At 43.0% G+C, this 72,089-nt stretch overlaps 1 protein-coding gene across 2 annotated transcripts; it reads left to right on the top strand.

Annotated features, from left to right (window-relative positions):
- The first annotated feature begins 40,534 nt into the window (after positions 1 to 40,534).
- Positions 40,535 to 69,579, top strand: LOC307130053 (NXPE family member 3-like). 2 transcript variants are annotated; one of them, XM_079822914.1, is made up of 9 exons: positions 40,535 to 40,725; positions 41,474 to 41,541; positions 46,226 to 46,282; positions 57,409 to 57,801; positions 57,896 to 58,311; positions 58,403 to 58,479; positions 58,612 to 58,815; positions 58,892 to 59,229; positions 68,413 to 69,579. In XM_079822914.1, the coding sequence occupies exons 3-9, from the start codon at positions 46,256 to 46,258 to the stop codon at positions 68,605 to 68,607; spliced, it is 1,650 nt and encodes a 549-aa protein (XP_079679040.1). In that variant the 5' UTR covers positions 40,535 to 40,725; positions 41,474 to 41,541; positions 46,226 to 46,255; the 3' UTR covers positions 68,608 to 69,579. The 2 variants fall into 2 exon arrangements, with proteins under 2 accessions (XP_079679040.1, XP_079679039.1); XM_079822913.1 differs by lacking the exon at positions 46,226 to 46,282 and having other exon boundaries at positions 40,599 to 40,725.
- Positions 69,580 to 72,089: the final 2,510 nt, after the last annotated feature.

Raw genomic sequence — 72,089 nt, 5'->3', positions numbered from 1 at the left:
AAATCCAACACGGTCACCAAGCGCTGAGACAGTCCGAACTCCTTGAGCTTGCGATGTAACGTCCAACCGCTAATGCAATAAGACAGTTCAGACACCCATTTAGAAAAATATAGGTGAAGATGGTGAAGATGGTTAAGATTAACGATAGCCACACATGTGGCTCACATCTATCTCTTCAATGAGCTGGCGCGTATGTGACGTCAGCACCCATCGACTCACTTTAGTTATCACTTATTTTCACCCCTCACGAAAACAAAATAATTTAAATAATAAAACCACATGTCTGAACATTTTATGCATTAGGCACAAAAACAAAATAGAAAAAAAAAATTGCATTAGGCAAAAAAAAATACATGCAAATACACAGTAATACAACCTCAATTTTATGGGTGGGTTACATCCTCCCCTGCTGAAACTCTGATGTCCTCATCAGATACTTAATTTGAAACATGACCCGCAAGGCTAAACAACAATTCACTTTGAGTTTGTTGCACCCTCATTTATTGTTGCATCATTTCAAGTACCTGACTGAAATAATTAGGTTTGGGTTCTACATTTGCATTCTGCATTCCACATTGTGCTTTCCAAACAAAATCTTTCAGTTTACTAAGGGGTTTCCTATCTCTTTGAGACCTCCTTAACTCAACGGGAGAATCAAGTCTCTCTTCAGCACTCAACTCGTCAGGATGTACTGATGCTTCATCAACCTCATCCACTAAGGACAAGACATCCTGTTGAATTACAGGCTCACAGCCCTCTTCCACCCTTTTCTCAACATCTTCCTCATTCAACAAACTATGCAACACAGAAGATTCAGAGGCTTCTTCTTGCTCATTCAACGAACTGTGAGACACCTTGAGACCTTCAGTTTCCACATTATCATCACAACAATCATCTTCCATGTCCCCTTCCGACTCACGTTTACGCATCCTGCGTGTCACTGCTCTTTCTACCACTGGTGGAGCCTCCTCAATCTCATCAGGGCTGGTTGGAAGGAACCCACATGGGAGTAAAAGTTGTCTGTGAAGGACGCGCTCAGGACCTTCACCATTCTCAGGTTGAACAACATACACGGGGATCTCTGCATTAGGCTGCTTTACCACTACATAGACGGTGGATTCCCAATGATCTGCAATCTTGTGCTTTCTGCGGATTTTGACATTCTTTACAAGAACCCTATCGCCAACTTCTACCGCAGCAGCCGTCACTTTCTTTTCCCATCTAGCTTTTTTCATCAATTGCCTCTTTTCAGCATTTTGAACAGCTAATTGATAAGCATATCTCAGCCTTCGTTTTAACTCACTGACATAATGGGTATGAGTTTTAGAATTATGCCTGTGGCAGAGGGGGCGTGGTTTAGCAAAGTCTGCACGGAGAGAGAGAGTCAGGAGAGTGACGGTGAGTAAGTAGGTCAAGTGCGTAATGAGAAACACCTGTGTCTAATTGCAGTGATTGGCGCGGAGAGACAGTATATAAGCCAGATGGGAATGGGCCACTGGGAGAGAGACACTGGCTGGGAACTCGTGGTCGTGAGACGGACTGGACAAAGAAAACTGTACAAATTATTTGAGCCTGAGTTATTGGAAGCGCGGTGTGCGCACGTTTATGTTGTATAAAGAGAAGTTGAATAAAAACCACGAGTAACAGTCACGCTGACCCTGCCTTCTTCCTCCTTGTAAACAACGAACGTTTCACTACAATGCCCTTTTCGGTTAATCCCAAAACAAAGATCAATTGGCAGCCGAGGTTGGCGTCCGAACATCAAAAAGAAAGGAGACTCACCAGTCGTGTCATTCCGCGTACAATTATACGCATGCACTAAAGGACGGACGGATTTTCTCCAGTGCTCCTTCTTTTTATCACTCAGGGTACGCAGTAAATCCAGAAGCGTTCGATTTAATCTTTCTACTGGGTTTCCCCGCGGGTGATATGGTGTAGTGCGGGATTTAACTCCAGCTAGCGTGCACAACTCCTTCACAAGCTCAGACTCAAAATTGGCCACCTGGTCACTATGTATTCTCTTAGGAAAACCAAAATTGCAAATCAGATTTTCCCACAACACTGAAGCCACAGTTTTGGCTGTTTGGTCTTTAGTGGGAAATGCCCAAGAAAACTTAGTGAAATGGTCAGTGATGACAAAGATGTTACGAGTGTCATTTGAGTCTGGTTCTAATGAAAGGTATTCAAGACAGACTAACTCTAAGGGCGAGTAAGCTTTGATGTTCACTAGTTCTGCAGCCCTTTGTGCACGAGCCTTTCTCTTGAAGCACCTCTCACAAGTCCTGCACTTTCTCTCCACATATTCCACCATTTTAGGCCAATAAAACCTGCCTCTTGCAAGCTCCAGAGTCCTTTCATACCCCATGTGCCCTGTTTCGTCATGAACTCCTTCAAGAGCTCTGTCTCTGAAACTAAGCGGTACCACCAGCTGCTTGTATTTTTGCCCATACTGATCAGATACCAGACGATACAGTACACCATCGACCAAGCTTAATCTGGGCCTTTCACTCAGCATTAGACTCACTTCTTTTGATTCTTTGAGTCTATCTGCATGAGTTAAAGTTTCCCCAGACATCACAAGGTCGATTACCCTTCTGATAGCTACATCTTCCCATTGTAACATGTGCCAATCTGTGGGAGTCATACTGGGTAAAGTAGTTTGTCCAGGCCAGTGCTCAGGCTCTATTAACTCATCAGGAACCACAGTATCATTGCAAAGAATCATCTCGACAGCGGGAGTTGGAATAACTCTGCCTTCCAGCAGGTCTCCCTCCTCACACGACTGTGCGGTATGCGTCTCGCAACACACTGAATGCAGCAAACACACAGTATATACTTAATACTTATACTATACTTATATTATAATATACTATACTTAATATCAAAATCGTACATGGACAGAGCAGCGAGCCACCTATGGCCAGCCGCATCCAATTTACCCGTACACTAATGGATTGTTGTCTGTTTACACTGTAAACTTTGTGCCATACAGGAAATCGTGAAATTTTTCACAGACAGCCCATTTGAGTGCTAAGTAGTCTAGCTTATGCACTGGGTAGTTTTTCTTACTCTTAGACAGACCGCGGCTGGCATAGGCGATCACTCTAGTCTTTCCATCTTGAACCTGATATAAAGCAGCACCAATGCCAGTGACGCTGGCGTCAGTGTGTAGGATGTATGGTAACTTCCAGTTCGCAAAACCTAGAACAGGCGCAGTTGTAAGCTTTTGAATGATGGTGTCAAAAGCAACTTGACACTCATCATCCCATTTTCCAGCTAGGGATTGTGATTTACTCTTAACACGATAAGATGATGTTGACCGTCCTCTAGTAGAAAATTCACCCTGTAATAGCGCATTCAGAGGCTTAACTATCTGGGAGTAGCCTTCAACAAATCGCCGGTAATACCCAGCAAAGCCTAGGAATGACCTTAGATCTCTGACAGTCTTTGGGAGGGGCCATTCTGTTAAAGCAGAAATATTGTCAGGGTCAGGGTGTATACCTTCAGCAGAAATAACATGCCCTAGGTATTTAACAGAAGTTTGAAAAAACTTGCACTTGGAAGGTGCTAATTTCAGCCCAAAAGCGGAGATACGTTGGAGTACCTTCATGAGCCTTTCCTCATGTTGTTCAAGCGAGTCAGAGAAAATGATCAAGTCATCAAGAAAAGCTATGACTTCCTGCAAATTCAAACCAGCCATGACTTTCTCCATGGTTCTTTGAAACGTTGCAGGAGAATTCGTCGGTCCTTGTGGTAAGCGCCTAAATTGTCAGTTTCCAAACAGTGTAGTGAACGCAGTTTTGGGACGATCACTCTCTTCCACTTCCAATTGATAATATCCACTCTTTAAATCTAAGACGGTGAACCACTTTGAACCTGACAGCAAGGTAAAGGTCTCCCTGGGGAGAGGGTATGCATCTCTCTTGGTCAACTTATTGAGCTTGCGGTAATCAACCACCATTCGCAAGTCTCCATTTTTCTTTCTCACTAGTACTACTGGTGAAGCGTAAGGACTATTAGATTCTTCTATAATCTCACTAGCAAGCAAATCTAATAGATATTTCCTCAAGTCCTCAAAATCAGCTGGAGAGACACGACGAGTACGTTCTTTAAAAGGAACATGCTCCATTAACTCTATTCTGTGTGCCACGCCTGACACTCGTCCCACATCTAGATCATGCTTGGCAAAAGCACTTGAAGCTTCACGGTTTATTCTTTCAATGATGTGAGCTTTGAGCTCCTCAGAAATGGGAGAACCATCAAAATCCAGAATCACGGGTTCCTCTGTCTTTACCAAAAGACTTGCCATTAGGGGAGTGGTAGCTTGGGAAGTGCTAGTGTTATCAAAAATAGGCACAGACTTAATCCAGTCCACCACTGAACATTCAGCGAGCACTCATTTTGGCTGCAAGGTTACACTGTGGTCTGAAACATTTCGAATGACTACTTTTACTTTATTTCGAGCTCTAGCCTCAGCTTGTATCAATTTACATTCCACAACTAAGGCCCCTGGAATAGGATGCATCAATGGTTCATTAATAATCATCATCTTGCTCTGGCCACAATCTTTAGCTCGATACACCCCAGTGACTTCACACTTTTCTCCTTTACTGATCGTTACAGATTTCTTGCCCGACAGTCTAACTGGGGTGATGTGCTGTGCCCCTTTACAAGGTGTAAAAATTGCATCACAATTACGATAAGCAGCTATCCAGTTAGTGTTGATGGGCATTTGCTGTAGGTTTTCTTTTCCCTGTAGCATCTTACAATCTTGTACAAGCTGACAGAGGACATTTGTACCCACTAACAATGGCAAACGAGCATTGTAGGTCTGATCTGGGCAGACCAGCGCGAATACGGCAACAACTGCATCTGTCCCACAAGCAGACTTTGGAAACTGCACATCTATTTCAATGTATCCAAGGTAGGGAACTAATTGCCCTGCAGCCCCTTCAACCCGAAGTAGGTCTACCATGGGGGTAATACCCCTATGCTGTAAATTCTGCTTGTAGAAAGATTCAGCTACACAAGTCACCTGGGACCCAGTGTCAATTAGACAACAGCACTCAATTCCGTCCAACCAAGCCTTACTTTCCCAAGGTTCTCCAATTAAGCCCTCTGGAACATGGTTTGTCTTTTCTATGGAACTTTTTACAACACCAGCCTCTGTTCGTTCCACAACAGAGGCTACTCCGTGTTTAAATGAGCAGTGGGTGTTGTCGCTTTGGTTGGAGAACTCCTTTGCTCATGTCTCTGCACTAACTTTTTCTGCACCAAGGCTGCATTCACTTCATTAGAAAAAACCTGAATTATTCACTTACACTTTTACACTTACACAATCTGATTTCACTCCAAACATGTTTAGCACTGATCTTAAGAAAATAGTTTGTCATTAGACAAACAATTACAAATAATGCACTGGACAAACAAAGAAAATAGGGCTGCACAATACTGATTTTTTTTTTTTACAATATTAGGTTTTTATATTGCAATAGTATATTGGAGAAAAAAAATTCAGCAGATGATTTCAATAGCTCTTTGAAAATAATCATTCTAGAATAATTCAGGTGATTTTTATGGGAGTGAATCTTCAGATAAAATAATGAAAAATTACAAGCATAGATAAATAAAATAGAACAGAGGTTACAATTGAAATGAGCAGGTTTTTTATGTTTTTCAGATAACTAACAGTATTTAGATACATAGATTTAAAAAGCAAATGTCTTCACTTTATAAAGTAAATATAAACACTATAATTGACACAATGCATCTTTTTTTAAGCTAAAAAAATGCCATCCTCTTTTGATGTTTCTTCACCATTTATAATGGGGCAAACTACCGGCCAATTAGCCTCCTACCTGTTGTGTCTAAGGTAGTTGAAAAATGGGTTGCTAAGCTAATGATTGAACATCTAAACACAGGCTGTAATCCATTACACCCGATGCAATTTGGGTTTCGAGCCCAACATTCCACAGAAACGGCAAACTGCCTTTTTTTTAGAAAAAATCAAATGCTATTTGGATAAAAGCTCTTATGTCGGTGCTGTGTTTTTGGATCTAAAGAGGGCGTTCGACACTGTAAACCATCAAGTGCTTTTGTCAAAATTAACATATTTTAATTTTTCTGAGCAAGCTCTCTGCTGGATGAAATCATACCTATCCAGTAGAAAGCAGTGTGTCTGTGTTAGTAACACCAAATCCCCCCTTCTTGATTGTCCGGTAGGGGTCCCCAGAGAATGTCTAATATGGCGAGAAGTTTCACTCTCACTGAACTTCCGGCTTCTGAACTGGTTGCAGTTCCTCTCTGATTCCATATGAGGGCGCTCACAGGACGAGTGCAGAATGAATGGAGGTCTATGGCGCTATACCAATAAAAATCCACTTTTCTCAGGATATAATTTTTTATCTAGTAATTTGAATGTTGTATTCGAAAGGAAATGCAAAAAAATTACACATTGCTGGGTGTTAGATTTTTTAGAGTCACTTATTTGCTTTAAAAAGTCTTTTAAAGTGTCAATGACGTCATACACATGTACGACCAGAGATACTGCTTAACGGCAATCCTTCAGTCGCTCTGGTGCTTTCGCGCTCTGCACTTTCTTTTCTCTCGAGGCATCGACAACACAGCTGACACAGGTAAATACACGTGCTAGAAGAGTTTTTGTTTTGTTTGTTTCTGGTCCCGCTTCAGATGACACGATGCCATCAAGCGGGATCTCTGGTCGTAATCAGTCCTTCACTGACCAATCAGCGTTCATTAGCAGAATGCTAGCGTGTTATGGACAACAACAACTCAACCTGTAAGAAATCAAAAGGACATAAGTACTCGTTCATTCAACTTTCGACCTAAAACCCATGTTGAACTTGCAAAATCTACAATCATATCTGAGATTTCTCAACGGCAATCGGGTGAAAGAGACAAATTTAGCCGTCAAGCCCCATTGACTTCCATTCATTTTGCACTCATGGCGATCGCCCCCAGTGGAACTCTGGTGGTACTACAACCAAAATTCTGTACAACAGGGCTTAATAGGGAGTGGGCAGGCTCTCCGTAGACGGGCTCTGGGGTCCCTCAAGGCTCCATACTTGGTCCAATTTTATTCTCACTCTATATTAATGACTTGCCTAATGTATGTCAAAATGTTAACATCCAGATGTATGCAGATGATGCTGTAATTTACACGTATGGCAAAAATTATCAGGAGGTTTCATCTATTCTTACATCTGCAATGTTCCGTATTGATGATTGGCTTACTAGGTCTTGTCTTCATTTGAACACCAACAAGACCGTTTTCATGGTATTCTCAAAACAAAACACAAAGGTGATACAGTCTAACGTGTTTCTTAGAGGAGAGGAGTTAAAAATTGTAAAGGAATTTAAATATTTGGGGGTGACAATGGACAGTAATTTAACATTCAAAAGCCACATAAAAAGGGTGGCAAATAAAGTTAAATTCAATTTACAGAATTTCAAACAAATAAGGCCCTTCCTCAACTTAAGTGCTGCCAGAATGTACTTACACACAATGATATTCTCACATTTTGAGTACTGTTTTACAAATTGGTCACTAACTAATATAACAACACTTAAGCCTATTGAAATACTATTCAAGAGAGCAATTAAAATTTTTGATAAAAAACCGCAATCAGTTCATCACTGTGCCATACTGGAAAAACATAAATTATTGAGTTTTGAAAATTTTATAAATTTTAAGTACGCCTGCTTTGTTTATAAGACTATACATCATCTTGCCCCTCCCTCACTGAATGATTTTTTTAAGAGAACTGAGAGTGATGGTAGAACAAGGGCCTCTAAAAAAGGAGACTGTGTAATACCTTTTAGGCGCACTACATTTGGACAAACTGTCTTGTCAGTAAAGGGAAGTAAATATTGGAATAGCCTACCCCATACAATAAGGGATTGTTCCTCATACACTACTTTTAAAACTCATTTAAAAATATGGCTTTTAGAAAACCAAAGTTGCACGCATTTTTAAACTGCCTCATGAACTTCTTATGTGTGACGATTACTTAATTACTTGTTCGTATATTCTTTTGTTATTATTGTTGTCAGTGTATTTCTGTTAATGTGTATTGTGTCCCTCAAACTGTTGAGGGTGTGTATGCATGTTTATCCTTGTTTTTGTTTTTTATCTGCCTAGGGACAATAGATGAAAATTAGCTGTGGTGCTAACTCTAGCATATTTACATTGTGTACTTGTACTGATGTTCATTAATATGCACTGTCCCTATTTAAATTAAATAAATAAATTCAAATAACGCACACAGCTGCTGTCCCTTTAAGACAAATGTACATATCGAACATGAACACACATCCAGGTTCTATCTCAATTATTTACAACACATAACCAACTGAAGATAATCGCCATCACGACCATATTGACTTGATTTTGCAGGAACATGTGTGTTTAACCTCAAAAGACTGCTCACAAAGACCCGCCCACTTTAGTTACTGTTGCTATATCCAACAAATCATGGTACTCTCACACCACACGTTCTCACGCAAGCAAAAATACATTAAAGAACAAAGTACACACAAGGTCTCAACTTTTTACAAGTAGTCATTATTTTGCCATGTTTTGTGGCCCTTTAATGTGTTCTGAACATCGCTATAGCTGTTACAAGCATGCCAGGCTCCACCCTCTCACAACCACAACGATCCTAATCACCAGAATACTGAGCACACACACCTGCACGTCATCACCACAGCAATCACCACCTGCACTTAAGCCCCAAGCTCACACTCAGTCACTGTCCGGTAACGTTTGCACATGACCCTACATGCTTGCTTCCTCTGACTCACCTGATTACCTACCTGATCTCCTACGAACCCTGAGTGTCTCCTCATCTCGTCCTGTCTCCTGTTCCTCGTCTCCTTTGATCCATTGTTCCTGTGTTCAAGATCCAAGAAACGTATCGTATCACCAGCATATCCAGCATTGAAAATCCAGCGCTAAGGCAGCGTTCATCACATCTCAACTCTCCGGTAAAGCGTTCCGTTGGGCGGAATCCATGTGGTCCACAGACAGTCCAGTGATCCAGACCCTGTCAGGGTTCATGTCTCACTTCAAGGAGGTCTTTGGGAAACCATCATGGCATTCGTCGATCGGAGAACAGTTATATCATCTGAAACAAGGTACCTCCACTGTTAATGAATATGCTCTACAGTTTCGAACCCTCGCTGCTGCTAGTTGATGGAACGAGCAGTCCTTGATTACGACCTACCGACAGGGTCTGGATCCTCGGGTGCGGCTGCATCTCGCTGCATACGAGGATACCATCGGGCTAGAACACTTCATCCAACTCTCCATTCGCTTCGCCACTCGTATGCAGTCGTGCATTGAAGAACACCAGGGCCAGTCGTCATTGTTCCTCCGCCGACCAGGTGATGTCAGCACTCCAGAACCCAACCCAGAGCCCATGCAACTGGAGAACACCCGACTGACATCGGCTGAACGGCAGAGACGGCTGACCCAGAATCTCTGCCTATACTGCGGTCTACCTGGGCATTACATTTCAGAATGCCCAGTCCGTCCTCCTCGACCCATGGTGAGTGCAATCATCCCTTCTCTCTCTAAGATGAAGCCACTCACCACAACTGTGAACCTTACTGCTGCTGGAATTTCCCTTTCAGTTACTGCCCTCCTCGATTCTGGGTCAGCCGGTCAGCTCCGCACGTCTGCAACTACGACGACCTACCAAGTCCAGTCGGTAACGGGCAGGCCACTCAGTCGGAGGCAGGTTAGTCGCTCCGTGGGTCCCATCGGAGTGCAAGTCAGAATCCTCCATATGGAGCGACTACACCTGCTGGTTCTGGAGGAATCCACCGCTGACATCATCTTAGGGTGCCCGTGGTTAGAGCAGCACAACCCAGTCATCTCCTGGAAGACTGGAGAAGTCCGGAAGTGGGGCGACAGCTGCTTCCCGGACTGCTTCCCATCTCCACCGATTCGTCCCTCTCCGCGTCCCCAAGATCTCCCTGTCTGTGCCACGTCCATCGAGAGTCCGGTAGAGAGACGATCGGTGGATGTCCCTTCATGTTACGCACCCTTCAGAGACGTCTTCTGTCCCCAACGGGCCTCCAAGCTGCCTCCCCATCGGTCATGGGACTGCGCCATCGATCTGCTGCCAGGTGAACCAGTGCCCAGGGGGAAAATCTATCCTCTTTCTCTTCCGGAGGAGAAGGCCATGGAGGCCATCTTCGTGGCAAAGAAGGACGGAGGCTTGCGGCCTTGTATCGACTACCGGTCTTTAAATAACATCACTGTCAAGTTCCGTTACCCCCTTCCTCTCGTCCCAGCTGCCCTGGAACATCTCCGTGGTGCCACTGTGTTCACAAAGTTGGACCTCCGCAGCGCCTATAACCTCATCCGGATACGTGAGGGGGACGAGTGGAAGACCGCCTTTTTTTCATGGCCACTGGTCACTATGAATATCTTGTGATGCCATATGGACTCGCCAACGCCCCCTCCGTATTCCAGGACTTCATCCACGAGGTGTTCCGGGAGTATCTCCACAGGTTCGTGCTGGTCTATATTGATGACATCTTGATCTACTCCCGGAGCATGGCGGACCATCGCCGTCACGTTGCGGAGGTCCTACAACGCCTGAGGAACTACCAGCTCTACCTCAAGGCCGAGAAGTGGTCCTTCCACCAGCCCTCTGTGCAGTTCCTCGGGTACAACATCGATCACAGTGGCATCCGGATGGATGAGAGGAAGGTAGAAGCCATCCGGTCCTGGCCAACTCCCACTTCTGTGAAGGAACTGCAACGATTCCTGGGTTTCGCAAATTTCTACCGACGCTTCATTCAGAACTACAGCTCCATCGCCAGTCCCCTCACCAGCCTTCTCCGCAACAAGCCCAAGTCTCTGTCCTGGACCCCATCCGCCACCCAAGCCTTCCAGGCCCTGAAGGATACCTTCACGACAGCTCCCCTCCTGGTCCATCCTCATCCCGAGATTCCCTTTTGCGTGGAGGTGGACGCCTCCACCACCGGGGTGGGTGGGGTCCTATCTCAGCAGCAGGGGAACCCCAGCCTTCTCCATCCATGTGCCTTCTTCTCCCGCAAGCCCAGCCCGGCGGAGGTTAACTACGACATCGGCAACCGAGAGCTCCTTGCCATCAAGCTCGCACTGGAGGAGTGGAGGCACTGGTTAGAGGGCTCCAAACATCCGTTCCTGGTCCTTACTGATCATAAGAACCTGGGATATCTCCGAGAGGCAAGACGACTTAACCCCCGACAGGCTCGCTGGGCACTCTTCTTCACGAGGTTCCACGCATCCACGGCCCAGAGGAACGTTCCGAGGAAGAAGAGGAGGCCATTCTCCCCACAAAGCTCTTCCTCAGTCCCATCACATGGTCAGAAGAGACCCTGCCCTCTACCAATGCCTCCACCAACGTGCCGCCGGGCTGTCCTCCGGGCTTGCAATACATCACTCGAGCACAACGCATCCCTCTTATTCACTCCTCGCACACATCACTGGGCACTGGTCACCCTGGGGTCAATGAAACCCTCTCGCTGCTACGCCAGCGCTTCTGGTGGCCACACATGCCAGCTGATGTCAGAAGGTACGTGCGGGGATGCCGGGAATGCGCCATGGCGAAAAGCCCTCGACACCTGCCAGCTGGGAAACTCCTGCCTCTGCCCGTTCCCAACCGTCCGTGGTCACACCTAGGGGTGGACTTCATTACAGACCTGCCCAATTCTGAGAACTGTACCTGTATCCTCATAGGGGTGGATCGCTTCTCGAAGTCCTGCCGGCTGCTCCCACTACGAGGACTTCCCACAGCCCTGGAGACCGCGGAAGCCATGTTTAACCACGTCTTCCGGTATTATGGCATTCCCGAAGACATCGTATCTGACAGAGGTCCTCAATTCATTTCCAAGTTATGGAAGGCCTTCTTCGCACTCCTAGGTGTGACCGTAAGCCTCACGTCTGGATACCATCCTCAGACGAACGGGCAGACGGAAAGAAAGATTTCAAATCATAGAAATCATAGAGAGATTGGCCGTTTCCTCCGTACCTTCTGTCACGGCCACCAGGACTCCTGGAACCAGTTCCTAGGATGGGCCGAGTACGCACAGAACTCCCTTCGACAACCCACCACCGGCCTGACTCCGTTCCAGTGCGTACTCGGCTATCAGCCGCCCCTCTTCCCCTGGTCTGGGGAACCCTCCGACGTCCCTGCGGTTGATTACTGGTTCCGGGAGAGTGAGAGGGTCTGGGACTCAGCCCATCACCAACTCCAACGGGCACTCTGCAGACGCAGGTTGACAGCCGACCTTCACCACTCCGATGCTCCGTTCCAGGTGGGGCAGAAGGTCTGGCTGTCCACCCGGGACATCAGACTGCGTCTGCAGTGTAAGAAGTTGAGTCCCAGGTTCATTGGCCCCTTCGAGATCCTGCAGCAGATCAATCCGGTGACGTACAAACTCCAACTACCCCCTCAGTACCGGATTCACCCCAATTTCCACGTGTCTCTCCTGAAACCTCACTAACCTTCTGTTTCTGTTTCCCCAGAGCCTGGCGTTACTCCGGAGCCTCCCCCTCCAACTTCTCGTTGACGACGGCGCAGCATATCAGGTCCAGGACATCTTGGACTCCCGGCGTCGTGGTGGTCAACTCCAGTACCTGCTAGACTGGGAGGGGTACGGCCCTGAAGAAAGATCTTGGGTACCCAGGCATGACATCCTTGACCCGAATCTACTGGAGACGTTCCACGCTACCCGCCGTGATCGACCGGCACCTCGGGGTAGAGGTCGACCACCACGGCGTCGGGGTCCTCGGCCCTCAGGAGATGGCCGTGGAGGGGGGGGTAATGTTACAAGCACGCCAGGCTCCACCCTCTCACAACCACAACGATCCCAATCACCAGAATACTGAGCACACACACCTGCACGTCATCACCACAGCAATCACCACCTGCACTTAAGCACCACGATCACACTCAGTCACTGTCCGGTATCGTTTGCACATGACCCTACATGCTTGCTTCCTCGGACTCACCTGATAACCTACCTGATCTCCTACGAACCCTGAGTGTCTCCTCGTCTCGTCCTGTCTCCTGGTCCTCGTCTCCTTCGATCCATTGTTCCTGTGTTCAAGATCCAAGAAACGTATCGTATCACCAGCATATCCAGCATTAACCAGAAACTCTCACTCTGACTCTCACCGCACCTGCTCACTTCCTGGTTCAGCAATAAACTCTGCTTTCACCTGCCTTTGTTCTCCGTGTCACCTCTGTTTGTAACAATAGCGCCTCAGTTAAAGGTGCGTATGAACTGATCGTCTCCTCTGTTAATTAACTCCAGAACAAATCTAATTTCAACCGCAAAAAACACAGAACACACCGTTAGCCAAACCCACCGACTGTACTAACTCTCCTGACTGCTTTTCAGAAAAAAATGGCAGCGTTGTGATTGTTTAGATCGCTTAGATCAAACTCACAGCGAAGAGTGATTTCATCATTCACGTGCTGATCGCGTGAGCAAAGTGCGTGCTTCTCTTTGCGCATCGCAAACCACAAAATAAAATAAAAACTATTTGTGGCTGTCAAAGTTTATATTCATTGTATGGGAAACAATGCCCACAATGTATTAATGCAGGTAACGTTACCATTTCAAAATTGTGATATTACTTAGCATGTCTAATCACAATTAAGTTACTACGTGTACAATTAAATACAATTGTGCACTTAACAACTGTCAAAAAAAATAAGGTATGAACATCAGGAGTACCACCCGCAATACAACAAACATATAAACATATATCTGTACTTACATTTTTAATGCTAACCAGCAGCCAACTTACCGCTATCGCTGTGCACCAGTTAAAAATATCAGGAAACAATGTCTAAACTTTGGTTCCTATGATGTTTTCTGACAGTATCAAGTATCAAAACTACAGCCGCATGAAACACTCATTATGACACCCACAGATTAAAAAGCACAAAGTTGATTATAGGTTTAGACTCGAGTAAGAACAAAATGTTAACAACGCTAAAGCACATTTGCACGACAACCGGAAAACAAGACATATTTAACTTGCATAATGAAATTCATACATATACGTAATCTGTCACGTTTTATGTTTATGATTCATGATTTCTCAAAATGGTACAAATATGTACATTTCCTCCCCGTGCTGTTGAGAACAATACTCTTTTCAACCAGCACTGGATTCCAATATTTCAGATTAATGTTTACAGGAAATCATAAATTACATATATATTTCTCACCAAACCCTGTCATATACTCTCAAAATACGTAAAATATACAGCACACATCATATAGGATTCGTTTATGATACTTTTCATTAAGGTTTTATGGCTTTAAAACAACGGCAATTTAGTAGCTCATATTCAACAAAAAACAGCACGGTACGATTATTTTCCAAAAATAACCATATAAACATTTCAACTAATATGTAAATACTTAAAACTAGTGATGGGACATCTGAAGCGAGGCTCCGGAGCTTGTGTCGAGCAAAAAGGGGTGTTCCAGATGAAGCCCCGATTCGAGGCTTGTATCGTTTCCGTGAAAATCACGTGACGATGACAAACGAGGCCTCGGTTTCTGTTGAATACGTCATTGCTTTATTCTGAGTATCGCTTCCGGATTAAAGTGGTTCGAAACCTTGTGCCTCTTGTGGGGTTTGCAGTAGGCATTTGCATTGGTGTTGAGGTGTTGAGGTGTTGGTTGTACGTAGTAGCGAGTAGTAGTGAGTAGTAGCGTGTTTGTAGTAGCATAGTTATCATTATATATCATAGCTTGTATTATATATTATATTACATTATACTTAGTAGATTATTAGAGTAAATTATACATAGTTCAGTAGATTATTAGAGTAAATTAGCCTATATCTAGTTGTAATACCTATAATAAGTAATTATATATATATATATATATATATATATATATATATATATATATATATATATATATATACATATATATATATATATATATATATATATATATATATATATATATATATATATATATATATATATATATATATATATATATAATAATATTATTATTATTATATGTATAGCCTATATTAGTAGTAGTGTTATTATTATATATATTATTGCTATTATTATTACTATTATTGTTATCATTATTATAAGACTAGACTGCATTAGGGAAAGTTTAGAAAGTTGGTCTAGTGCAAACGTTATAGGCAAACCTAGAGGCCTTTTTGTCCTCCTTACAATGGAGCCAGCAAGAAAAAGGAGAACTTCTCCTGTCTGGGAGCATTTTGAATTGGTTGCTCATAACAAGGTTTGTATACATTTATATCATTTATTGTCATAATATCACATAATCCACGCCATATGGCTGTATAATCACAATGTGTATTATCTGCATGTTGAAGGTGAAATTTGCTGTGCCGCAAAGAGCTGACTTACAGCAACAACACCTCCTCCATGCTTAGGCATTATCGTGCAATGCATGTGGATGTTCAAGAGTTCAAGAGTTTTATTATTTGTCACATACACAGTTATATACAATATACAGCTGGCAGTGAAATGTGTTTTGGTGTTGTGCGAGTCACACCGAGTCGCCATTCTGCGGCGCCTTCTTGAGTTGGACAGAAAATACAGCATAACATGAGGATAGGTAGGGAGGGGTGAGAAGGGGTGAGGAGATGAAAAAAAAAAGCAACCCCCAGACTATGCTCCTACGGGAGCACAGTTTGAGAACAGTAAAAAAAACATCTCAGCAACATGAGCACACATTACAACATGAAACACGACTTGCAACAGGGGAGAGGAGTGGGGGGTTGAGGTGTCCCAGCACAGCCAGGCGTCCCGGTCCTGCAGCCATTTCAGGCGCTGGTCACAGACCCGCTTGTCAGACTGGGGGTACAAAGCGGCGAAGGTGAGAGATGTGTGTGTGCATAAGTGTGTGTGTGTGTGTCTGTAAAGTTCATGTGCATGTTTGTGTAGGCCTGGAGAGTCACGCCTGGCACCATAATCTCGGTGCTCCAGTCCGCAAGTTGCTATGGAGACAACCTTGATCAGATCCCAGCCCGAGTCAGCAGGTGGTTGGGGGATGAGTGCAAGAGCGTCTTCCTGCAGTGCTCTTCTGGGGGAGTTATTGTCTCAGCAGCGGCCTTGGCCAAGACCGTGCTGGTTGAGGGAGCCGAAAGCAGATAAGATTGGAATTTGTTTGGTCTGGGAGCGAGTAGCCACAATTTATGACTACTCTCTTAGTTTGTTCATTAGGATGTGCAACCTGCTGCAAACACACCAGGCATTAGTCAAAGTAATATTTAATCTTTATTTCATTATTTAAATCATGTGTTAGGCTCCTACAATACACCAGCATTGTACTGTGTTATAGATTACAGAAAGAAAATGGTGGATGAGGCTTTGGTCAACATGGTCATCAAAGACTCCCAACCCTTTTCTGTTGTGGATGACGTGGGATTTAGGGAGCTTGTGCATGTGCTGGATCCATCATATGTTCTCCCAACAAGAAAGGTACTGTATGTGAATAGAGTAAAGTAGTAATATTTGTTATAAAGTCAGGATGAATAGTAACAATTCACATTTTCGTTCTCAGGCTTTGAAGTCCATGGTTGACACCAGGTATGAGGAGGCTAAGGAGAAGGCCAAAGACAAATTGGACAATGTTGCTGCTGTTAGCCTTACATCCGACATGTGGACGTCTATCAACATGGAGGCTTACCTGGCTGTGACTTGTCATTTTATTGATGCCAATGACCAGCTTGGGACAATCTTGCTTGGGGTGCAACATTTCCCAAACATCCATACGGCAGACAACTTGGCTATTGCCCATACTATGGTCATGGAGGAGTGGGGAATAAAGGATAAGGTGAGGTGCCTTGTCACGGATGCTGCAGCCAATATGAGCCCTCCTACTTCATTGGAGTATGACACCATGAAAGATGCTCTCGACATACTGGCCCCATTCCACCAGGCCACAGTAGAGCTTTCTGCAGAAAAAAGAGTGTCAGCTTCAAAGGTTATTCCCCTAATGAAGATGCTAAACCACACAATTGCAAGAAAGTCAGAGGGCTTAACATCAAATATGGCAAGGCAGCTGGCTGACAACCTTGTCCGTCGAGTCAGAGAGCATGCATTACAAATGGAATCAATTAGTGTAATGACAATGCCTACATTGCTGGACCCTAGGTTAAAAAAACTAGGGTTCCTAAGTCCAGGGAAGCTGCAAGAAGCCATCACAAGACTGAAGTCAGAATGTGTCAATGTTATCATAAATTCTGATTCAACACCCCAAGCTCAGCTGCCTGCCTCACAAACTGGGCAATCTACAACCTGTGGTAAGTAGTCTATGTCTTATGTGAATTTTCACATTTGTAATGTCATGTAATGTGAACCATTGAGAAGTGAGTGTTTTCCCTTATATAATTATAGGTGACCTTTGGCATCTGCTGGACAGCACAGTGGATAACAGCAGACGGAGCTCCAGTGTGACCGCAGATGCTACAATTGAGGTGGATCGTTATTTGTCAGAGACAAATCTGCCAAGGACTGAGGATCCGCTGGGTTATTGGAACAAACAGAAGCTCCAATATCCAAATGTATACAAGCTGGCACTGACGTTCTTATGTTGTCCAGCATCATCGGTGCCCTGTGAAAGGGTGTTTTCTAAGGCTGGAAAGGTGGTTTCCAAAAAGAGAAACCGTCTCAGTCCAAATACTGTTAAAAAATTGTTGTTTCTAAATAAAAACCAGTAAACACTTTTCCCATCCCTGTTGCAGTTTGCTGTTCCACAATTCCAGTCCCATAAGCACTGCACTATTGCACTCCCAGTTCCATAAGCACTGCACTATTGCACTCCCAATCCCATAAGCACTGCACTCACAATAATTTCTTTACAATCATTTGGGGCATTCACTGTCATCACTAACCCAAAGAACTACTGAATAGTTGAACACAAAGTTGTGTGTTTGTGTGAGTTGTGTGTGCATAGGTTAATACAAGCAGAGTAAAATACTTTATTTAATACACAGGCAATAGAAAAAGGGTGTGCCCACACTATGACAATTTGGTTGCTCAGGATGAATAGATTTGTGTGCGATACATTGCTTTGCACAGCAGGTGTCACTAGGGAGCACACTGTTTCATGAGGCTTCGGGTAAATGAACCTTTTGGTGAACCAATGGGCTGGAAAGCCTCAGTGGTTCAGAAAGCCTCATTTGGCCATCACAACTTAAAACTATATCACATATGTTATGGATGAGCAGTAATACAAATCAGATTAAAAAGATTATGAAAGAAGAACATGACACATGTCTTACCGTTCAAAAACAGGAACAAACAATATGCTTCCTACTGACCGGAAGCTCTTTGAAAACACGTCGCAGCTCCCCTAGTGGTTAGGAATAAATACATATTTACTCTCCTTGACATACATTACATAGCATACATTTTATTTTTATTATATTAACATGGACTTTACAATCCATTCACAATTACACTTAGTAGTATTGCAATATTTGCATGCAAAACCAAAGGCTGCACTCTTTCTTTTTGACAAAAAAGAACAACAACAACAACAAACAAAACAAATGTCATTACCACACACATGACACAAGATGGTCTTTCTTTTGTTTTTGTTTTTGTTTGTTTTTTGCTGCTGCTGCTGCTGCACCATTTACACATACCTCATAATGCAATTACAAATTCTATTAAAATTGAGCTCACAGACAGAACTGTGATTGTTAATGTAGCTACTTATTTTCATTACTGAAGTAAACAATAAGTAAAATATACAAGATATCCCAGCTAACAAAAAAAGGTCCCCAGAACGTCCCCTAGATGGCCTCAGCGAACATCCCCCGGACGTCCATGTGTAGGGTCCTCTTGACGTCCCGCGAACGTCCTCCAGACGTTCATAAGGACGTTCACAGGACGTCCAGCGGCCATTCGGGACGTTTAGGGGTCTTTCACTTTAGCAGCATTTTATTTTACATTTCGGCAAACCAAAGAAAACAGACACGTATGAATTGTAAGGAACAAAGTACATTTATTTTAATTGAACAGTTGTAAAGGTGATGTGCTCTTTCCGCGTGTGCGTGTGTGTGTTTGCAAACGCAGGCTTGTAGCTGTGTGTGCGCGCGCGCGTCTCTGGTTGTCAGCTGTGGGGTTAGTCCGATGGCAATTCTTCCACTTGGCTTCTAACCTAAAACAACAAAATGAACACACTCAGTAGTGTTATGATTTTATGTCCAGTATCAATGTCCAGTTTATTGTCCATTGAAAAAAAAGACTTGACTATTTTGATTTAGTTAGACCATGGTCCAAATTAGCCTATATTCAGCGCATTATTTTTCTTACATGTTATTTCCACTTTCTTTCCAGCATTATGGTTTTTCATTCTTCACCTTTTCTTTAGCTGCATTCATCAGTTGAAGTCGATTCATTCTTTTAGAGCTCCTGATATTCAACCTTATTTTCTTCATGCATATGTAATACATAATAAATTGTAGCCTATGCTCAATTATATTATTGAAGGATATCGTGTTTTGATGTTTAAATTACTGCTGAAAACAAACTCACGATTTAATCATAGTGATACTGGTAAGTGTAACAGGAAAGTTATTTGTAACATTGACCTACAATTCATTCAAATCATATTTTTAGGCTTGTAGTTTACTTGCACTAAAATGTTAATCTACAAAAAAAAAATGTTTGCATATCCTTTCCATTATCACACTTAATTTAAGGGATTTTAAAGGTCCCGGTTTTCCTGTGTTTTTGAAGCTTTGATTGTGTTTACAGTGTGCAATATAACATGTGTTCATGTTTCGCGTGTAAAAAAAACACAGTATTTTTCACACAATTTACTTATCTGTATACCGCTGTTTTCACTGTCCTAAAAATGGCTTGAAAGATTTCCCTGTTCTATGAAGTCCCTCCTTCAGAAATACGTAACGAGTTCTGATTGTGCCAGCGGTTCCCGTGTTGTGATTCGACAGCAGCTTAGCACACGTTGCCAGGAAAGGTCACGCCTCTTACCATAACGGGGAGATGCATGCACTCAAAGTTATTGTAAACATGTCTATATTACCGTATCAATTTGAGCCACAAATGTGATTTGACTCCGGGATGAAAATAACAGCGTCTCGACGACATGGCGACAAACACACTCTACAAACGCAACACTTCCTCTTCTCCACGTGTGAGAGCAACAAGACCACGCCCCCTTTTTTGCGTATTCTTGTGGGTGGAGTTTAGTCAACAAACTGTTCTACTGACGTCATTAAAGCAGAAGTACAGGGATGTAGTCCAAACCGGCCGTTCGCTGTAGGCTTTAAAAGGGAACTTCTGTTAAATAAAATATCTCGCTTGGCATTGAACTTTGAGCTTTATAATTTTACAGGTATTATTTATGCTCTAACAGCAACATTACACACTAACTAAAGTTTGAACAATGGGATCACGAAGAACAGGACCTTTAAGAAATAAACAAATCCCCTTTTAAATCCAATACAGGTTTATTTTAGTTAGATTTTTCCTTTGTCTGAGTTGTGTCAGGTCTGATGATAAAAGGCAATGCATATGGGCGACTGGATTTTGCAAGTGTTGATATCCCATATGGAAATGGCAGGTGAGGGACGAAATAGACATTCATAAACTGGCCTGGACAAATGTCCTGGGAACATCCGCCAGCGAACGTTAAGAGGACCAAATGTAGACATTAGGGATGCAACAATACAGTTAGTCCACGGTTCAATACATACCTCGGTTTTTAACCACGGTTTTCGGTTCGGTTCGGTTCGGTTCTGATGGCTTGTCACATCAGTTTTTTGCTATTCTATTCTTAAGCGACAGGAACAGCAAGAGGTTAAGGAGAAAAAAGACTATTTTTTAATTGCAATACTCTTTCTTTATTTTACTTAAAATAATTGAAAAACCTTACTTAAACTTAACTTTACTTAAAAAAAAACTTTCCTAGTGTATTGTATAATATAAAATAAATATATAAATATATATAAAGATTTACACTGGTAGCTCAGAGCTGTACAGCAGCATTTAAGTATGAAATTGAATGAATAAATGTAAAAATAAAACACTACATAGACTTCACTATAAAATATACATTGATTTTTATTAAAGCTACTGTATTAAAGTTTTTCAGTCAAGAGCAGTGAGGGATTTTCTCTTTGTCTTTTGTTGTTGTATTAACATTAAATGGATAGTTCACTCAAAAATGAGAAATGAATACAGGTTTGGAACAATATTAGAGTGAGTAAATAATGACATAATTTTAGAGGTGAACTGTCTCTTTAAGGACCGCATGTTCACTAGGCTGCGCTGCTTTCAATGATATACAGACTGATATACAGACACACGCCGATTTTACTTTCACTTTAGACATAACCGACTGTGTTTATATTAACCTTGTGTGTATTTGACAGTATTAGCGCAGTAAGACTACTTAGTCCAGTAATCACGTGTTTGACAGGCGTTTAGTGCGCGCGCTCGGGGAAGCGCATGTTAAAACCGGCAAGGCTTTAAAACGCATGCAAATAATGAACTTTCGTGATTGTGAATAACTATAGTGTTCTGTGAGTATAACTCTACCACTAACGTGTGATGTGAATGTATGTCGCGTTGTTCAGTATATTGGGATGGAGGAAAATGATAGAATTTGTAGAAAAATACTTAATTAAATGCAAAACCGAAAAACCGCAATTCACAGGCGCGTATTGAACCGTGAAGGCCGTACCGAACGGTTCAATATTATATTGAGAATTGTGGCATCCCTAGTAGACATCCTCCGAAAGTCCGCCAGAGAACGTTACAAAGCAGACCTACTGCGGACCTAAACGGACGTCCGCATTGCGTTATTGTATTCTGACCAAACTTGGTACATGTCATCACAAACATGATATGAGGCAACATGCAGCATTTCGGCGCAGTGCCACCTTCTGGTCCGGAGATACGAAAATCACAAAACTGGTCTCTTGAGATTCCGGGCATCACGCTGTGTCAGACAATATCCAATTTACCCATATCAGAAATTTTGGCTATCGGCCATTATTCATTTTGTCAAAAAATTCTATTTTTTACGAATGCATTAGTGTATCGTTACGAAACTCAGTATGTGTCTTCGGCACCATGCCTTGAAGGTATTCAAAAAGTTTCGGGGCAGCTCCACCTTGTGGTCAAAAGTTATAACAAAATTTACAAAAATGCTAATAACTTTTGATTAAATTAGCCTAGTTTGATGAAACAGGTCATAATACATTCATTGGCTCATGCCGAGAACATAGATATCAATTTTGCCACATTTGGTAAACTTTCCTGTTCTCTATGTTGTTATTTGATAAAAACCTACTTTTTCAAACTCATCCTAGACCGTTTATCCAATTTCCACCAAAATCGAATCGTATCATCTTCAGACTGTGTCAACAAAATGTTATGGATTTTGCATCAATAGATGAAACCATTTTCATATACCGCAGCGACTAAGTTTAGGCATGATGCCAAAATGACTCTTGAGGTAGTATCTCTGCAATGCTTTGACATATTGGCATCAATCTTTGCATGTGTCATTGTTCCCTTATTCTGACCACACCACATCAATTTTGTAACTGTGCCACCTATTGGTCAAAAGTGATATAATATGACGTCATATGACGTGATTTTCCATCATCAAAATGTTCCTGCCATTTTCAATTAACCATTTAACCTACTTTTGCGAACTCGTCCTAGACGGTTCATCCGATTTGCACGAAAATTGAACCAGATCATCTTCAGACCATGGTGACAAAAAATCTTGCAAATCAAGTTGATTCGTTAAATCGTTTTTGATAAACGCGCAAACAAATTTTACATAACGCTTGCAAAAACACATTTAAGGCAATATCTCTGCAACGCTTTATCGTATTCAAACCAAACTTGGTACATGTCATCACAAGCATGACCTGAGGCAACATGCAGCGTTTCGGCGCAGCGCCGCCTACTGGTCCGGAGATACAAAAAATGTCTATTTTTGCTTATAACTTCTTAACCGTTTGTCAAAAAATCATAAAAGTGGTCTCGTTAGATTCAGGACGGCATGCCGAGTCGTCTGATATTCAATTTTACCATATCGGCCATTTTGGTTGTCGGACATTTTGAATTATATGCTAAAATGCTGTATTTTATGAACACATAAACGGATTGTTACAAAACTTGGTATGGGTCATCAGCTCGATGCCCTGAATGAGCCCAAGAAGTTTCGAAACAGCGCCACCTAGTGGATTTTTTTTTTTCAAATGCTTATAACTTTGGGTGAGCTTGACTTATTTTCACGGGAGTAACTTTTTTTGTCTCCTGAATCCTCGCCAAGTCCAACGATACCAGACTTGTCAGGTTTCGGCGTATGGTTTGTGCAGCGTTGTAATTTAGCGCTTTAAAAACATTCGCTGATATCTTCGAAACCGCTAGTCCAATCGAGACGAAACCAGCGTCAGAAGTTCGGAAACTTAGGTCGATAGTCATTTGTCAATACCCAAATGTCAAAATATTGATAGTAAGGGGGTGTAAAATCCAATCAAAATCAGGTGTCAGTCATTTTTCATGTGTTTTTCATATAAATGTCTATAACTCCAAAACGAAATGAGATATTTCCACCAAAATTGACACAGACATGTATGGGCTCACTCCGAGGACACATAAAAAAAATGGTAGGATTGTGCCACTTGGTGGCGCTATAATAGAACAAAACAGGAAATTCCCATTGACTACAATGCAGTATTATGATATAAAATGCTATGCTTCACAAATGAATTGGTGTATCATTACGAAACTTGATATTTGCCATCAGCACCATGCCTATAAGCTACTTAAACGGTTTCAAAACAGCACCGCCATGTGGTCCATACTTATAAGGAAAAGGCCTCTTGAGGCTATATCTCTGCAATGACATATTGACACTATATTGACACCCTGCTTTGATATTGACACCAATCTTTGCATGTGTCATTGTTCCCTTATTCTGACCACACCACATCAATTTCGTGACTGTGTCAACTATTGGTTGAAAGTGATAAATTATTAAATCATTATTTATTGACTGTATTTATCATTTTACAGCTATTTTGCCTAAAATCACCTTAATAGGTCTTTAATTGCTCATTGCAGCAGTTGATCTGACATTGCCAGCATATTTTGGCATGTCTTGTCTTCTTCTTTGCGCTTGGCCCCGGTATTGCTGCTTGCAGCTATATTTTAATGTTATTTTTATTTAGTATTATTATGTTTTATTATTTTTTGTTATTATATATATAACAGATACGTTTCGTTATCGCACATGTGTCCCAAGGAGAGACATGGATGAGCTATATTTGTTACAGGAATGTGCATACTTATAGACAGATGTCTATGATGTATTGTCAACTGATTCTTTATAAGGAAAGTGGATTGTGCAACATGTAAGAATGACGTATACGCTCTATTTTAAACATGTGAACGCATGTTTCTCTTCCTTCTAAGGAAGTCTCTTCCTAGTGAGATCCTCTGTTAAGTAATATATAACATCCAAATTGAGTGTCCTGCCTCAGATAGGAGAGAGAGAAGGGAGAAGGTAGAGAATCGGAGGAATGGAGAAACGCAAGCTGGCATGATACAATAACTTTTCAATGTCTCTACTATGTCTGACATATAAAAATAATAAAAAAAAGATCTCTTGGCAAATGACTGGTATCCGGTCCTGTGATTCAATCATAACGGGGACAAAAGCTGAATTTTCAGATCAACACAAAGTATTTAAAGTATTTAGATTAAGTTACAAAAGGTGTGTAATATAACAGAATACATTACTGTTGGGGTAACAGTTTAGGACCCAGGACCAGTAGTGAAAAATGAAGACCAAGAGTCAGGAGTCAGATTAATTAAAGAAAAATTTAGTGAAGAATAGGGTAACACTTTACTATAACAGTACATGAATAATCATGTATTAATACATGAATTAATAGTTAATTCAACATGAACTCATGATTAGTGAAGATATGAACTAATCATGAACAAATGAGGAGCTATCATGAACTAAGACAGGAGGCATAATGATTCATGTATGAATAACAGCAGCATTAATACATGTTAGTACATGTTTGATAATGTTAGATCTGCTGGTAGTAAGCACCGACACCATGTAGCTTCGTAGTTCTCTTATATTTTATTTTTCAGTCAGACCCGCAACTTCACATGTTCACGTTCTAAACAACTCTCTTCTTCTCCTCTACACTAACTCTTCCTCCTGCCTACTACCCAGCATCTCTAGAGGCAGCATAAGGAATTACATTACAAGACACAACATTTCCCCTCTTTGTAAAAAACATTCCTCTTAACTCAACCATAAGGAAACATGTACTTGAATATAGTTATGAAAATGTGTATCAATCAACAGTGACATGTTGCCTTGATGTTAACTCATGACATGAATACATGAACTGTCAGTAAAACAGATGATATTTGAACATTTTCAACAAGCTTCTTTTCTGTTACCTCAACCACTTTTGTAAACCAATAAGATCTGAACTTATTCAGAACCGTTTTCTTTCACTCGAAGCTACACTTTATGCAACTCAGCTGTAATACAGTCCTGTTTAGTTCATCATATAATCTTTGTGCCAAACAGGCTTACGCTTCATACGTGATACTTTTACAGCACTGTGTGTAGTGTTGTGTGTTTGTTTTAGTGTGTTACTGGCACAGTCAGTCAATACAGGTGAGTATGCCAAGTGAAGAGCATTCCACTTTTTTCCATCACTGAGCAGGAAAGTGTTGGATCCCACTCTCTTCTCTACTTTTACAGGAGCAGAGAATCTCGGATGACCTTTTGGGGTTGCACGAGGAAGCCTTATCCTCACTCTCCCTCCCACACCAAAGAGAGGATTGCGAGCACCGCGTTTGCGATCCGTTTATCGTTTCATTTTGTCCTGTTTCTTTTTCACTTTCTCACGGACAACAGCAAGATCACCTTTGCCCTCACCATGCAAAGGCAGGATGTTGAGTTTGGTTCGCATCTTTCTCCCATACAGCAGTTAATATGGTGACATGCCTGTAGTAGCGTGAGGGGTTGCCCTGTACACCTGCAGCCACTCTGTGACAGCTCTGTTCCAGGGTTGTGAGTGCTGAATTGCTGTCTGGATGCAACCTTTCAGTGCACGGTGAAATCTTTCAACAGCTCCATTAGATGCAGGATAGTACACAGATGTACGGATGTGTTTTATGTCTCGTTCCATCAAAAATGCAGCAAAGATGGCTGCAGTGAACTGTCCGTGACAATGCACTCTGGGTTGCCATGACGACTGAAGACAGTACTCAGAAACTTGATAACGTCCTCTGTGGTTGCACTGTTGGCAAATGCAAGCTCAGGCCACTTGGAATGATAGTCTGTGAGAGTTATTACATATCTACAAGCAGGGGTGGCGATTTCAAATGGTCCAACTATGTCCAGACCCAGTTTTTTCCACGGGCCCTCAGGAAACTGCACTGGCTGCAGGGGTGCTGGATGAGTCACAGCAGATTTGTCGTTGGACTGACAGGAAATGCATATCACGATGGTTGACTGGACCTGAGAGTCCATCAGTGGCCACAAGTAGAGGTCCCGCAACCTCTGTTTTGTGCGCACTACTCCCTGGTGAGACTCATGTGCTAAGGAAATCAGTATATGTCGAAGGGCTACAGGGACTAACAACCTTGTTCCTCTGAAAATGAAACCATCTTTCACAGCAAGTTCATCTCTCACCCTGAAGTATGGAATCATGTCTTGACTCACTGCTTTGATGGAGGGTGGCCAGCCATGTGCAATTTGTTTTCGCAGTGTTTCCAGTTCCGGACACTCAGCAGAGGCAGTTTCAAAGTCAGGCACTGAAAGAGAGCATAATGTTGAAGAAATGAATGCAACAATTTCAGGCTCTAGATCAGCCGAGACGTCAGCAGGTGCTGGTATGGGAAGACGAGACAAGCAGTATGCTGTGTGATTCTGGGATAGACAACGTCGTAATCAAAACAAAGCAGACGTGCTGCTCAACGAGCAATCCGCATTCCGGCTCTTCCCATTCCTTTTGTGGTAAGTAAGGTGGTGAGTGCCTGGTGGTCTGTGCGAAGTGTAAAGCGATGGCCCCACATTTCTCAGTAGCCCACACGCATGCCAGAGCCTCCTTCTCCACAACAGAATACTTTTTCTCAGCATCAGAGAGTGTGCGGGAAGCGAAAGCCACTGGATTCTCAGTTCCGTCTGATTCTATTTGGGCGAACACTGCACCCAACCCGTAGTCACTTGCATCTGTTGAAATTACTGAATGAAGTGTGGGGTCATAAATGGCAAGCGCAGGACTGGACACAAGCATCTGTTTAATGTTCTCAAAACTGCTTTGAACAGCCGGAGTCCAATAAAACTGTGTTTTTTCTTTAGCACATTCACGCATTGGGGCAACAACTGTCGCAAACCCAGGAAGGAATTTGGAGTGCCAGGACACTAATCCAAGGAAGGACTGAAGAGATGTTGCATTCGATGGAGGAGGAGCTTTACGGACAGCATCCAGATGCTCCTGGTCAGGTAAGATTCCATTGGCGTTGATTATGTGGCCCAGGAACCGCAGTGACGTCTGTCTGAAATTGCATTTATCATCATCCAACACCAGCCCAGCTTCTTTCAGTTTAAGCAACACGGCCCTGAGGTTCAAGTCATGCTCCTTCTCCGTTCTGCTGTACACGATAAGGTCATCCAGGTAGTTTTTGACACCTGGTAGCCATTCCAGAATGGTGGCCATCATCTTTTGGAAAGCAGAGGGTGCCGACGCCAGGCCATAGGGAACCCTGCAAAATCTGAACATGCCTTCATGAGTTATAAAAGCTGTAATGTCTCTACTATCGTCATGCTGGGGAAGCTGATAGTATGCATTAGCTAAGTCAATAGTAGAGAATACTGTTGCGCCCCTGAGGCTGGTAAGCATTTCATCGATGTGTGGTAATGGATAACAGTCAGTAATGACGACTTTGTTAACTTCTCTTAGATCAGCACACATTCGTATAGAACCATTTTTTTTCCCAGTAACCACGATGGGGGACACCCAGGCAGAAGCATCCACACGTTCGATTACACCTGCTTTCAGCAGACGGTCTAATTCAGCAGAAACAGAAGCTCGGACTGCAAATGGTAAACGTCGCAATTTCTGACGCACCGGTTTTACTGTGGGGACGATTTTTACTTTGTGGACAAAGTTCTTTACACATCCTTTTCCTGTGTCTGCCAGAGATGTGGTATTGGTGGCCAGAACAGACGTGCAGACATTGTCACCGTTGATCTGGAGTTTTAGGGCAGAAATCAAATCCATGCCTAGCAAAGCAGTCCCCTTATCCACAACAAAAAATGTGGCATCAGCTGAAGCATTTGATACACACGCTTGTGCGTGAACAGGTTCCTGTGTATACGTCACAAGACGGATGGCAGGTGTTGATAATTGTGTGGTGCTGAAGTGGCGTTTGTACATATGGAGAGGCAGTATAGATACAGACGAACCTGAGTCCACCACGAATTGTACTGCAGTGTCAGGTGAAGCAGGAGTGCTGACAGTCACTTCGCAATGTAGTTTCTTTGATACTTCGGCAGAGTTCTCTAGGTACAGCACTGTGACGTCATGCACTTGCACCTTGCGCACATCGTTCGCTGGGGCTGAACGGCACACCCGAGTGAAATGTCCCTTCTTGTTGCATGATTTACAAATCACTTTGCAGCCGGGCACTGTGCAGAGTTAGCTAGGTGTCTGTCTGACCCGCATCTAAAGCATGACTTACGGGACGGAACGGGGGCAGCGGGTGGACGTGAACGGTATTTCCCTCTCGCATGGTGCGGCTTGACTTGTTGTACGGCGCGCACTGGTGCATCTCTGTCGGCCGTCATTCTCTTTGCGTGCTCAGTCGCTGCTTCTAATTGTGTTGCGAGGTTAGTTGCTTTCTGCAATGTCAGGTCCGGTTCGAGTAACAGTCTCTGTCTAATATCATCACTGTGCAAATGTTCCAGCAATTGGTCGCGGATCATATCGTCCACTTTATCCCCGAACTCACAGTTAGCGGCGAGTGCATGCAAAGCAGCAACATACTGTTGTATGCCTTCGTGTGGCGCTTGTACTCTTTTTCTGAATGTATGCCGCTCCACGACCACATTGACTTTGGGAATGAACTGTTTTTTTAAAGCAGCAATTGCCGTATCATATGTCTCACCGGTGTCTGGCAGTGCGTAAAAGATCCGTTGTCCCTCGGCGCCTAAACAATGAAGCAATGTAGCCCTCTTTCGAGCGTCAGGCCATGCAGAGCCCACTGCGTTGATTACCAGCAAAAAGTTGTCGAACATGCGTAACCACATGTCGAATGGCATAGTAGGCTCTCCCGGACAGGGCAGGAACATTGACGGTGCAGAGACATTCACAGACATTGTTGATCAGTACTTAAAACTTAATATCCTCGTCGCCAATTTGTTAGATCTGCTGGTAGTAAGCACCGACACCATGTAGCTTCGTAGTTCTCTTATATTTTATTTTTCAGTCAGACCCGCAACTTCACATGTTCACATTCTAAACAACTCTCTTCTTCTCCTCTACACTAACTCTTCCTCCCGCCTACTACCCAGCATCTCTAGAGGCAGCATAAGGAATTACATTACAAGACACAACAGATAATTAATGCATTAATTAACATGTATGGGTAAACTAAATCAAACAGGCTTTCTAAGAATGAATAACAAATATTTTGACTTTGAACTACATTTTAAAATGTATTATTGTCATAATTTAAACCATTTTTATCAGAAGCTTCATCATAAATATTATTGAAAGCTACAGGAATAGTTTTTCATTACTTGTCACCCTTATCAAACATAGAAAATACGAAATCTGCTATATTTTATCTCAAAAGGTCTCAGTCTGTTTTGTGATATTCTCTTTCCCATCAAACTAAACCTACTGTGACTTATAACAGTTCCTGAGAAATCAGTTCCCAAAAAATAACCAAACAGGAAACATGCAGTAAAGTCAGGAAGTGAGGAATCGTCTGCTGGGATCCGTACAGTTCTCTCTCCACCCAGAAACAGGCCGTGATGATACTGTCCATTCTCTTAACTGGGCTGAATACTAGTTATACTAGTTACATGTGTATTTGATAGTAAGTTTATGATAAATCATGAGCTGAATTTGATAAGTAGTTAACAGTGAATTAATCATGATGTGCCCCCTCAAGTAAAGTCATGACACAATGATGCATTAACAAGCCATGAGTTGATGTTAGTGTATGGTTAGTTAATAATGAATTAATCATGATGTGCCCCCTCAAGTAAAGTCATGACATAGTCATACTGTTACAAACAGAGGTGACACAGAGAACAAAGGCAGGTGAAAGCAGAGTTTATAGCTGAACCAGGAAGTGAGCAGGTGCGGTGAGAGTCAGAGTTTCTGGTTAATGCTGGATATGCTGGTGATACGATACGTTTCTTGAATCTTGAACACAGGAACAATGGATCGAAGGAGACGAGGACCAGGAGACAGGACGAGACGAGGAGACACTCAGGGTTCGTAGGAGATCAGGTAGGTTTTCAGGTGAGTCAGAGGAAGCAAGCATGTAGGGTCATGTGCAAACGTTACCGGACAGTGACTGAGTGTGATCGTGGTGCTTAAGTGCAGGTGGTGATTGCTGGGGTGATGACGTGCAGGTGTGTGTGCTCAGTATTCTGGTGATTAGGATCGTTGTGGTTGTGAGAGGGTGGAGCCTGGCGTGCTTGTAACATTACCCCCCCCTCCACGGCCATCTCCTGAGGGCCGAGGACCCCGACGCCGTGGTGGTCGACCTCTACCCCGAGGTGCCGGTCGATCAGGGCGGGTAGCGTGGAATGTCTCCAGTAGATTCGGGTCAAGGATGTCATGCCTGGGTACCCAAGATCATTCTTTAGGGCTGTACCCATCCCAGTCTACCAGGTACTGGTACCAGGTACCCAGATATCAACCAAAAAGCGTCAAGCCCCACAACCACCAAAGACTGTGGGCCCAGCTCGCTCTGCCCCTCCTCCTGTGAGATTTCTTCGGTCACAACGCCATGGCACACACCCTCCTCCATCTGCACCAAAAACAACTGATACCAGCTCTCAGTGACGTGTTCTGGGTCCTCGCAACGTCAACAGCAATATTATCAAATGTTTACAAAACAAGCGTGAGCCCAGTGTGCCTTTATCTTTCTCTATTTAATAATAATAAATAATAATAATAAATTTTATTTGTACTTTCTGTTCTGTTATGTGATAGAAAGTCCAAGGCTTTCTCAGGCCGTATGGCAAACCCATCTTATCTGCTGCCTGTTAATTGTCAAACTAAGATTACTGTGGGGGAAAAAATTAAAATTAATACTGTTAAGTTAGCACTCTTAAACATCCGTTCACTTAAAAACAAATCATTTCTAGTCAACGACTTAATATCCACAAACAACCTAGATTTTTTGCTTCTAAATGAAACGTGGCTAGAAGACAGCTCCAGTGCAACAGTCCTCAATGAAACAGCCCCTCCTAACTTTACTTTTATGAGTGTCTGCAGACCAGTCAGAAGGGGTGGGGGGGTCGCAGCTCTATTTAAAGATGTTTATCAATGTAAGCAAGTATCATTTGGTGACTATTTGTCTCTAGAATATCTGGGCATTGTGCTAAAAGGTGCACCACGCATCCTGCTTATCATTATTTATAGGCCTCCGAAATATTCTCTGGCCTTTATTGATGACTTTACAGAGCTGTTATCAGTAATCTCATCTGACTATGACTGTTTTGCTATTGCTGGGGATTTTAACATTCACATTGACAATGCTGAATCCAGTACAACAAAAGATCTCATGACTGTTCTTAACACTTTTGATTTGACACAACATGTACACGGACCCACACATGATCGTGGACACACTCTAGATTTACTTATCAGTAAGGGTCTAAACATTTCATCAATAGTTATTAAGGATGTAGCACTGTCTGATCATTTCTGTATTTTCTTTGATATATCAATCTCTCCTGCCATTGAAACTAGATCTGTCTCTATCAAAAAGAGATGCTTAAATGAGAACACTAGTGTGCTGTTTATGAAGGCTATATCTCTAACACCAAGCATATCTGCAGACTCTGTTGATTTTCTCCTTGACTCTTTTAACTCAAAAGTTAAGGGTGTAATTGATGATATTGCTCCTGTAAAAGCCAGGAAAAAGAGTGGCAAACAAAAAGCACCCTGGAGAAACTCAACAGCAGTGCAATTAATGAAAAGACAATGCAGGAAATCGGAACGCATGTGGCGAAAGACAAAACTTGTAGTCCATTATAAGATCTATAAAGACAGTCTTCGTGCTTTCAATGTGGAACTAGGCAAAGCTAGACAGACCTTCTTTTCAAATATTATAAACAGAAACATAAACAACACGCGCACTCTTTTTGCTACTGTAGAGAGACAAACCCCCCGAGTCACATTCCCAGTGAAATGCTCTCAGACAGCAAATGTAGTGAGTTTGCTTTTTTCTTCTCAGAGAAAATCAATAATATCAGAAATGCGATCAGCACATCCTTGAGTTTCTCTGGGGTGAATCAGATCAGACCACAACCTCAGAAAGTTACTATGACTGAATTCGAAGCAATTGATGGTAAAATTTTAGAAGAAACAGTACAGCACCTTAAAACATCAACCTGCGCCCTTGACACACTCCCCACTTCTTTTTTCAAAAGTGTGTTTAACTGTTTAGAAGCAGATCTCCTAGAAGTGGTAAACGCCTCACTTCTTTCTGGGACTTTTCCAAACTCCCTAAAAACCGCAGTAGTTAAGCCTCTCCTGAAAAAGAGAAATCTGGATAACTCCATATTGAGCAACTACAGACCAATCTCAAATCTCCCCTTCATAGGCAAGATCATTGAAAAAGTTGTTTTCAGTCAGCTGAACAAATTCTTAAGCTCAAACGGATACTTTGACAATTTTCAATCTGGTTTCCGACCGCATCACAGCACAGAGACGGCCCTCATTAAGATAATAAATTATATTCGCCTCAATACAGATACAGGCAAAACATCAATTTTGGTACTACTGGACCTCAGTGCTGCATTCGACACTGTTGACCACAAAATACTTCTTGACAGGCTAGAAAATTGGGTTGGGCTTTCTGGAATGGTCCTCAAATGGTTCAGGTCATATTTAGAAGGGAGAGGTTATTATGTGAGTATAGGTGACCATAAGTCCGAGTGGACATCCATGACATGTGGAGTCCCACAAGGGTCAATTCTTGCACCACTCCTATTCAACCTGTATATGCTGCCACTGAGCCAAATAATGAAAAATAACAAAATGGCTTACCACAGCTATGCTGACGACACCCAGATCTACTTAGCCCTATCACCTAATGACTACAGCCCCATTGACTCTCTATGTAAATGCATTGATGAAGTTAACAGTTGGATGTGCCAAAACTTTCTTCAGTTAAACAAAGACAAAACTGAAATTACTACATTTGGAAACAAAGATGAAATTCTCAAGGTGAATGCATATCTTGAGGCTAAAGGCCTGAAATCAAAAAATCAAGTCAGGAATCTTGGTGTGATTTTGGAGTCAGACCTGAGTTTCAATAGTCATGTCAAAGCAATAACTAAATCAGCTTACTATCATCTCAAAAATATATCAAGAATCAGATGCTTTGTTTCCAGGCAAGACTTAGAGAAACTCGTTCATGCTTTTATTACCAGTAGGGTAGACTACTGTAATGGTCTCCTCACCGGCCTTCCCAAAAAGACAATTAGACAGCTGCAGCTCATACAGAACGCTGCTGCCAGGATTCTGAGCAGAACCAGAAAATATGACCATATCACACCAGTCCTCAGATCTTTACACTGGCTTCCAGTTACATTTAGGATCGATTTTAAAGTGCTATTACTTGTATATAAATCACTCAATGACCTAGGACCTCAATACATTGCCGATATGCTGATTAAATACAAACCCAACAGATCACTCAGATCATCAGGATCAAGTCAATTAGAAATACCAAGGGTTTACTCAAAGCAAGGAGAGTCTGCTTTTAGCTATTATGCCAGCCGTAGCTGGAACCAGCTTCCTGAACAGATCAGATGTGCTCCAACAGTAGCCACTTTTAAAACCAGACTCAAAACACATCTGTTCAGCTGTGCATTTACTGAATGAGCACTGTGCCACTGTACGTGCTTTGTCCGAACTGCTTGCATTTTAATTTATATGCTTAAATTTAACCCTGTTTTTATTTTTATTTTTAATTATACTCTTTATTTTTATCTTTCAATATTTTCTTTATTTTTTATTTCTTTTAATTCCTATTATAACTGTAATATTTTTATTTCATTTCTGTGTAAAGCACTTTGAATTGCCACTGTGTATGAAATGTGCTATACAAATAAACTTGCCTTGCCTTGCCTTGCCTTGCCTACTGGAGTTGACCACCACGACGCCGGGAGTCCAAGATGTCCTGGACCTGATATGCTGCGCCGTCGTCAACGAGAAGTGGAGGGGGAGGCTCCGGAGTAACGCCAGGCTCTGGGGAAACAGAAACAGAAGGGTAGTGAGGTTTCAGGAGAGACACATGGAAAGTGGGGTGAATCCAGTACTGAGGGGGTAGTTGGAGTTTGTACATCACCGGATTGATCTGCTGCAGGATCTCGAAGGGGCCAATGAACCTGGGACTCAACTTCTTACACTGCAGACGCAGTCTGATGTCCCGGGTGGACAGCCAGACCTTCTGCCCCACCTGGAACGACGGAGCATCGGAGCGGTGAAGGTCGGCTGTCATCCTGCGTCTGCAGAGTGCCCGTTGGAGTTGGTGATGGGCTGAGTCCCAGACCCTCTCACTCTCCCGGAACCAGTAATCAACCGCAGGGACGTCGGAGGGTTCCCCAGACCAGGGGAAGAGGGGCGGCTGATAGCCGAGTACGCACTGGAACGGAGTCAGGCCGGTGGTGGGTTGTCAAAGTGAGTTCTGTGCGTACTATCCTAGGAACTGGTTCCAGGAGTCCTGGTGGCCGTGACAGAAGGTACGGAGGAAACGGCCAATCTCCTGGATCTTTCTTTCCGTCTGCCCGTTCGTCTGAGGATGGTATCCGGACGTGAGGCTTACGGTCACACCTAGGAGTGCGAAGAAAGCCTTCCATACCTTTGAAATGAATTGAGGACCTCTGTCAGATACAATGTCTTCGGGAATGCAATGTCTCTCATGGATGGAGACGGCTAGGGTTCCCCTGCTGCTGAGATAGGACCCCACCCACCCCGGTGGTGGAGGCGTCCACCTCCACGACAAAGGGAATCTCGGGATCAGGATGGACCAGGAGGGGAGCTGTCGTGAAGGTATCCTTCAGGGTCTGGAAGGCTTGGGTGGCGGATGGGGTCCAGGACAGAGACTTGGGCTTGTTGCGGAGAAGGCTGGTGAGGGGACTGGCCTTGGAGCTGTAGTTCTGAATGAAGCGTCGGTAGAAATTTGCGAAACCCAGGAATCGTTGCAGTTCCTTCACAGAAGTGGGAGTTGGCCAGGACCGGATGGCTTCCACCTTCCTCTAATCCATCTGGATGCCACTGTGATCGATGTTGTACCCGGGGAACTGCACAGAGGGCTGGTGGAAGGACCACTTCTCGGCCTTGAGGTAGAGCTGGTAGTTCCTCAGGCGTTGTAGGACCTCCGCAACGTGACGGCGATGGTCGGCCATGCTCCGGGAGTAGATCAAGATGTCATCAATGTAGACCAGCACGAACCTGTGGAGACACTCCCGGAGCACCTCGTGGATGAAGTCCTGGAATACGGAGGGGGCGTTGGCGAGTCCATATGGCATCACAAGATACTCGTAGTTACCAGTGGGCGTGACAAAGGCGGTCTTCCACTTGTCCCCCTCACGTATCCGGATGAGATTGTATGCGCTGCGGAGGTCCCACTTCGTGAACACAGTGGCACCACGGAGATGTTCCAGGGCAGCTGGGACGAGAGGAAGGGGGTATCGGAACTTGACTGTAATGTTGTTAAGTGAACGGTAGTCGATACAAGGCCGCAAGCCTCCGTCCTTCTTTGCCACGAAGAAGAAACTCGAAGCAGCAGGGGATGTGGATGGACGGATGTAGCCTTGCTCCAGCGCCTCCTTGATGTACTCCTCCATGGCCTTCTCCTCCGGAAGAGAAAGGGGATAGATTTTCCCCCTGGGCACTGGTTCACCTAGCAGCAGATCGATGGCGCAGTCCCATGGCCGATGGGGAAGCAGCTTGGAGGCCCGTTGGGGACAGAAGACGTCTCTGAAGGGTGCGTAACAGGAGGGGACATCCACCAATCGTCTCTCTACCGGACTCTCAATGGACGTGGCACAGACAGGGAGATCTTGGGGACGCGGAGAGGGACGAATCGGTGGAGATGGGAAGCAGTCCGGGAAGCAGCTGTCGCCCCACTTCAGGACTTCTCCCGTCTTCCAGGAGATGACTGGGTTGTGCTGCTCGAACCACGGGCGCCCTAAAATGATGTCAGCGGTGGATTCCTCCAGAACCAGCAGGTGTAGTCGCTCCATGTGTAGGATTACGACTTGCACTCCGATGGGACCCACGGAGCGACTAACCTGCCTCCTACTGAGTGGTCTGCCCGTTATCGACTGGACTTGGTAGGTCGTCGTAGTTGCACACGTGCGGAGCTTGAGTTGACGGCAGAGGGTTCCCGAGATGAAGTTCCCAGCTGACCCAGAATCGAGGAGGGCAGTAACTATAAGGGAGATTCCAGCAGCAGTAAGGTTCACAGTTGTGAGAGAGAGAAGGGATGATTGCACTCACCATGGGTCGAGGAGGACGGACTGGGCATTCTGAGATGTAATGCCCAGGTAGACCGCAGTATAGGCAGAGATTCTGGGTCAGCCGTCTCTGCCGTTCAGCTGACGTCAGTCGGGTGTTCTCCAGTTGCATGGGCTCGGGGCTGGGTTCTGGAGTGCTGACATCACCTGGTCGGCGGAGGAACAATGACGACTGGCCCTGGTGTTCTTTAATGCATGACTGCATACGAGTGGCGAAGCGGATGGAGAGTTGGATGAAGCGGCAAGATGCAGCCGCACCTGAGGATCCAGACCCTGTCGGTAGGTCGTAATCAAGGACTGCTCGTTCCATCCACTAGCAGCAGCGAGGGTTCGAAACTGTAGAGTATACTCATTAACAGTGGAGGTATCTTGTATCAGATGATATAACTGTTCTCAGATCGACGAATCCCATGATGGTTTCCCAAAGACCTCCTTGAAGTGAGACATGAACCCCGACAGAGTCTGGTTCACTGGACTGTCTGTGGACCACATGGATTCCGCCCAACGGAGCGCTTTACCGGAGAGTTGAGATGTGATGAACGCTACCTTTAGCACGATCGTTGGGGTACAGGCGCGGCTGCATCTCCAGGACCAGCGAACATTGCAGAAGGAATCCGTTGCTATCCTCCGCCGAACCAGAGAAGGGCGCCGGTCTGGCCATGGGACTGGCGTACTCAGGGGGCGAAGAAGTGGTTGTGTGGATCCCGGAAGTGCTCGCCGGTGAAGGTGCAGGTGCGCTGGTGGGGAGAGCTCGCCGAACGGCGTCGGCGAGCTCTTGGAAGGGATCCGGGGTGCTCATCCTGGTGCGCTGTGTGGGTCTGGTAATCTGTTACAAACAGAGGTGACACGGAGAATAAAGGCAGGTGAAAGCAGAGTTTATTGCTGAACCAGGAAGTGAGCAGGTGCGGTGAGAGTCAGAGTGAGAGTTTCTGGTTAATGCTGGATATGCTGGTGATACGATACGTTTCTTGAATCTTGAACACAGGAACAATGGATCGAAGGAGACGAGGACCAGGAGACAGGACGAGACGAGGAGACACTCAGGGTTCGTAGGAGATCAGGTAGGTTATCAGGTGAGTCCGAGGAAGCAAGCATGTAGAGTCATGTGCAAACGATACCGGACAGTGACTGAGTGTGAGCGTAGGGCTTAAGTGCAGGTGGTGATTGCTGTGGAGATGACGTGCAGGTGTTTGTGCTCAGTATTCTGGTGATTGGGATCGTTGTGGTTGTGAGAGGGTGGAGCCTGGCGTGCTTGTAACACATACATTAACAAGCCATTAGTTGATGTTAGTGTATGATAAGTTAACCATGAGATAGTAATGCCGTTTCTCCTGAAGTAAAGTCATGACACAATGATGCACTAACAATTCATTCATTACAAAATGAATAAACATATACACTAAGAATCCTTATTCCTTTACACCCTTGGTACAAAAAAAACAAAGATAAAAAGTATTTGTTGGCTAGTTCTTTTATTTATATTTATATAATTAAACATATATGGACTTAAAGGAAAGCCCAAACATACCTGTAAAGACACACATAAGGCATGTTTACATGTAAAACAGGATGCATCCACCGGCTAATGCTAATCGAAGCATATGTTACATTTAAACAATTAAAAAATACAGTTAATTAAAGTACACACCTCCAGAAATATCCCAATTCAACAATCATACAAACATGTCTTAAATTATTATTTCGTTTAACCAAAGCAGTCGACATATATTATTTGATGAAAATGAAAACACAACTAACACGCTAGGAGCACCGTGAGCGCCAATAATGAGTATCCCACCAGAAACAAACCCTACATACTGTAGTTCCGGGAAGAAAACTAGCTGTGACTAAACGTAGCCTAATTGAACTATAAAAATCTGAAAACGGTTTATATCAAATTAAAATGATTAGTGATAGTTATTAGTTTATTTTCCAAGTTTGATTAGAGAAATGTGTGTAATTAATGGCTCACAAAAATGGCTAAAAATCACAAAGCTGCAGATGGCAGATTATAATAGGCTATTAGAGTTTAAATTGTGACAGTATTAAATCACATGTTTAATTCAAAGTCAGAGTACTTCTTATTTATTCTTAAGGAGCCTGTTTGATTTAGTTTACCCATACATGTAAATTAATCCATGAATTATCAAACATGTACTAAAATGTATTAAAGCTGCTGTTATACATTTACATTTATGCATTTGGCAGACGCTTTTATCCAAAGCGACTTACATTGCATTCAAGGTACACATTTTACATTTTTGTCAGTTCTTGCTTTCCCTGGGAATCGAACCCATGACCTTGGCGTTGCTAGCGCCACGCTCTATTGTTTGAGCTACAGGAAAGCTGTTATTCATGTTATTCAAAGTTATTCATGCATGAATCCTGTCTTAGTTCATGATAGCTCCTCATTTGTTCATGATTAGTTCATATCTTCACTTATCATGAGTTCATGTTTAATAAACTATTAATTCATGTATTAATACATGATTATTAATGTACTGTTATTGTAAAGTGTTACCAAGAATAGTTTGCAGTTTCATCAGCAGCAGCCAGCGTCAGAGTCTGTCGTGGAATCGCAGGCCAGACTCTAACTTACAGAGAATTTTGCCTACCAGTTATACTATTTACAAGGACATTGTTACGGGCGTGCTCAGGCAGGTAGACAAGGAGAGGCAGAGGAGTATCTCAAAGGTTGTTTACAGGGTAACAACTGAAACACATACAGGGATCATATCATGGAACAGGATAACAGGTAGTATAACGGTGACCGGACAAAGAGAGAGTGAACAAGAGGAACTTAAATACAAATACAGATGACTAACTAACGAGGGGCACAGGTGATACAGATGATAAAGAACTACACACAGCTGAACAGAACTAGACTAACGAGGGTAACAGAAAGTGGCGGGAAAGAGAACAAAGGAACATGTGACAAATGCAAACAACACGACAGAAACACAGATATGTAACAGACATTGATTACAAAAACAATAACAGATGGCCTAAGATTGGCTATAGAGACCTAAAAGCCTAAACATTTGTCACACGTGCCGGAATGGCGTCGTTTAGTCAGGATCCTGTCGCAACATCCCTCCCAGACGGGTAAGATTGGCCTCGGACGCCTGCATGTTGGGAGGGGGGTCAAGCCCCGATCAGATAGCTCCAACAAACCTGCACAGAACATGTGAAACGCACACACATACAAGCACTAGGGCATCACACTCTAGTTCATGTCAGGGGATTCTGATCGTTCTCAAGAGAACACCCAATACCCAAACAGAGATATAGCCACAGCTATCCTTCACCAGAGAGAGCCATGCATCCTGGCTGGAGGTCAACCCAAGCAGCTGAAGAGACTAGATTTAAAACTACAAAATCATCTTTTAAACTAAATATATAGAAGTATGAAATCACACAGAATTACAATCATCTTTAAACTCAATATTTGAAAGCAGAGAAAGAGATACATAGATTCATTATCCTTGATTATTCAGGTTAGGGAAATAGTAAAAAGAAACATTGAGAAGGATAGGTGTATAAAAGAAGAGACACAGGTAACTGACCTGCCCCTTCATTACAAATACATTTTTAAAGCATGTATTTTGTAATCTGTAGTGTAATACTTTTTAAAATGAACCTCCCCAATCCTGCATATAAGTAGGGTGGAAAAAATCATTTGAATGTGGCAGTACTAGCCTCTGTATATCAACAAATCATCAGGGTCATGTGAACTAATGAATATTCATGAGCCAAGCAGTCACAGTATCGTTAACACGCAGACTAACCATTCAAGAAAAACTTCCTTGGACTATCAGGCTACTTTTACAATTGCATATCTTCTCAAAATGGTGCTCCAAACTCGGGAACAATACTGTAAGTTATTTTAATACTTCTTGGCATTTGTTTTTTCATGGAAATAATATAAAAATAACATATAAATATAATATAATTTATGGCTTAATAATGAATTGGGTCACTGATCAGCAAAATGATCAGCAAACAATTATTATATTAATATTGTCCATTTCAAACAACAGAATGGCACATCTTTCTTTATAGTCTAAGTATAGCTTATAGTACACAACAATTAAATGTCCCACATATTAATAAGATATAAGGACACAATAGCAGTAAAACTCTTATCAGCACATAATCTGCTTTAACATTTAATGCAAATAAAAAAAGAAACAAAACAAGAAAAAGGCCAAATCCCTTTTTTTTACATTATTGTAATAATATCAGTGAACCTGTGGTAATTTGATATGCTATCAACCACTGTAAAAAAAGTTTTTTAATATAGGCCCATCTCTATATGTCAAATATTATTTGTTTGGGGAAAAATATTTGTGTTTGTTGAATGTTAAATTTGTATCATAGGCCACAGGCATATCTCTTGCAATTTTACATTGTTGGTTTACTTAAAAACATTACTTCAATCTTATTATTATTATTATTATTAGTGCTATTTAATAATAAATATTAATCATTAGCATTAAATGGGTCATATATTTTTAAGTTACAAATGTGTAGCTATATTTAGGTATTGTATAGGCTAATAGAAAACGCAAATGCAGTTTGTTCATGACAAGGAATGCACTGTGATGACATAATGCTTTTACAGTTTACAGGGAAAGATCATTACGGAAGATTTTTATCGGTCTGTGTCTACTGGTAATCATGTGTTGTCTGGTAAGTTCATTTATCACAACTATCACAACACAACACAATTAAAATCAATAATGCTTAATCAAACTAAATAGCATACAAAATATTGGGTACAATGCGGATTCTGTAAAATTGTGTAAATTCATTTGAGAACAATATCCTCCATGATATATGCTAACATTTATTAAGTAGCCTATGTAGACTTACAGGTGTAGCAGGTTATTGTTATTGTAGGGTACTATAAATGATTCTGAACTTCTCAATGTTGTCTATGGCTATAATATTTTCCAAATTGTAGATGTCAGAAAGCTGAATTGAAAGCATATTATTATTAGTATTATTATTGTGTGTATGCATTTCTAGTTCTCAGGGATTAAATGTGGAGAGATTTGAGGTGGATGTTATACCTACTAAACCGCCTCCTCCCCTGCCCCGTAACTTTGTGGGCCTTCATTTCTCCTGTATATTCATATTGAGGTGTCAGAATCGTGGAGGTGTGTGTATTGGCATGGATAGTCCAGTGGAGTAGGCAGAATTGTATTTTTGGTCGGGGTCGGGCCTGGGCAAAAGTGAGCGGGCACTTTCACGCTTGTCACTGTCAATACCAAAACTGCAACTACAACCTGTCCACAAACAAAACATGAGCAGTGGTTACAACAAACAACACTTTCTTTCTACTTTTCGAATATTTTCTTCATTTTTAATTGAAAATAAACGCCTTTCCTATCTGATATGTGATGAGAAAAGGAAGCACAGCGAGTTCGACAAAAGCCTAATTCGAACCTCAGGTTGAATTGCGTCAAAGCTTAGTGCCACGCACCTTACCCCTACACTATAATGTATCCTGGCTTTATATAATAAACCTGCACTTGGAATTGAAAAGTCTTACCGTTATTTGCGGCCTGATGGATGGATTCTCTCCCGCGTTAATGCAAGTTTTTTAAAAGTCCTGTTTATAGAAATGTGCATCGCTGCTGTTTATCTATCACACACAACTGCAAATGATAGGCTAAGTGAATAGGTAAACACAATTCATGAACTCACTGGCGCAATCCGCATGCATGAGACAGCCTAAACATTCCCTAAAACACAGCTGTCAATCAAATTAAAGGGTTAGTTCACCCAAAAATGAAAATTCTGTCATTAATTACTTACCCTCATGTCGTTCGACACCCGTAAGACCTCCGTTCGTCTTCGGAACACAAATGAAGATATTTTAGTTGAAATCTGATGGCTCTGAAAGGCCTCCATTGGCACAATGCACGGTTCACTCTCAAGACCCTTAAAAGGTACTAAAGACGGTTTATCTTCATTTGTGTTCCGAAGACGAACGGAGGTCTTACGGGTGTCGAACCACATGAGGGTAAGTAATTAATGACAGAATTTTCATTTTTGGGTGAACTAACCCTTTAATGAAATGTTACACTTCAAGAATGAGGCGGTGCTCTTCCTTTCTGCAACACATTTATTTCTGTTTTTCTGTTTGAAGATATGAAAATGACAGGTTAGATCAGGAGCACTCTCTGTAGCGTGTACACTCACTCATAACATACTGAGCGCTCTTTTACTCTACTAGCGTCAGTTTCCTTAACTCAGTATCAAATATAATGTCTCAAAGTGCAAGCATTAATGCATATTCATGAGTCATGACACTGACTAGACACGATATAAATACACAATCTTTAAAGCTACCTTCTCTAAACCCACGAACACTATAAACACAATACAACTAAACATGTTCAGTACTCACTTTTACACGGTGCAGAGCTAAGTATAGTAGATAACAATAGTATTACATTACACCTCTTAACCGGATTGAGGGCGCATTCGTCCTTAAGCTTTATTTGTTTAAATTAGCTCAAATGACTGTCAGATGTAAGTAATTACAAGTGACAAACTATACATCATATAAAAGATCTACCCAGCTAACAAAAAAAGGTCCCCAGAACGTCCCCTAAATGGCCTCAGCTATTGTCCCCCGGACGTCCATGTGTAGGGTCCTCGAGGTCCCGCGAACGTCCTCAAAGACGTCCTCCTGACGTTCATAAGGACGTTCACAGGACGTCCAGCGGCCATTCGGGACGTTTAGGGGACTTTCCCTTTAGCAGCATTTTATTTTATATTTCGGCAAACCAAAGAAAACAGACACGTATGAATTGTACGGAACAAAGTATATTTATTTTAATAGTTGTAAAGGTGATGTGCTCTTTCCACGCGCCCGTGTGTGTGTGTTTGCAAACGCGCAGGCAGCTGTGTGTGCGCGCGCGCATCTCTGGTTGTCAGCTGTGGGGTTAGTCCGATGGCAATTCTTCCACTTGGCTTCTAACCTAAAACAACAAAATGAACACACTCAGTAGTGTTATGATTTACCCTTCGTAGTGCCACTATGACGCAATCACACTTCAAATGCGGCCTTCAGAGGTGCAGCCTTCACATTGGGACAGCCTTCGTAGTGCAGTTATGACGCAATCACACTTCAAATGCGTCCTTCAGAGGTGCAGCCTTCACATTGGGATACCCTTCGTAGTGCGGCTCCTGGAACCTCTCGACGACGGTGTTAACCGCGTCGCCGAAAAGCCCAGAAGGTGAAATCTGGGAATCCAGGAGAAAGTGTTTCTCTCTCTCCTTCATCCCCGACAGGTTTAACCAAAAATATCTCTCCACACACACCAAACCAGCCATGGAGCGGCCGATGGAACGGGCCGTCTCCTTGGTGATGCGGAGAGACAAGTCGGTGGCTTTCCTTAGTTCGAGGACGTCGTCCGGAGACGGGCCCTCGCCCTAGTCGAGCTCCTTGAGGAGGTCGGCCTGGTAGGCCTGCAGTACCGCCATGGTGTGCAGACAGCTACCAGCCCGCCCGGCCGCCATATAGGCCCTACCCACCAGCGCTGATGTATCACGGGTTGGCTTGGTGGGTAGTACCGGGGCCTTAAGGGACGAAGCGGCCTCGGGAGAAAGATAGCTCGCGAGAGCTTCCTCCACCCGAGGCAGCGTCCCATAACCCTGCTCCACCGCCCCCAGCACGTTATCGAAGTCGAGTACTGGGGGGTTGTAAAGTCTGGCTGAGTAGGGTTTGTCCCAAGACCTACACAACTCATTGTGTAGGTCTGGGAAAAAAGGCAGGCCCCGGCGTGGAGGTTGAGGCCTGCGCCTGAAGAACCGTTCATCCAGCTTACTGGGCGGCTGGATTTCAGGTTCTTCCTGTGGCCAGTCAATTCGTAACTTGGCCACGGCGCGGGTAAAAACCTCCACTAGCTCCTCTGGAGCGGGTGCGTGAAGCGATGGTTCAGGCTCCACATCACCCGCCTCGTCACTCAGCACATCTGACTCCTCGGAGCCAGATTGTTTCGTGGGAGTTTCAACGTATGTATGGCTACTCTTTGTATATTTGAGGGAAAGATTGTTTTGGATTAGACTTTTCCCTGGTTAGGTTTAGCGGGGTATCCTTAACCGGATGCTCCGATCTTTTTTTATTTTAGTTTGTTTTGTTTGTATGGTGAAAGCAGTTGGAGCATTTATCTCGGGAACACATCCATGTTTTGTAATGGTGACTCGTTAATCGGTTGCTATTGCAAACGCTGGTTTATAGTGTATAAAAACCCGCTGCAAGTAACTGCACGAAGATCAGGGATGAGTTTAGGTAGTTTCTAAATTTAGTTAGAGGGAATTGTTTGTCCAATTTCTTCCCCTCAAATATTTTGGTAAATTAAGTAGCCTTATGTTACAATGGCCTCAAAGGTTGAGGAACTTATTAGTGGTCCATCTGAAGATTTGTTGAATGATTTTTCTAAAGATCAGCTAGTAGAACTTGCAACTCATTACAAAATTAATTTGTCATGTCAGGATAAACGTCTGAAAGATAATCTTAACCATGATAAAGATGGAGTTACTTGAACGCGGAGTCTTAGAGTATCACATTTCGGAAGACGCGTCAACTTTTGATATTGCGACATCACGACAGTCTCATTTAACTTTTGAACAACAAAAACAATTGTTGTTAATTCAGGTTGAAATTAAGGACAAAATGTTAGACGCACAAAATCACATTGAGTTACAGAAAATCCAGTTACAACAACAGCAGTTTGATCTGGAACGCTATCGTTTGGATCTAATAAGAGATGGTAAACTTTCCTTAACTGGAGAACAGGTACGTGATTCGAGTTCGTGCAAGTTTGATATTGTGAGTAATTTGAGGTTGATTCCTAAATTTGATGAAAAAGAGGTTGAGCGATTCTTTTTATTGTTTGAATGTGTTGCGGATGCACGAAATTGGCCAGATGAAGAGCGTACTCTTATGTTGCAGTCTGTTTTTACAGGCAGAGCCCAAGAAGCGTATTCTTCACTTAGCATAGAGGACGCTTCTGAGTATAAAGCGGTAAAAGCGGCAGTGTTGAGGGCTTACGAACTGGTTCCAGAGGCCTACAGACAAAGATTTAGGTCCTGGAAGAAAAGGGAAAAGCAGACGTATATTGAATTTGTACACGAGATCTCGGTTAATTTTAATCGTTGGTGTGTAGCTTCTGAGGTAAAAACACTTGACAATTTAAAGGAGTTAATGATGCTTGAGCAATTCAAGAGTTCAGTTTCAGGTCGTATTGCGACTTACATCAACGAATGTAAACCTGACACCGTGTATGAGGCGGCCGTCATGGCTGAAGAATTTTCTTTGACTCATAAAACTGTTTGACTCAAATGTTTTTGGTTACAGATCCGCTGAAGAGAATGTTCAAAATGAACCATGGCGAAAATCCAACGCATTTTCCAGGTTTGTGCCTGATTTACCCAGCACACAGTTGCACAATTCTTTTGAAGAAAAAGATAAAGCAAATATGTGTAATTATTGTCATGGGTTTGGTCATTGGAAGAATGAATGTCCGTTATTGAAAGCAAAAGCTGACCATTCTAACGTGAAATCTAATTCTTTGTCTCCTGTAAGGCATGTTGCTTTAGCGGTGACTGCTTCAACAAGAAGTAATATGCAGGAAAATTGTTCGCCGTGTGTTTCAGCGTTTACTCCATTCGTTACAGAAGGTTCTGTTAGATTGGTGGATGCAAAAAAAGTGTACCAGTTAAGATTCTACGTGATACAGGATCCTCAGAAACCTTTGTGCTAGAGTCTGTGTTGCCTTTTTCACCGGATTCTTATACTGGAAGTAATGTGTTGGTTAAGGGCATTGGCCTAAATGTTATGTCTGTCCCAATTCATAAAATAATTTTGCACTCTGAGTTGATTCAGGGCGAAGTGGAGGTGGCTGTTCGTTCCTGCTTGCCTGTGGAGGGAATACACGTAGTTCTGGGGAATGACTTGGCTGGTGATCGTGTCTGGCGAAATGATTCACCACATCTAGTGGTTACACCATGTCCGAAGATCTTGAAATTAGATGGTGATGAAAGTTTGACCGGTCCTTTGAATGTTTTACCGTCTTGCGTGATAACCCGAGGTATGAGTAAAACGCAATTTGAGGGAAAAACTGAATCTGAGAAGTTAAAACTAGAAATCCCTTCAATTTTGTCAGTGTCACGTGATGAATTGATCGAAAAACAAAAAGCTGACTTGACTCTTGTTGAATTATTTGACCGAGTTGTCTCTAAAGATATAATTGTGAATCTTTCATCTGGGTATTACTTAGATGAAGGATTGCTGGTTCGAAAATTGGTGCCACAGGTAGAGTTTGCGATTGGTGATCCCATGGTGCAAATTGTAATTCCTCAGTGTCTCCGGCAACTAGTGTTACAGACCGCACATGATACTTCCGGCCACATGGGAGTAAGAAAGATGTACAAGTTACTTTTGACACGTTTCTTTTGGCCGAAATTGAAACTTGATGTGTCCAAATACATTAAGTCTTGTCACATGTCAGATTACTGGAAAACCAAATCAAACTTTGAAATCTGCTCCTCTTTATCCAATTCCGGCCATTAGTCAACCATTTGACCCTCTTTATCCAATTGCAGCCATTAGTCAACCATTTGACCGTCTCATTGTAGATTGTGTTGGGCCATTGCCTAGGTCAAAGGCAGGTAGTGAATTTGCTTACAATCATGTGCCAAGTAACTAGATATCCGGCTGCATATCCGTTACGTTCTGTAACGGCAAAACTAGTCATACAAGCGCTGACCCAATTCAATTCGGTGTTTGGAATACCAAAAATGATTCAATCTGATCAGGGAAGTAATTTCACCTCTAATTTGTTTAGTCAAGTTTTGAAACCGCTTAATATTCAACATAATCTCTCCAGTGCTATTCATGCCCAAAGTCAGGGAGCACTGGAGAGATTTCATCAAACACTGAAATCTTTGTTGAGATCGTATTGTGTTCAAATGAGTAAGGACTGGGCGACTGGTCTACCTTGGTTGAGGATGGCAGCTCAGGAAGCTGCCCAAGAAAGTACTGGGTTGAGTCCAAATTACCTTGTTCGCACGATGTGCGAAGTCCATTGGCTGTTTTATCTGCGGACTGGGAAAAGTCTGATCCGCCGAAAAATGTGTTGTCATATGTTAGTGATTTTCGTAGGCAATTTTGAGGCGTGTCAGTTGGCAATGTCTTCTCTGAAAAAAGCTCAAGATTCAGTTAAACAACTTTTGATCGTCGAACAGAGTTGCGTTCGTTTCAACCTGGTGACCAGGTACTGGCATCGTTGCCTGTTGTGGGATCGTCCTTTCAGGCTAAGTTTGTTGGACCCTTTACTGTGGCTAGTCAGATTTCTAGTCTGAATCGTTTGATTAATATGCCAAATCGTAAAAAACAGACTAGAGTATGTATTTCCTCTGACTTTGTCTCTCTGTTTCTTTCTTAAATGTGCGTCCTAGGAGCCAGGCTGCTGAAGGAGAGCGAGTTGATGGGATTGGGGAGACTTACAAGTCGGCCTAACTATTTCCACAGGAATATTTGAATTGTAGAAGTTGTTTTGTTTTGTTTTAAGACTGTGCTCTCTTCTTTTTAGGGGGGGTGTGTGACGGGTCTCCCATTACTATTGCTGTTGCCGACCGGTGGGTGTGGCTGAGAAACTCATTGGGAGAACGATGTGCACCTGGGCAGGCTCCTTGAGCAAACTATGTGCACCTGTTTCTTCCTCTATTTAAGTTGAGCCTTTGAGAGTCAACGAGAGACTTGAGGGACTTGGAGAGAGCTTCAGGTCGTGCAGCACCATCACGAGAGCGTCCTGAGTTGTTTGCTCCCTTTTCAGTTTCGTTATGGTTTTGTTTGCTTTCTTTTGTCATTACTTTTGATTTGGTTCTGTCTGACACATTAACATAATTTGTCTGACAGAGAGTGTAGTTATTTTGGCCTTGATTTATTGTATTATATATTTTATTATTTACATAAATAAACCTTATGTGTTGCAAAACCTCACCAACCTACTATATCCTCCACTTATTTGTCACGGCTTTGAGCCGGTCGTGACACCAGTAAATCCTTTTATAAAACCTGCATTGAGATGTTTCAATTGCCAAAGATTAGGTCATGTAGATGAAATTTGCAAGGGAAAGAAGCGTTGTTGTAGATGTGGAGGTGAACATGGATATGGAGAATGTGGGGATCTTGTTGAACCTAAGTGTTGCAACTGTGGAGGTCCTCATAATGCAGCATATTTAGGGTGTATAGCACAAAAACAAGCCATTTAAGGACAAAGCAGGGCATAATGTTTCATATGCGCAAGCAGTAAAGAAGGTTCAAACTAAACAAGGAAATGAGTCAGGGAAGGTCTGATACAATTGAAACCTCAAACAGGGGAACAGAGAGGGATAAACCAAAGGTAGATGCAAGTATGTGTGGCGAGAGCCCAAAAGGGGCCAGGTAACTTTAGCAAATGGATTTGAGATTACCAGATTAAGTAACAATGCCCGACTACGCCACCTTGGGAATTTCACCCAAAGCATTTAACTAAAAGGCTTTACACAGGTTCCCTGCCCAGTGGCAAGCAAAACGTGGAGACACAGGTATCAGTCAAATACAAAAGTTTTAATTGTAATAACATAAAAGCATACTAAATAAACTTTAATACAGACTTCCATAAGTCACTACCGAAGATAAACCGTCTGACCTTCAACCAACGGGGCATCCCGAACGTGCTGATCGTAATTAGCCTTTCGACGGTCTGCTGCCGCCTTTATACGTTCATGAGCCCCCTCAAAAGCAACCTGAAGCCTGGCTCGATGTTCTATCACCCAGTCATGTACCGTACCAGGTACCACGTCCTGAACCCTTCCCAGAAGGAAGTCCACTGGTAGTCTTGGTTCTTGCCCAAACATCAGAAGGTAGGGCGATTCACCAGTGGTCTGGGTGGGAGTAGTATTGTAAAAAAAACAATACTTGCGGGAGACAGGATACCCAATCCCTTTTCCTTGAAGCTGGGAGGGTACGCAAAAGGTTGTGCAACGTACGGTTAAACCGCTCGCACTGGCCGTTACCACCCGGATGGTACGGCGTAGTGCGAGACCGCTCGACCTTATACAAATTGCACAACTGTCGCATTAACTGTGACTCAAAGTTTCGACCTTGGTCTGAGTGAATTCGACAAGGTACCCCCAGCTTATAGAACCACTCTGTCACCAATACCCCCACCACGGTCTCTGCCCTCTGGTCCCGAGTAGGGACAGCCATACTGTATTTAGTGAAGACATCAGTCATCACTAATACATTCTCTATACCTGTCCGCGATGGTTCCAAAACAGGAAAATCTATCGCCAGGATCTCAATAGGCCTGGATGCTAATAAATGACCCATGAAACTTCGGGCAGGAAGCTGTGTATCCTTGGCCACTTGACATCATTCGCAATGCTGACACCACAGACAGACATTACAGGCATACATTGCAGACAGACATTACAGACATATATTGCAGACAGACATTACAGACATATATTGCAGACAGACATTACAGACATATATTGCAGACAGACATTACAGACATACATTGCAGACAGACATTACAGACATAAATTGCAGACAGACATTACAGGCATATATTGCAGACAGACATTACAGGCATACATTGCAGACATACATTACAGACAGACATTACAGACAGACAGACAGGCATACATTACAGACAGACATTACAGACAGACATTAAAGACCGACATACATTACAGAAATTCATTACGGACAGACATTACAGACAGACAGACAGGCATACATTACAGACAGACAGGCATACATTACGGACAGACATTACAGACATTACAGACAGACATACATTACAGACATACATTACGGACAGACATTACAGACAGGCATTACAGACAGACAGACATTACAGACAGACAGACATTACAGACAGGCATACGTTACAGACAAACATTACAGACAGGCATACGTTACAGACAGACATTACAGACAGGCATACATTACAGACAGACATTACAAACAGATGGACAGGCATACATTACAGGCAGACATTACAGACAGACAGACAGACAGACAGACAGACAGAAAAAAAAGTGCTGTTCCTCAGTAGTTGTACAAGTGTCTTTTTTTTAACCAAGATGCATTTACTGGAGATACAAAATGACATAAAATACGAATTCTTGAAATTGATAAAAAATAAAGAGAGTTTATAATTAAAATAATAACAAATATCATCCATCAAAGCTCAGAAAATGTACTTATTTCAAAGGGAAGGTTTTATAACTCATTGACAGATATTTTTCCTTTGTTTTAAACTTAAATGTACATCATTGTATTCAGTCTTTTGAGACTCCAATTCATATTTGCATCCCATGTAAATGCATCTCTGTTTAAAGATGATTAAATAACTATTTTGGAAAACAGGACAAAAATACTGAGGAACAACTTTTTTTTTGCAATGCATGCAACAATCAATGACATTACTTCATTAATTTAAGCTCTCTATGGCATCCCTTAGGCCTACAATAATAATAAAAAACACAAATGCACAATTGTTAAAAACAACATAAATAATGCTTATTACTGCCATGGAATCCATCGCCTTCGAACAAACGCTAACATCATCTGGAAGTGATTGAAACAAACTTGTGCGCATGTGCGGTTACACAAACATGACATCATTGGCACATGCATATTAAAGACTGACGATACGTCGTTCTTTGCGCATGCGCGGTAACACATACGCTACAGTCTGCAGTGAGGAGTATTTGTGATAAGTGGCAAGCTCTACTAAGAACTCCAGGGGAGACGCACTTGATTCCTGCCTGGTTCTAGAGAGAGGGCAGCACGGCCAGGGCGCTGCGGCATATTAAATATATGATAAATAATTTTTCTGCGTGAGAAATACAATGTGTGGCGGAAGTACGTGACCAAAGACCAAAATGAGTGACTGTCATGCTCAATGCGTGACACTTGAGAGCCCTGTATATATATATATAAATAACTTAATTTGTCCCGGATATTCACATTGAAGTGTCGAAATCGTGGAGGTGTGTGTATTTGTTAGTCAAATGATTTGAGTGGGGAGTGGCTGTGTTGGCAGCGACATGTGACGATGCCCCTGGCTGAGTTTGGAAATCTGCACGTAATCTCTCCCTAGTCTGCATTCTCTTTTGTTCTTGCCCTGGGTGTGAAAACTGCAAAAACTGGTTATGGCAACCGGTTATGGCGGAGATAATAGGGGCTGGTAACGCCATGGGGCCCTGCAGACCACAGAATGAACCACGGGATGCAACTGAATCACGCAAGTCAACACTGGGTGCATTCCAAGTTAGTTCATTTAGTAGTAAAGAAAATTTCACAAATAGATTTATTGCACAGGTGGCAACCTATCATGGTACCACGCTTGAATTCACTGAGCTCCTGAGAGCAACCCATTCTTTCACAAATGTTTGTTGAAGAAGTCTGCAGACTTGAATTCAATGCACCCCCCACCCCCCTTGAAAGTCAAGTTAATTTTATTTTCTATATAGCGCCAGATCACAACAAGAGAAGACAAGAAAAAGTCTTAAAACAGACGCGATAGCTGATTCGAACGAGTGATGTTCCACGGCGGCATCCACACAAAATGACTTATTTTCAATATTAAATGTAATTGTTGACTGTATTTTTTGTACCTTTTATCACAGTCTTGGACATGTCAAAGATCAGAAACAACTTTGGCTTTGATGCATTGTTAGTTTTTGTGCAGCATCAGATTTAAATTTTTTATCCCTCATTTACTCCTTGTGGCTGTTTTTGCCCCATTGACTTCCATATACTGTTGGTGTCAGAGGGAGAAGGCAAAACATCCTGCAGCTCGCTGTAGAAATAGAAAACGACCTTGACCATGCCCTTTCAAGGTCAAACATCACCCAATATGGTCATATCAATGGCAGAAATGAATTCCACATACCAAAATTAGTCAAAATAGAGGTTTGGCTCTGCACCAGCTGTGCCAGATTTATACCAAAACTGGGCCACATGCCTTTGCTATATGTGTGTGATAAAATGTAACAATTCATTAATTTCCTTATTTGAAGGGACATTTCACTGAAAAACAATGCTGATTTATTTAGCACATATAATCTCACACATATAAACATGTATTTGCTATATCAGTACAGTATTCAGTGTCATCCAATGACATCAGGACATGCTCAAACTAATATTAATAACTGCAGTGTGCTAAATGATGATATATGTGCTAAATCAGCATTGAATTAGGAGTCTTTACAAAAAAAATATTTATATATAAAATACACATATGGTCCTTCAAACTTCAAAAAAAAGAACAATTCAATATAAATCAGTGAAATTGTAGGCTCATTTTGGGCTCAACCCTGTGTGCTAGATCGCTTGATAGTGGGTTCCAATTCTACTGAATTACTTTTAATGCTGGAAATTACGTGTATATGCACTGCAACTTTTGCTATTAAAATTGGGCAAAATTTCACCAATATTTTTTTTTTTCAGAAATTTCCCAGAAAGTTTGCATTTCTCAATCCATATATTAAAGAAATTGTAAATAATTGAATAATTTTGCCATGATTGAATAATATCAACTTAATATCAAATATAATTTCCTATTTTCATAATAATGTGATTTTTTTATTTAATTTTTTTATTTAACAGTATTTTGTGTGATTTGTCAAAATACTTTTTACATTTCACAATGACACGTTTCAGATTGGTTCAGATACTGAAATAGTCTTCTGTCCAAAAGGAGTCCTGGCTTTCTTGCACATCCACAAACAACCACAGTAAGGGTCCCTATTCAGATGTTCGATATTGAACCAGATTCATACGTCCACAGACGTCCCAAAAGGGTCCTAGTCAGACGTTCAGAAATTATTCAAATTTGGCACATCCACAGACGTCCATAGGGGGTCCTAGTCAGACGTCCAGATATTGAGCCAGTTTTGCACGTCCACAGACGTCCATAGGGGGTCCTAGTCAGACGTCCAGATATTGAGCCAGTTTTGCACGTCCACAGACGTCCATAGGGGGTCCTAGTCAGACGTCCAGATATTGAACTAGTTTCACACATCCACAGACGTCCATAGGGGGTCCTAGTCAGACGTCCAGATATTGAACTAGTTTCACACATCCACAGACGTCCATAGGGGGTCCTAGTCAGACGTCCAGATATTGAGCCAGTTTTGCACGTCCACAGACGTCCATAGGGGGTCCTAGTCAGACGTCCAGATATTGAGCCAGTTTTGCACGTCCACAGACGTCCATAGGGGGTCCTAGTCAGACGTCCAGATATTGAACTAGTTTCACACATCCACAGACGTCCATAGGGGGTCCTAGTCAGACGTCCAGATATTGAACTAGTTTCACACATCCACAGACGTCCATAGGGGGTCCTAGTCAGACGTCCAGATATTGAGCCAGTTTTGCACGTCCACAGACGTCCATAGGGGGTCCTAGTCAGACGTCCAGATATTGAACTAGTTTCACACATCCACAGACGTCCATAGGGGGTCCTAGTCAGACGTCCAGATATTGAACTAGTTTCACACATCCACAGACGTCCATAGGGGTCCTAGTCAGCCTCCAGATATTGAACCAGTTTTGCACGTCCACAGACGTCCATAGGGGGTCCTAGTCAACCTCCAGATATTGAACCAGTTATGCACGTCCATAGGGGGTCCTAGTCAGACGTCCAGATATTGAACTAGTTTCACACATCCACAGACGTCCATAGGGGTCCTAGTCAGCCTCCAGATATTGAACCAGTTTTGCACGTCCACAGACGTCCATAGGGGGTCCTAGTCAGCCTCCAGATATTGAACCAGTTATGTACGTCCATAGGGGGTCCTAGTCAGACGTCCAGATATTGAGCCAGTTTTTCACGTCAACAGACGTCCATAGGGGTCCTAGTCAGACGTCCAGATATTGAACTAGTTTCACACATCCACAGACGTCCATAGGGGGTCCTAGTCAGACGTCCAGATATTGAACTAGTTTCACACGTCCACAGACGTCCATAGGGGGTCCTAGTCAGACGTCCAGATATTGAACCTGTTTCGCACGTCCACAGACGTCCATAGGGGGTCCTAGTCAGACCTCCAGATATTGAACTAGTTTCACACATCCACAGACGTCCATAGGGGTCCTAGTCAGCCTCCAGATATTGAACCAGTTTTGCACGTCCACAGACGTCCATAGGGGGTCCTAGTCAGCCTCCAGATATTGAACCAGTTATGCACGTCCATAGGGGGTCCTAGTCAGACGTCCAGATATTGAGCCAGTTTTTCACGTCAACAGACGTCCATAGGGGTCCTAGTCAGACGTCCAGATATTGAACTAGTTTCACACATCCACAGACGTCCATAGGGGGTCCTAGTCAGACGTCCAGATATTGAACTAGTTTCACACGTCCACAGACGTCCATAGGGGGTCCTAGTCAGACGTCCAGATATTGAACCTGTTTCGCACGTCCACAGACGTCCATAGGGGGTCCTAGTCAGACCTCCAGATATTGAACCTGTTTCGCACGTCCACAGACGTCCATAGGGGGTCCTAGTCAGACGTCCAGATATTGAACTAGTTTTGCACGTCAACAGACGTCCATAGGGGGTCCTAGTCAGACATTCAGATATTGAACTAGTTTTGCACATCCAAAGACGTCCATAGGGAGTCCTAGTCAGACGTCCAAATATTGAACTAGTTTCACACATCCACAGACGTCCATAGGGGGTCCTAGTCAGACGTCCAGATATTGAACTAGTTTTGCACGTCCACAGACGTCCATAGGGGTCCTAGTCAGATGTCCAGATATTGAACTAGTTTTGCACATCCAAAGACGTCCATAGGGGGTCCTAGTCAGACGTCCAGATACTGAACTAGTTTCACACATCCACAGACGTCCATAGGGGGGTCCTAGTCAGACGTCCAGATATTGAACTAGTTTTGCACGTCAACAGACGTCCATAGGGGGTCCTAGTCAGACCTCCAGATATTGAACCAGTTTTGCACATCAACAGACGTCCATAGGGGGTCCTAGTCAGACGTCCAGATATTGAATTAGTTTTGCACGTCAACAGACGTCCATAGGGGGTCCTAGTCAGACGTCCAGATATTGTACTAGTTTTGCACGTCCACAGACGTCCATTGGGGGTCCTAGTCAGACGTACAGTTATTGAACCAGTTTTGCATGTCCACAGACGTCCATAGGGGGTCCTAGTCAGATGTCCAGATATTGAGCTAGTTTTGCACGTCCACAGACATCCATAGGGGGTCCTAATCGGACGTCCAGATATTGAACCAGTTTCACACGTCCACAGACATCCATAGGGGGTCCTAGTCAGCCGTCCAGATATTGAACCAGTTTTGCACGTCCACAAACGTCCAAATGGTTTCCTTGTCGGACGTTCAGATACTGAACCAGTTTCACACGTCCACAGACGTCCATAGGGGGTCCTAGTCAGACGTCCAGATATTGAACCAGTTTTGCACGTCCACAGACATCCACAGGGGGTTCTAGTCAGACGTCCAGATATTGAACCAGTTTTGCACATCCACAGATATCCAAAGGGTGTCCCTTGTCAGACGTTCAGATATTGAACCAGTTTCACACGTCCACAGACGTCCATAGGGGGTCCTAGTCAGACGTCCAGATATTGAACCAGTTTTGCACGTCCACAGACATCCATAGGGGGTTCTAGTCAGACGTCCAGATATTGAACCAGTTTTGCACGTCCACAGACATCCAAAGGGTTTCCCTTGTCAGACGTTCATATACTGAACCAGTTCTGCACGTTGCACAGACGTCCAAAGGTGGGCCTGAACTGACGGACGTTATACAGACATGACAGACTATTTGATATCACATGTTTGCTGGTTAGTAATTTGCATATCAATATTTTAGTTAAATTGATCTTGATTCATACGAGCCTATGCAAAATATTATGTGATGCATAGACTTACGGGATCCAATTGCATTGCAAAGATGAAACCTTTGACAACGTCGGCTAGTCCACTGTTGAAGAGTAATTAGGTGAAGTGAAATTACTGTGTGAACGAAAGCTATCGTGAACTTTGTAATGTTTGGAGTGGATGTCAACAGTTCCTTCATAAAAAAAAGTAGATATTTTTCCTTTGTGCTGTGTGTGGAAATACAACCCGGAAGAAAGAACGCAACGAGTGGACCATAAGGTCTATCATAGGAATACTGTTTATGCATGAAATCATTCAAATCATCGGGTAAAAATGCATGCTTATGTGAGACCCATGCTGTTTAGAACCATTTTTTTATAGGACTGCCGTCTGCGAATCAATTGCCATGTTCCATGCATAATTCAGACACAGGTCACACCGTATGCCGTTCCCATAGCATCAACGTTATGCCGCTGTGTCTCGTTCCCTTCTCAGGGAATCAGGGTTATGTACATAACCCTAGAAGTTTAGTTTAGTAATCTACAAGCATGATTGTAGTCAAAACTATTGAAGACAAAACTTTTGATTAACAACAATATTTTGTGTATTTGTAGGTCATATGGTCTTATGTAGGTAATGCAAGGAAGAAACACCCTCCATCCAGCTTTTTCTCTCTGCACTTTGCCGGCCTCCATACAAATTCCTCTTCTCCTTCAGTACTCACTTCAGAAGAGTCAATCTCATTTTACTCTGAATTCGGTATCACTTTATATGACTACTCCAGGTTACAGAGGGCTCTTTACTGGCCCAGGCCTGACAGAGCAATCACAAATGTGTCCATGACGACTAGTCCAGACCACACTGAATTCATCATTCAGGACCTGAAAGAGAGCTATCAAATAGGGGAGGAACTTTTTGTTACTGTGCACGCAAAGGACTTTGGCAACAAATCCAAGGGTTACGGAGGTGACTTTTTTCAAGCCAAGCTGTTCTGGGACAAAACTAAGGTCAGTGATTTTTTTTACACATGATGTACTTAACATGATCTAATCTGCTGCTTGTGTCATAGAGAGTTATACTGAAAATGTGCCTCTGTCACAGGCCAGTGTTTTTGGGGAGGTGGTAGACCTGCTCAATGGCTCCTACTCTGTACGCTTCCTCCTGCCGTGGGTCGGAGAGGCACAGGTGGCTGTGCGTCTAATTCACTCCAGTGAAGTTGTGCAGCTCCTGAAGCATCTCACAGATACTGACGCTGACAGAGTGTTTTTCTATGGAAATTATGAGGGATCAGGACCAAATAATATCTGGCTGACTGAAACAATGGTGTGTAATATAAAGTGGGGCAAGAATGGACTAGAGCGTATGAGAAAAGGAAACTGCTGCTGTGAATACATCGATCCACCTACTGGAGAAACTTGGCTCTGTCAGAGACCCAAATCACTGCCATGCAATGCCCTTGTGTACACCTCTTTGGGTGGTTCTAACAACCCCCTGACTGATGAGGAGAAATTGCTTATGTGAGATTAACAAACTTTTGATTGACTGTGCATTTGATCTATTTGATGCATTGATGGAAAGGAATTATGACAACCATGTTCTCTTTGGCAGGGAGCAAACTAACAAAGGTATCAATGGAGATAAAAGGATCATAAACATTTTTCAATCTGATGGAAATGGAACTATTGGTATGTTGGTCAATAGCTTAACCCAGCAGAATTATGGGAAATGTGTTGCACATAATCAATTTTCAAGTCAAATAAAATCTACTTTTTAAAAACGTATACATTTGACAGAACCTACATTTATTCATCCTGCAGATGTTACAGAGAAATGTCGTCCTGGTTTACACACTCCAGTTCCGGCTGGCTTTTACCTGAATGATGTGTGGACTTCATTTGTCTGTAGCGCCCGCCATTTTACAACCCAAGCGACAACAGACTGCCTGAAAGACAAACACATCTACATGATGGGAGACTCTACTTCAAAACAGTGGTTTGAATTCCTTGTGGAAACATTACCAAGTGAGTTGCTTATTTGTTAATTAGAATTATATAGTATACAGTTTATAAATGCAGTAATTGTGGGTCTGTTTTTCAGCCCTGGAGGAGAAGTTTTTCAACAAACCATATTTCTTTGGGCCACTCATAGCAGTGGATGTGGCGAACAAAATTGACTTATGCTGGAGGCCTCACGGCCTTCCTTTACAAACTATGAAAGCAGTATTTTCTAATCTGCACTACATGAGTAATGAGATCAATAACCTGGCTGGAGGATCCGACACTGTCCTTGTGTTCAATCTGGGGTTCCATTTCTCCACATACCCCCTGGATTTCTTCACCCATAGAGTGTTGAGTGTCCGCAAAGCTGTTCTAGCCTTGTTACAGCGCGCACCTGCTACTACTGTTATAATCAAGACTGCCAACACTGGCTATAAGGTAATGTTATAGGCTTTTGTCACTTCAAAAGCGGAAGCTTCAAATAGTAGCATAAAATATCTTCCTCTGTAGCCTGTATCAACGGCAGTTCCCGTAGCAAAGGATTGTTGTTATTTATTGATGTACAGTTAATAACAGATATTTCATCTAAACACATCAACCTCAGTTTGCCATAATGCCATAAACACATCAGTTTACTATCATTAATTGGGGATGATGTTAAATTAAAAATGGTGTCATGTTATTGCGGCACATATTTCATGATTTAAAGGGGAGTGTAGCAACTCATAATGTAATAACTGCATATCATGTAAAAACTGCACATAATGTAATAAGTATTACATTATTATTGTAATAAAATATTCGTAATGTCATAATTATTATGTTATGAGAAATGTATTACATTATAAATTTACCAAAATTATAATAGCCTGTCATAATTGTATTAGCTTAAAAAAAAAAAAAAAAAAAGAATATTAATATTCCCTCATAGTAGATAAAAAAAAAAATCTAAATCCAGTCTTTAAACTATAACAAAATGCAACATTTAAATATTCATGCAAAGTCCCCGGGCGCCGCAGCAATAGGGCTGCTCACTGCTCTGGGTGTGTGTGTGTTCACTACTGTGTGTGTGCACTTGGATGGGTTAAATGCAGAGCACAAATTCCAAGTATGGGTCACTTCACTATTGGCATTCCTTTACAGTACATTTTACAAATCTAAATCCAGTCTTAACCTGCCTACAAAATCCACCAGAGTACTGATACTACTACTACCGTCACACACGATTGCAATGAACGATGAGAGAGAGGATCTAAGTGCAGCAGTAAAGTTTTTATTCAACAAAAGAACTAGAAAAAAAACACTCTTGACTATAAAACAGAACAACCAGTAAACGTGACAATAACAGAAAACGTCTCGGTTACGTATGGTAACCCTCGTTCCCTGAAGGAGGGAACGGAGACGTACGTCGGACGTCACAGACGAATTGGGATCACTTCAGGGAGCCCCTATCAGCTTTGAGATATAGAGAACAGGCCAATGGGCCATTGGCGTGCGAGATTTGCATCTTGCGTTCCGCACCGCGCTGCAGGTATAAACAGGAAGAGAGAGCAGCGCACTATTGTTTTTCACTGAGGAGACGAACTAGTGACTCGGCCATGCAGTGATGGTACAGCAACTGTGGCGATGGGACGTACGTCTCCGTTCCCTCCTTCAGGGAACGAGGGTTACCATACCTAACCGAGACGTTCCCTTTCAGTTGGTCACGTTCGACGTATGTCAGACGTCACCGACGAATTGGGATCCCTTTGGGGGGGATCCCCTTCCAGCTCCCAGCGAAGAGCCCCTCAGACCCCGTCTGTTCCGGGCGGAAAAACTCACGCAGAGAGAGTCACTGCTGCTGTTCCGCAAGACCCACTCAGCAGGCTATTGCGCTGGGAAAGCGTGCCCGGAGGGGCCGCTGCAGAAGCCACATCATGCCCAGAGGGAGTTACCATGTGGAGAATACCCGTATGGACTGGCCTTGGGCAGTACAACATACGGAAGTCCCAGGGGTGACCCCGGCCCTTATAGGCGGGGGAACAACACCGTACTGAGACGGCAGAGGGAAAGACGCAGGCTCGCCGTACCGTGGAAGAATACACATCTGGGACCGCCGTGGGGGTCAGAACATACGGAACCCAGCCTAACACAAGTTCCACTAATGCATACGAGTGTTAAACCTGGCGTGCCGGAGGACTCGACAGGGTTCGCCGTTCTGGGGAACTCTCCTGGAGCAAATAAGCGCACATATCCGTTACAAGGGGAAGAGAATGGCGCAGCAAGCCGACACTTAGAACAGGCACTTCGGTGTTACTGACTATGGGAAGTGAGCACACAGGAAGATACCGGCTCTACACGGAGGCTATAGAATCTAGCGAACGTGTTAGGTGTCTCCCAGCCCGTAGCTCTACAAATATCTGTCAGCGAGGCGCCACGAGTCAGCGCCCAGGAAGAAGCTACCCCCCTAGTGGAGTGGGCTCTTAACCCGAGCGGGCAGGGCACGTCTTGGGCTTCATACGCTAAGACGATGGCATCCACTATCCAGTGGACCATCCTCTGCTTGGAGACAGCCTTTCCCTTCTGCTGGCCTCCGTAACAGACTTACGGAAAGCTTTGCGTTCTGTCCAATGCAAGTCCACAGGGTGCGGACCAGACAGAGAAAAGCTAGGGCTGGGTCTGCCTCCTCCGAAGGCAGCGCTTGCAGGCTCACCACCTGGTCCCGGAAGGGAGTGGTTGGAACCTTGGGCACATATCCAGGCCAGGGTCTCAGGATTACATGAGTGTTACCAGGCCCGAATTCCAGGCACGATTCGTCGACCAAAAATGCCTGCAGGTCCCCTACCCTCTTGATGGAGGCCCATGCAGTCAAGAGTACTGCCTTCAGAGACAGAATTTTTAACTCAGCTGAAAGCAAAGGCTCAAAGAGCGCTCTCTGCAGTGCGATTAGCACCAGAGTTAAGTCCCAAGAGGGTATAGAGGGAGGGCGAGGCGGATTTAGTCTCCTCACCCCCCTCAGGAACCTGAAAATTAGAACATGCTTGTAGGAAGGAAAGCACAGAACTGATCGAACATCTTCAGGGGTCTTCTCGGCAAGAAGAGCACCGATCGGCGAACAGGTTCCACTTCAACGCATAGAGGCGCCACATAGAGGGAGCTCTAGCGGAAGTGATGGTGTCTACCACCCAAGGTTATTATAGTTTGGCATTATTAAATTAGTTTTTATTTTATTATCGTTTTCAATTATGCAACAAATTTCAGTTTAGTTTTGGTTAGTTTTATAAATTGTTTTGCTAGTTTTAGTTTAATTTTTATTTTGTAAACACTTTTTTATTTAGTTTTTATGTATTTCATTTCAGTTTTAGTTTTTGTAATTATAGTTTAGCAGAGTTACCAGAACGAAGTGTAGAGACCAAATCAAGATTTTTTTATTTCAGCCAAGTTTAATGTTTGCACAGAGTTAACTCTTATGCAGACATTTTAATAATAAAAATAAAATAATAGAATACAGATTGTTTTATTTAATGCCATGTCAGCATCTAAGGCTATATTCATGGCAAAAATTAAAATACGAAAATACAAATATCATATAAATAAAATAAAACCAAGCAAACAAACACGACAAGTCATATACAAGATTTGTATAATCAACTTATGATTAACAAAAAAAATCCAAAACCTTTTCATGCATAATCTTACTAAATAAGTCCTTAAGTGAAATAACTTGATAAAAGAGCATTCTTGTTTTAACCCAGGACAGTCCAACAAAACATGTTTAATGGAGAGAGGGGAATCTTACAAAACATGCATAGATTTGGGTCTTCACCTTTTAAGAGTCAAACTATGACCTATACGACAAACAATGGTCTGACATTGAACAAAGAACCAAATAAATGCAACATAAAAATATAAAAGTAAAAATGATAAATTCCAGACAAACTCATTAATATTAAAGATGAAATTTTGCTAGCGGCGCCTGGAAAGAACTCATGTCCCCATCTCTGAGCCCCCAGAGACCGGTGACGGCAGTGTACACCGCCCCAGGGCCGCGCCCAGCCTCCTCTCAGGGCATTCCCCAAATGGAACACACTTCCTTCCCTGGTCTCCTCTGTCAGGTCGCAGACGCGGGACGCTATTCCTCCCGCGTCTGGGCCAGTCACGCTGCCTCACTGCCCCACCCGGGGTACGTCTGTGGTCCGACGTCTGCTGGTGCAGTTCTTGGGAGCCTGGCTAGAGCTTCCCAGACTGTCCTGCTGGGTCGCGAAGACCATCAGGCTCGGCTATGCGATTCAGTTCACGCAGGCTCCTCCCTGCTTCCGGGGAGTCCGTTACACCATGGTGGGGCCCGTTGTCCCTGTCATGCATGCAGAGATTGCCGCCCTACTGGCGAAGGGTGCGATCGAGCCTGTCCCTCCAGCCGAAATGAAGTCCGGCTTCTACAGCCCCTACTTCATTGTACCCAAGAAAACCGGTGGGTTACGACCAATCCTGGATCTGCGCGTCCTGAACCGATCCCTTTACAGGCTTCCGTTCACCAACCTGAAGGACGCCTACTTCCATGTCTCCAGCCTACCTCGACAGACCGTTCTTACAGTTTGCTTTCGAGGGGTGGGCATATCAGTACGCTGTCCTCCCATTCGGGCCAGCTCTGTCCCCTTGCGTCTTCACGACGATTGTCGAGGCAGCCCTTGCCCCACTCCGGCAGCACGGGGTTTCGCATCCTGAACTACCTTGACGACTGGCTCATACTGAGTCACTCTCGAGAGCAGGTGTGCGAACACAGAGATCTAGTGCTCCAGCACATAGCCCGTCTGGGCCTTTGGGTCAACTGGGAGAAGAGCAAACTCTGCCCAGTGCAGAGGATCTCTTTTCTCGGTATGGTTATCGACTCGGTCGCCATGTGCACACAGCTTACCAGCGAGCGCACGCAATCACTGCTGACTTGCCTCCGTCAAATCGAGACCAAGAGTGCGGTTCCACTGAAATAATTGCAGAGGCTCCTGGGGCATATGGCATCTGCAGCCAAGGTAACGCTGCTCGGTTTGCTTCATATGAGACCGCTTCAGCACTGGCTTCACGATCAAGTTCTGAGATGGGCCAGTGATGGGCCAGTGACTCTGGCCTGCCTGCAGACCCTCACCCCGTGGTTGAAACTCAGCTTTCTACAGGCAGGTGTTCCCTTAGAACGAGTTTCCAGGCATGTTGTTGTATCAACGGATGCCTCCTCCACGGGCTGGGGTGCCATTTGCAATGGACATGCTGCCGCGGGCTCCTGGACAGGTCCCCTGCGCCTCCTGCATGTCAGTTGCCTTGAGTTGCCGGCAGTACAGTTCGCCCTGCACCGCTTCCGAGCGTTGCTCAAGGGTCAACATGTACTAGTCTGGTCAGACTACACGGCCACTGTAGCATACATCAACCACCAGGGTGGTCTGCGCTCCCGCCGTATGTGTCAACTCACCCGCCATCTCGTCTTATGGAGTCAGAAGCATCTGAGGTCCCATCATGCTGTCCATATCCCAGGAGAACTAAACCGTGCAGCCGACGAGCTCTCACAGTTTCAGCCACTTCCTTGGAGAATGGAGACTCCATCCCCAGATGGTCCAGCTGATTTGGGAACAGTTCGGCGACGCACAGGTAGATCTGTTTGCCTCCCATGACTCTTTCCACTGCCGCCTGTTTTACTCCCTGATCGAGGGCACGCTCGGCAGAGATGCACTGGCGCACAGCTGGCCGCGGGGTCTACGCAAGTATGCGTTCCCCCCAGTGAGCCTTCTTGCACGGGTACTGTGCACGATCAGGGAGGACAAGGAGCAGGTCCTTTTGGTCGCCCCGTACTAGCACGGCCGGACCTGGTTCTCAGAACTTGTACTCCTTGCAACAGCCCCTCCCTGGCCGATTTCTCTGAGGAAGGACCTTCTCTCAGAGACGGAGCACTCTTTGGCACCCGCATCCCGATCTTTGGAACCTCCACGTGTGGCTCCTGGATGGGACGTGGCAGGTTTGAGTACCCTACCACCTCAGGTGGTGGCTACCATCACTTCTGCTAGGGCAGAGTCTACTCGACACGCCTATGCATTGAAGTGGAACCTCTTCGTCACCTGGTGTCCTTCTCGCCAAGAAGACCCCTGGAAATGCCAGATCGGGTCTGTGCTCTCATTTCTCCAAGTAGGGTTGGATTGAAGGCTGTCTCCTTCCACCCTGAAGGTTTACGTGGCCGCTATATCAGCCTACCATGACCTCGTGGAGAACAAACAGGTAAGTCAGCACGACCTAGTCCACAGGTTCCTGAGGCGAGCCAGGAGACTAAATCCTCCTCGCTGTCCTCTTGGGACCTCGCAGTAGTCTTAGATGTTCTGTAGAGGGCTCCCTTCGAGCCATTGTGGTCGGTTGATTTTAGGTGCCTGTCAACGAAGACAGTGCTCCTGATCGCTTTGGCCTCCATCAAGAGGGTAGGGGACCTGCAGGCATTTTCGGTTGACAAAGTGTGCCTTGAGTTCGGGCCGGCTAATTCTCACGTGATCCTGAGACCCCAGCCTGGATATGTGCCCAAGGTTCCCACCACTCCGTTTAAAGACCAGGTGGTAAACCTGCAAGAGCTGCCTTTGGAGGAGGCAGACCCAGCCTTGGCACTGCTCTGTCCAGTACTCTTTGTCTTTTATGGTGGGAAGCTGAAGGGAAAGGCTCTCTCAAAGCAAAGGTTGTCTCACTGGATAGTGGACACCATTGTTTTGGCTTACCAGACGCTAGGGCATCCATGCCCCCTTGAGGTCAGGGCTCACTCCACCCGGAGTGTAGCCTCCTCTTGGGCTTTAGCGCATGGCACTTCGCTGACAGACATCTGCAGAGCTGCAGGCTGGGCGACACCCAACACATTCGCAAGATTCTGCAATCTCTGAGTGGAGCTTTCCAGAAGCCCTGAGCTCCTCCAGCACTGTCGACTCTGACACCAGTAAGTCTGCCCTCTCGAGCCCAGACCCTCGTGTCAGGCTAGGTGCCTCCGTGTGCATGGTTCCCCTCTGGGCGACCCCCACATGTGTATTTCCACCGTAAGCCTCCTTGAGCAGGTGTCTTTCCCTTGGCAAGCCCTTGCCATCCTGGGGTTAAAAATTCCACCTTTGGCTGGTACCCCAGAGTTCTCCATATGCAGCCCTTAGCGCAGGGGTGGGTAATTCCAGTCCTCGAGGGCCACTGCCCTGCAGAGTTTAGCTCCAACCATGATAAAACTCACCTGCCTGTAGCCTTTTAGTAATCCTGAAGACATTGATTAGCTGGTTCAGGTGTGTTTGATTAGGGTTGGAGCTAAACTCTGCAGGGCAGTGGCCCTTGAGGACTGGAATTGCCCACCCCTGCCTTAGCGGGTCATATGTGTACTCTCTAAGTGCTCCCTACGGGTAGGCATCTTTGCATATCTCCACCTGGAATATGCTCCCTGTGTACCTTGGTATTCCTGTGATAAGTGGGAGTCCTTTGTCCGTACTAGTCTTCTGACAGGGCAATCGCACTTACGCAGGGCACTGGAAGACAGCCGAGTGGCAAGATTACATTGGGACCCCCATTCGTTAGTCACTAACGTTACTTGGAGTGAACGAAAGGGAACATCTCGGTTACGTATGTAACCCTCGTTCCCTGAGGAGGGAACGGAGACGTAACGTCCCTCTGCCACGTCCGCTGTACCGCTGGAACGTCCAGGAGTTCAGTCTTGGCTCCTCAGCAGGTAAACATAATGCGATTTTGCCAGCGTACTCCCTTATATACCCACGTGGTGGGGCGGAGTTACGCATGCAATTTCCGCATCCCCATGGCATTGGCATTGCCATTGGGCGTTTTCTAAGAATTCAAAGATGATTGGCTTTTAGGAAAAACCCCCATTCGTCAGTCACTGACGTTACGTCTCTTACGTTACATATGTAACCGAAACGTTCTTGGGTGCAGGCTTGGAACTTGGCCATTGTGTTTTAGGGCCTTTCAGAGGCTCTTTTCGAGCCTATTGAAGAAGTTCCTGATACATTTCTTTCACTAAAAATGTTTTGCTATTATGTCTCTTAAGAGAATGGGAGACATTCTAGCTCTTTCGGTGGTACCATCGGGCTTGGAATTTTCTCCGGGTATGGTTGAGGCCTTCCTTCATCAAAGGCTGGGATAGATTCCTAAGGTTCCTACTAATGTTGTAAGACCAGTTATTCTGCAGGCCTTTTGTCATCTTCCCTTTTGGACGTCAGACCAGGAAAAGCTTAATCTGCTCTGCCCTGTGAGAGCTTTAGATGCTTATGTCCACAGAGCTGCCCTGTGGAGGAAAACTGCACAGCTGTTCGTATGTTTCGGGTCACCTAGAAGGGGGTGCCCAGCATCTAAGCAGAGAATGAGCAAGTGGGTGATCGTAGCCGGTCAGCCTTCACCTTTGGCTGTAAGGTCACACTCTACTAGGAGTATGGCTGCTTCTAAGGCTTTATTGTCAGGAGTTTCCCTTCAAGAAGTGTGTGATGCGGCAGGGTTGTCCTCACTGCATAGCTTTTTGTGAGGTTCTATGAACTTGACCTCAGCTCTACACCGAGGGCATCAGTGCTCGATTCGTAGTGTGTAATTTTACACAGGCGGGCATCTGGCTCCTATGGAGATGTGGGTATAGCGTTCCCACAGCAGTGACGCAGCGCAAGTTCCCTTAGTTTCATACCTAACCGAGATGTTTTATGTTGTTATGTTTTTGTATGTTTTAAAAGTTATCACAATATGACAATATTGATTTCTCATAATGTAACATTATTACATTATGAGCTCAAGATTTTATTATGTACATTATGAACATTTTATTACAATAATAATGTAATGCATTTTACATTATGTGCAGTTTTTACATTTATGTGCAGTTATTACATCATGAGTTGCTACAGGGAGCGCAGAAGCCTACTTTATGTGCATGTGCAATACTTCAGAGTATGATTACGTTTTAAAATATTTTAATAAATTCAAAATAGAAAACAAACAACACGTCAAATTAAAGACCATCCGAATTAGATAATGTCATACATCCCATAAAAAATGTATTGCTTTCATGCACTCTACTTTGCAATAAAATCATTAAGTTGATCAAATTTAAATTGTTCAAATAAAGGAATATTTCCAGCCTAGAGTGAATTATTCAAAACTGGTTTGATTATCCATTTGAATGCAATGATGGGATAGCATTTATACACGAATACACCCTTTCGTATATTGTAGTGTATTCCGATAATTCTTCTTAGCAGTAACTTGAACAGTGTGCAAATCTTCATTTATCTCTTGACTGACTGTGGCAACATAGTCAATGCTGAAAATTGCCTCACTCACATGATGTTGGACATTAAAATGGAAGAATGCACACATGGTGGGCTATCGTGTAATGCTAAATAAACCATTTGAAATATTTATGTTTATTGTCAAATTCAAATTAGTATAATTTTTTTGAAAAAATTGGCAACCGTCCATTGACAATAATGCAGGTGCAAAATAAATTACGCTACTAAACGGAACTGGATGTGACAACATATCTCCATAAATAAAAGTGATAAAAGTGTATAAAAGTGTATAGAGTACCAAGTGATACAATGAAGCCACTCTGTGATGCAAGTTTATGAATGATATTGTGTTTTTCTGTCTCTATAATAGGATATTTTTGGCAGTGACTGGTATTCTCTACAGTTGAACAGAATTCTGCGCTGGGCTTTTCAGGATGTTGGGGTTCATATTCTAGATGTGTGGCAAATGACTTCATGTCACTACAGTGAAGAGAACATTCATCCTGTCCCTATTGTCATTAAAAATGAGATTGACATTTTACTCTCTTTTATTTGTCCGTACTGAATTTAAATTAAATTATCATGACAATTTTGTGTTCAATGACTGTTATTACTAGAAAAATAATTCCGGTTATGTCTAGGTTATGAGCTGTAATTAAATTGTCAAATTATAAACCACTCATTGAATCTCCACTACAACCATTTAAAAAAGAAAAAAAAAAAGAGAATGGTTTAGTACATGTCAGAGATTTTTGTTATACAGTATCATCCTCAAATTCAAAATTTTTTTTAGACTTGCTTGAAAAACCTGTTGTCTGTTTTTAATGATATGTTTATTTGTAATTAATACACTAAATACTATGCACTGATTATTTTTACATTTGGCTATTCAGTTTCTGCATTATGTCTTGAAATATTCTGTTAAATAGATGTAAATGTAAAGCACTGTTAATTGTTTTTTCATATTGTATTTGTTCAGTTTTTTTATTTGCATCATTGTTCTTATTTTTAATAACAGATAAACTATATTGTGATTAAGTCAAGTCAAGTCAACTTTATTTATATAGCGCTTTTAACAATGTAGATTGTTTCAAAGCAGCTTTACAGTGTTAAACAGGAAAATAATGCAGCATAATTTTATTCAGCTGTATAGCCATTCTGGAAAAAACGCTGATGTCATCAGTTCATTTCAATTATCATACAGTGACAGGGTTTTAAATCTTCTAAATCAAGTAAAATTACTCAAAATAAAGTAATTTAAGCATGCCAAATTCAACTTTTATCATATAAAATGTCATTTCTAACCAGCAAAATTGTGGCCAGTGAAAATGCGGAGTGGCTAGTAACTTTGGAAAACCACTAGCCACAGTGGCTGGTGAGCAAAAAAGTTCATGTCAAGCCCTGTTTGTATGTACAGTGAAAAAAATCTTCTTCCTGAAGCACTTTTTAATTGATTTCCTCAGCATATTAGGTCATATTGTTTATTGTTATGGCCAATATTTGAACAATGAAAATAATAAAAGAGTTTTTGAACTTTAATGTCACTAATGCTGATTATTCATTGATTCATTTGAATTTAAATATTTAAAATACTTTCACAGCAAAAAATATGTATGCGATTAATTTAGATTAATTAATCACAGAGTATGTAATTAATTAGATTAAAATGTAATCGATTGATGGCCCTAATAATAATACTTCTCTGTATAGAAATTTGACACAGACATATGAGAATCTATCAATATTTCTCCTCATCTGCACACTTTTGAACTAAAAGCCCTGAGGGATGTTGTTTTGTTGTGAGTCTTCATGACGAGAATAGAGGAGTTTTTATGAATGAGATCACCTTTTGCTGGTATTACAATCTTTAGAAGGTACCGACGCGGTTTTCATATTCATAACTCCTGACACATATTAACAAATTACGGTCACTATATGACTTTGAGAATAAAACAGAGGTCAAAAATGGAAGCTTGAGTCTTAGATCTTTTAAATGATGTATAGTTTGTCAAGGTAATTACTTACATCTAATGTTGAGCTAATTTAAACAAAGAAAGCTTCAGTGTGTCCTTGCGCAAGTTTTTGCGTTTAATATTCACAGATGCTTACAGAGTAAACTTAGCCTACTTACACACAGCGGTGGAATCCGTTTCTTTCAGAAATTAACAGCTTTTCATGGAGAATTATTCCAGGATTATTAAACGCGTCTCAAAACGATGTAGTTGAAGTAGGAATACAGTACTTGATGTGTTAGTTTGAGATGATGTGTGTGTCATTTCCTGATAATTTACTCACCCCCATCTCATCCAAGATATTTTTGTCTTTCTTTCTTCAGTTGAAAAGAAATTAAGTTCCCTTTCAAGGGAACTCGCGCTGTGGGAATGCCTCTGCGTGATTGTATTGTGAAGCATGTGTCCATTGGAGTGACGGAACGTGGTGGCGGGTGATGTCATCCACCAGGAAATTATAAAGCACACCTGCACCAAACACCGGTAGCTTCTGTGATCATTGTCTGTCAGTTCTGGTGTTTTTGACTGCTTGTATTGAGAATATGCAAGAGTTTTCACCACACACAAAACAAAATATTAACAATTATACTGACAACAGTGGCATACACATACTCCAGTCCGGGGTGGACTGTCTCCTGTCTCCTGTCTCCAGTCCAGGGTGGACTCTTAATTATGTTATGCACTGTTGAATGTGAAATATCCAAATCTCTTCCTATCTTTCTTTGAGGAACATTGTTTTTAAACATTTCAATAATTTTCTCACGTATTTGTTGGCAAACTGGCGATCCTCTGCCCATCTTTGCTCCTTAAGGATTAGACCTTTCTTGGATGCTGCTTTTGTACCAAATCATAATTACAATCACCTGTTGACATCACCTGTTTCAAATCACATCATTATTTAACCATTTTACCTCATTACTAGCCCTACATTGCTCCTGTCCCAACTTTTTTTGAAATGTGTTGCAGGTCTGAATGACAGGAAAGGATGCATATTTACAAATTACATGAAGTTGACCAGACAAAACATGAAATATTTTGTGTTCATATTGTCTGCAATGAAATACAAGTCAAAGTAAATTTAGAAATCACTTCTTTTTTTTTTAATTTGCGTTTTCCATACTGTCCCAACTTTTTCTGATTTGGGGTTGTAGAAGAAATCGATACAACATTTAGAGAAGTTCTGTTGAAAGCAGCAAATTTATCGATACCTAAAAGTAAGGGGAAAATTAATAGGAAACCAGTTCCATGGTGGACGGATGAGTGCAGTGAAATCATTAAAGAAAGAAATAAGGCTTTTAATAGTTTGAGAAGAACTCATAACTTCCAAACATTAATGGTATATAAAAAGACTCAAGCACAGGTAAAGAAAGTAGTGAGAAAGGCAAAACGAAACAGCTGGAGAGAATATTGCAGTAAAATAGGAAGAACAACTCCTTTAGGTGAGGTATGGGGAATGATAAGAAAGATGAGGGGAATTAGGAGAGACTGGCAATATCCGTTTTTAAAATCTGGGGAAATCATAGCAGTATCTAACGAAGAAAAAGTGGAAATAATAGCGAAGACACTTGTTGAAATTCATAGTTCAAATAATTTATCAGAGGAAGGTATAAAAGGGAGAAATGAAACTAGAGATGCAAATTTAGGAGCTTTTCAGAGACAGGAAAGTTCAAAGGATGCTATGGATGCTCCTTTTACATTTGAGGAATTGGGACGAGCTATAGACAGATCTAGAGTAACTTCACCAGGGAAAGATCAGATTAGTTCTACTATGTTAAAACATCTAGGGATTTTAACTAAAGGTAAACTTTTAGGTCTGTATAACAAGGTTTGGGATGAAAGTAGACTATACCTTTAAGTTGGAAAGATGCCGTAATCATTCCCATTATTAAACCAGGAAAGGATCCAACAAATCCAGCAAATTATAGGCCAATAGCTCTCACATCACATGTTGGGAAAATAATGGAAAGGATGATTGTTGAGAGAATGACATTTTATATAGAAAGCAGAGGAATGTTATCTCCTCATCAGAGTGGCTTTA

Source organism: Gobio gobio, assembly GCF_949357685.1.
Source record: "Gobio gobio genome assembly, chromosome: 8".
In the NCBI taxonomy this organism is placed as follows: domain Eukaryota; kingdom Metazoa; phylum Chordata; class Actinopteri; order Cypriniformes; family Gobionidae; genus Gobio; species Gobio gobio.
The sequence above is the reverse complement of the archived record's forward strand: the minus strand, read 5'-3'. Positions and strand labels throughout refer to the sequence as shown.

Bases quoted from the DNA above. Each gene is read 5' to 3' on its own strand.
- LOC307130053 (XM_079822913.1), top strand. From the start codon at position 40,698: ATGGTGCTCCAAACTCGGGAACAATACT. The intron at 40,726-41,473 runs GTAAGTTATTTT...ATGCTTTTACAG, and splicing joins CCAAACTCGGGAACAATACT to TTTACAGGGAAAGATCATTA. The intron at 59,230-68,412 runs GTAATGTTATAG...TCTCTATAATAG, and splicing joins CTGCCAACACTGGCTATAAG to GATATTTTTGGCAGTGACTG.